Here is a 64,603-nt window from a genome sequence, read left to right on the forward strand (position 1 = left end):
AGATCCCAGGGTAGCGACGCGGCGGAGCGGGGCGGCTACGGGACCCCGCGCGCCCCCGAGCGCGTGCGCGCACGCCCCGCGCCCCGGGGCTCTGCACCTGATGCCGGCACCCTCCCGGAGCCGCCAGGCTAGGTGACGCCCTTCCCCCCCCCGAGCGCCAGAATCGGGACCCTGGCCGGGGCGGGGTGGGGGGCGGGGGTCTGGCTCTGCGCCTTGGCGCAGTCCTGCAGCCTACCCCGGAGAAACGAGCAGGCCTCGGCCTGATCCGAGGCTCGGAACTGGTAATCCGAAGATCTCAGAAGAGAATTGCGGAACCTGGGCTCTGCTCTGCCTCTTTGTGCGAGGCGCCATGGGGGTCGGGGTCGGGGTCGGGGTGGGGCGGGGCACGCTCTAGCCCTGTCCTCTGGAAGAGTACTGGTGTTGGGAGACGGAACAGAGAAGCGATGCGGGATCGCACACGAGTCACTGAACAATGGTGTTGTGTATACAGACTCCGGGGAATGAAGAGTTAGGTATCAAAGGCTAGGTGGCCAGGCAAGGCCCCCCGGATGCCAGCCGGATGCAGGTTGCTTCGCATTGGTGTGTGGTGTGTCGGGAGCAAAAGGTGTCGCCTGGACTGAGGATAAGTGGGATGTAAGGAAGAACGGAGGTGGGGGGTGGGGTAGGGTGGGGGTGGAGGACCGCCATGGGAATCAGGAGTAAATAAGGGGCCCTCATATTTCAGTAGGATGATTTCTAGGTCCCTGAGGGCTGGCACACTCTCCTCATTAGTTTCTCACCTCAGCCCTGTGAGGTGAACACGTAGCAAAACTAACTCTGTCTGGAATCCACTTTGCCTTGAAAACTTCTCCCTGGCTTGTTAATTCCCGCAAACCTGTCTGGCACTCTAAGTCTTTGGGGGAAACTCATTGACTTTAGGATTTTAATAGGAGTATTGAGTTAAGACAGAGCACATTGCACAAAATAAAGAACATGAAGAACATTCTTGCCTTTCACTCCATTAGCACACGGTAAGTTTATAGTAACCAATTGTTTCAAGTCTCTCAGGTGTGGGTGCTTGGGTGCTTCGGTTGGCTAAGCCAGTTAAGCAATGGACTCCAGCTCAGGTGGTGATCTCTCGGTTCATGGCTTCCAGTCCTGCCTGGGACTCTGCTGACAGCTCAGAGCCTGGAGCCTGCTTTGGATTCTGTGTCTACCTCTTCCTCTGCCCCTTCTCTGCTCTTGTTCTTTCTCTGTCTTGCAAAAATAAATAAAACATTTAAAATAAAAAAAAGTTTCTTAGGGAAATTGAAGAACCTGGCCTATGTTTTTTTTTTTTAATGTTTATGTATTTTGAGAGAGACAGAAAGAGAGAGAATGAATGGGGAAGGGGCAGAGAGACGGGGAGACACAAAATCTAAAGCAGGCTGCGGAGTCTGAGCTGTCAGCACATAACCCAATGCGGGGCTCAAACCCGTGAACTCGGAGATCATGACCTGAACCGAAGTCGAACACTTAACCAGCTGAGCCACCCAGACACCCCAAACCTGGCCTACGTTAATTAAAGACTGTGATTAATTGTTTAAGCCCAGTGCCAATTGTAGCCCGTTTCTTTTTTTCTGCTTCCCTCCCCCTTTAAAAGCCCCTGGGCGCACTGAGGTAGGAAGATGGTTTTCAGGACATTTGTCCATCAATTTCTCGGTTAGCTGCCATTCTCAAATAAAGTTGCTTTTCCTGCCTCAACACCTTGTCTCTCGACTTACTAGCCAGTTGCAAGACAAGCAGATCGGGCATGGGTTCCACAATCTGTCTTGTGATAGCTAACTATAGTGCGGAGAGACCGAGGTTTAAGAAAGATGCAACAGGGGCCCCTGGGTGGCTCAGTCAGTTGACTGTCCAACTTTACCTGATGTCATGATCTCACCGGTCGTGAGTTCGAGCCCCACATCCGACTCTGTGCTGACAACCAGCTGTTGACAGCTCAGAGCCTGGAGCCCGCTTCAGATTCTGGGTCTCCCTCTCTCTCTCGGCCCCCTCCCTGCTCAAACTATGTCTCTGTCTCTCCTTCAAAAATAAATAGACATTTAAAAAATCTTAATAAGAAAGATGCAACGGGGCACCTGGGTGGCTCAGTTGGTTAACCGTCCAGCTTCTGGCTTCGGCTCAGGTCATGATCTCACGGTTCGTGGGTTCGAGCCCCACGTCAGGCTCTGTGCTGACAGCTAGCTCAGAGCCTGCAGCCTGCTTCAGATTCTTTGTCTCCCTCTTTCTCTGACCTTCCCCTGCCAGTGCTGACTCTCTGTCTCTCAAAAATAAATGAAAAACATTTAAAAAATAAAAAATAAAGAAAGAAGCAACAGGCAGATGCTTGCAGCTAGCAAGTAACACAGGTGGGCACCTTCCCAGACATTAGCCCACCTCTCTCTACTGAGGTCAGAGGAAAGGAGCCAGTGTAGAAACTTTGCCTTAGGACAACCTGGTGGGGGGTAGGAGGCTCACTCTAGCCAGCAGGTGGGGGGTGGGGTAGTGGAGGCCACACAGGGCCCCCTTCAGGCCATTGCCACAGTGGTCGGCCTCCTCTGTGTCCTGCTGGTATCCGTCCTGAACATCCTTCATTCACGTCACAAACTCCCGAGGAAGAGAATAAGATCTCTCTGGCTTTAAAGAGTGGCAGTCGACACCCAACCCCAAAAGCCTGACTCACAGGATAAGAGAGGATGAAGCAAGCCCTCAGCGTGAGTACACGGACTTTTAGGTCTGCTAAAGATGCACTGAAACAGCAGGCAAGACAGATTTTTTTCCAAAAAGGAGATTAAGGCAATACATAGATAACTTTCATGAAAAATGCTTAAAAGATCATGGAGCTCGGAGGAAGGAGTGATGTCTGAAAGGGAGAGCGGGGGATTATCTCGTGGAGGAGACTTGAAGGTGGAGAACAGGGCACCAGAGAAGGCACCGAGGACTAAAAAGGCTGTGAGCCCAGAGGAGGATATGCCCGAAGTGGGGACCGCCCCAGTGCAGGGTGCCTAGGAGGTCCCAGCATGGTGCCACCCCCAGGAGACCCTGAAAGACATTTGCAGAAGAGGAACGAATGCACACATGCGCAAAAGATAGAACAGAGAGGAGGGGCGCCTGGGTGGCCCAGCGGTTAAGCGTCTTTGACTTAGGCTCAGGTCACTCAAGGTCTCACCCTTGGTGAGACGGAGCCCTGCGTTGGGCTCTGCGCTGGCAGCGCGGAACCTGCTTGGGATTCTCTTTCTCCCCTTCACTCTCTGCCCCTCCCCTGCTCCTGCTTGCTTGCTCTCTAAATAAATAAATAAATGCAAACTTAACAAGAAAGAAAAGAGGAACAGAGAAGAATGGGTCCGGCAACAGTTCCCGTAAGGCCTGCCATGGGCAGGGTTCAAACTGGGGACATCTTCGCAGGCTTTGTCAAGGAAGGAGGATTTCATCCCCCGGGGGGAAGGGGGGCAATTCATAAGGCAGGAATGTGCTGTGACCAGATCCACGGTGCAGGGAGCCCTGAGGAGGCTGGGATGGGGGCATGCGGCCAGGCAGGGGTGGGGGTCCTGGCCGAGGGGAGCACTCCAGGACACAGAGGAGGAGGGGCTGAAGTGAGCAGGAACGTTAGAAAGCTGGAGCCCGTGGCAAACGCTTCCTTGCCCCTACCTGCCCTTCTCCTGCTCTATTATTTATTGCTGTCACTACTCGAAGGAGCGCGTGAGTCTGTTCCCTTAGAGAAGACCCCCTAGTAGCCAGCTGACCCCAGAGTCACCCAGGGAAAGGGGTGATCTCAGAGCCGGTCTCACGGTTCCCAGGAGAATCCCTCCTCCTGAGCATTGCGGCTTCCCCGGGGACCTTGCCAGGACTTTCGAATGGCCGTTGTACTTTATCAGGAACAAAAGCCCTGGATGGCTTGGAGCCCACGGCCTCCCCCGCCGGCCAACTGGGCTAAAGCTGGGCAGACTGGAGAGGGGAGGCAGGCCTTGGGAGACAGTCCCCACTGAGCAGCTGAGGGGCCTTTCCATCTGGGCTCACAGGGGTTCTCTGAGGTCTGCTGGTGGACAGACGGGGTTGCCCAACACCTTGCAGGGAACAGCCCTAAGGGTGAGGAGAGGGAACAGTATTCTGACACAGAGTCTCCCCTACTTCTGCCGCAGGCAGAGGACCAACGGCCAAGGCCGCATGCTCCTTCTGGCCTCCTCTGGCTCTTCTGTCCTTGGTTGACAAAGATGGCCAAGGCACCACTAATCTTTAAAAGGTCTTCAGAGGTGACTTTCTGTCAAGCCACAGCTCCCATTCAACATGGCTCTTCATGGGGTGCCTGGGTAGTTCAGTTGGTTGGGCATCTGACTTCGGCTCAAGTCATGATCCCACAGTTTGTGAGGTTGAGCTCCGCATCGGGCTCTGTGCTGACAGCTCGGAGCCTGGAGCCTGCTTTGGATCCTGTGTGTCTCCTTCTCTCTCTGCCCCTCCCCCCTCTCAAAAATAAATAAATATTAAAACTTTTTAAACAAGATGGCTCTTATCTTTCCTCTTCCAGATCTCATTCCTCACAGCAAGGCTCAACGTGGGCACTCTTACTCCATCTCTGGCGATGAGGACACGGACACTTGGGATGATGACAGGGTGATGACAGGTCTGACCCCTCAACCAGCAGATCGTAGACTGGGGCCTAGAACGCAAACCCCAGATCCTGATCCTATCAGGCCTTCTAGAATGTTCTCTGAAAGGTCACCAACCAGTTCAGTCGCCCTTCTCGGGCCTCTCAGAGACTTCTGGAAGGCTGGCAACCTTTCCTCTTGCCATGCCCTGTCCCTTTCATTCTATGACAGTACACTGTCTGATTCTAGTGTTGGACAAACCCCCGCCCCCTTTTTTAATGAGTATCTATTTTTGAGAAAGAGAGAGAGAGAGCACACAAGCAGGGAGGGGCAGAGGAAGAGAGAGAGAATCCGAAGCAGGCTTAGGTTAGCACTGTCAGCACAGAGCCTGAAATGGGGCTCGAACCCACAAACTTGAGATCATGACTTGAACCTTAGTCAGATGCTTAACTGACTAAGCCACCCAGGTGCCCCAAGGACCCCTTCTTTTTTTATCTCAATTTCTGCATCTTCCTTCTCCTGCCCCCTAAGTGTTGTTAGCCCTTGGCTCACTCAATATTTGCTGCTTCAGAGCCCACATTTGGGATGTGACTCTATGAGAGGCGACTCTGGGTCTCAAATCCCGACCCACTTAACTTCCTACACGGGCAACGCTGGAAGCCCCAGTAGCCCGACAGACTCACCCTAACCTCCTGAGTCAAGAAATCGGTCTTAGTAGATACGTCCTTCGCGTCCAGCCAGGTCTCACCTTCACCACCTTTGCTGCAAAAGCGAGTCTGTCATTTTCCCTCCCCAATGTCAGCCCTTCCTTTGGACTTCCTCGTTTTTATTCCTGACACCACTTTTCCTCCCGACACTCAGTCTCCAAAGTTCAGAATGTCTTTTACTTCTCTTCTCTCGCCTCCCAGCTTGGCAAAAAGAAGTAGTTGTGTCCAGAGACTCCACTGCTGGCAGTGTTTCCGGTCCACCCCTTTGATCCCGTTGCCACGGCCACTGTCCAGGTGGAGGGTCCCCAATGCTGGGCCTTTGTACGTGCCGCAGCAATGTCATTTTGCAGAGCCCTGCTCTCAGTGAGGCGTCTGCCCATGGGTTCTTGTTGCCTAGTGAATCAAGCAGGGACGGGGTGAGGCAGGAGTGCACGGTAAATATTAGGAATGTTCCCTGAAGGAGAGCCTGCGGGGGCTCAGTTGATTAGGCACCCGACTCTTGATTTTGGCTCATGATCTCACGGTTTATGAGTTTGAGCCCCGCCTCGGACTCTACTCTGAAGGTGTGGAGCCTGCTTGGGATTCTCTCTCTCTCTGCCCCTCCCCTGCTAGCATTTTCTCTTTCTCTCGAAATAAACTCTTTTTTTTCTTAAAAAAAATTTTTTTAATGTTTATTCATTTTGGGAGCTCCTGGGTGGCTCATTTGGTTGAGCATCCGACTTAGGCTCAGGTCATGATCTTGCGGTTCGTGGGTTTGAGCCCTGCATCGGGCTCTGTGCTGACAGCTCAGAGCCTGGAGCCTGCTTCAGATTCTGGGTCTCCCTCTCTCTGCCCCTTCCCTGACCACAGTGTCTTTCTCTGTCTCTCAAAAATAAATAAATGTTTCAAAAAATTTAATGTTTATTCATTTTTGAGAGACAAAGAGTGAGCAGGGGAGTAGCAGAAAGAGACAGAGACACAGCATCCAAAGCAGGCTCCAGGCTCTGAGCTGTCAGCACCAAGCCCAGTGCTGGGCTCGAACCCACGAACTGTGAGATCATGTCCTGATTTGACGTCAGATGCTGAACTGACTGAGCCCCCCAAGCACCCCTTAAAAATAAATAAACTTAAAAAAATGTTCCCTGAAGACATAGGCCTTGTCTGTAGCTCCAACCAAAATCGCTAAAAAAAAGTCTAGGAAAAGATCCTGGGAAGATATTCCCTTATTTTTGTGCAAATCATGGTGGAATGTCCATGTGGTTGTGATCGAGAAGCCGACTAAGGAGATGAGTGTTGTTCGTAGAAAAGGGTGCTCCTCATTAGTCAGCAGGTTGGAAGCAGAACTGACAGAGGATAAGATGAGGGAGGTCAGACTTGCTCATGAAGTCCTCAAATGCCAAGACAAGCAGGGCCGCAGTGATACGTATAAAAAGAAGGCTCCCTTTACCCAGTGGGAAACCAGGGTAAAAAGGAATGGGTGATTCCCGCTCTAGAACCCAGCCTGGGTGGGGCGTGCCTACCTAATCTCCAATTGTCACATCAATTAGGATCATCGTGCACTTGGACGCTGTGTCCCTCTGTGTCCCTATCAGGCACAGACCAGTGGCCTGACGGACCACGAGTCAGACCCTGGAGACTCTTGATGTTACAAGGCCTGGAGTCCAGTCCCAGCTCTGGCCCCTCTGGGCTGTGTGACCTTCCTTGACCAGGTCACTATTTCTCTGAGCCTCGGCCTCCTCATCTGTGAAGGTGAGCACTACTATTAGCCTGCAGCAGCTCTCAGGATTATAAGGATAGAAGTCAGACAACTACAACAAAGCCTGAAAACCACTTGAAAGTTGGTGAAAGTCATACACCCGACACAAGGGATTTATTCTGCTGACTGTGGTTATTCTCTCCGAAGGGGCAGGGTTTTGGTGTCGCTGTTTGTTTCTTTGGCTATCAGTGCTGATAATGAGCATTTCGGGAGCCCTGACCATGCACCAAGCACTGTGTTAGCTCCTTTACCTCTCTTATCTCTTAATTTTTGTAACAATCCTGCACCGCTGAAGACACTAAGGCTCAGAGAGGTTAGGAGCTTGCTCAGGGTCCCACAGCTTAGAAGCAGAAATGGAATTTGACTCTGTGGCTCTCGCCCTTACCACCCAGTCGTGCTGCCTTGATGATCATAGGTGTCCAGATGGCAAAGGGTAAACCTAAAACCATCAATTCATTCAGGCAATAGCTATTTTTTTGAGCATCCCCTCATGCCGAGGCTCAGAGTGGACGAGGCAAGCGACATCAGGGGGTCGAGAAGTCCTCCAGTGGAAGGAAAAATGGCTCTAGAGACCTTAGGTTCTGCTTCCGAGTTAGTAAGTTCAAGTGCATTTGCTCAATTCATGATGTCATAGGTTTTATGTGCTGAAAGGACCTCATTATACCAACAAGATGAGGAAGGTCCAGAAAGGAGGGGGGCCTTGACCACGGCGGCCCCATAGCAAATCAGTGGCCGAGCAAAGACTAGAAGTTCAGGTTTTTGGACTCAAAAGTCAGTACCTTTCGTGTATGATCTCGTTATCCGCAGTAACTGACAACTAAGACGAACACATGTGGCAAGTCCGGATCCACCCCCACAAATCACACACATACATTTGAGCATGATGCGTACCGAGTGCAGGAGGAGCTCTCAAGAGTGTCTGAGCCGGAGCCCGAAGTCTCTCCTGCCCTCACCCTTTGCTGCCTCTCACTTCTCTCTCCTCACCTTGCAGAGACCTAGGGTGGAAGGCGCCCATCAGCTCAGGCTGGGGATTTGTGGGGCCTGAGCTGACTAGCCTGCAGTCCCCGTCCCCGGCCTCGGATCATTGTGTATCTGGCTCTTACTGTCAATGTCCTAACATCGGGTGATTTAAAGGAGGGAGTATTCAGGGAAGGGGGTGTGACCTTACTGTCCCCATTTCACCATTGAGGAAATTGAAGCTCAGTGAAGTTAGGTAACTGGCATATCTGGGATTTGACTTTCCAGGGCTAATTCCAAAGTACAAACGCTTTCCAAATCCGCATGACCCTGGACAACACATTTAACCCTTTTGATCCTCAGTTTCCCCGTTTGGTAAAAAAAAAAAAAAAAAAGATTCACATACACCCTGCTGACCTCAAATGGCTGTGGTGACAATCATTTGATATGATGGCCAGAAAAGCACGTGGGGGCGCTGGGTGGCTCAGTCGGTTAAGTGCCCAACTCTTGATTGCGGCTCAGGCCATGATCTCAGGTTCTCGAGTCTGAGCCCCCAGTGGAGCTCTGTGCTGATAGCGCGGAACCTGCTTGGGATTCTCTGTGCCCCTGGCTCTTTGCCCCTACCCCACTCACGCGCATGTGCTCTCTCAAAATAAATAAACTTAAAAAAAAAAAAGGAAAAGCACTTTGAAATTGTTATAGGTGAATGAATGCAGGTGCACATCTGTATGTAGATATAACATTTACATGCATCTATAATGTTGGAGGAGCAGCTTAGCGTCGAATCTAGTCATGCAATGTCGTCATGGGTGGTTGCCGGTCCAGGACGGGGAGTTTTTGGTCTTTTGGTTTCTATTTCAGGCCTCTTATGCCGGGGGCTTTCAGGGGTCAGTGGGACTCAGCAGAAACGCTGCCGCCATGTTTCAGCGGCTCCCCACCCGTGTTCACTGTCGGGCAGGACAGAAGTCCTCGGAGATCAGCTTGTGTGTGACCAACCTGGAGAGGCTCAGGACTGACATGGAAGCGCTGCCAGGAAAGGCGGCTGAGGGGGTATCGGGGGAGTATGGCCACAAGTGCTCAGGCAGAGCCCCGTTGTGGCATGCAGCCCAAGATGGAAGCCAAGGGGGGGACAGGGTCACGGGCATGCCATCTCTGGGGAGGAGGGGAGGCTCGCAGTGATCTGTTCTCACGTTTGAGACTGAGAAACTGAGGCCCAGAGATTGGTTCGTCCCAAATCACCCAGCGGTTAGGAAATCTGAGAGGTTCCTGTTTCTAATGAGGGCTGTCGAAGCACCTGGGTCCGCGCTCAGTGAGAGTCACGCAAAGGCTGGTCGGTCCCGTGGACAAGCTGTCCCTAGGCCAATGGAGCCGCTTCTCTCACGAGGAGTCATGGTCGTGACCACGGCGGGGGGGGGGGGGTTGGTGACATCTTGTCCTGCATTACCTTTTTTCTTTAATTTTTAATTTTATTTATTTTTGAGAAACAGAGAGACAGTGAGAGCAGGGGAGGGTCAGAGAGAGAGGGAGACACAGAATCTGAAGCAGGCTCCAGGCTCTGAGCTAGCTGTCAGCACAGAGCCCGACGTGGGGCCCGAACCCACGAACCGAGAGATCATGACCTGAACCAAAGTCAGATGCTTAACTGACTGAGCCACCCAGGTGCCCCCCACATCACCTTTTAATGGCCTCAGCATTTCTATCTGGAGGCCAAGTAAGGCAGGGGACAACCAGATGGCCGGTGTGTTGTAGTAAGAACACCAAACGGGGGCAGAATAGATCCAGGTTCGTTGCTCCCACCTTGCACCTCTCTGCTCTCTCCTTTCTTATCAGGAAGACAGTTTTGCATAGGTTGTCTCTAAATTCTTTCTAAATCGCAGAACCTGTGATTCTACTTTCTCCATGAGCAATGAATGGCTTCAAGTTCAAGGCCCCGCGTTCCCTTGTTTCAAGGTAGCTGAGCAGTGGGACCATATGAGCCAGGAGCCGGCCCCTCGCTGGAGCCGGCTGCTGGGTGGGACCGCCTGCCAGGTTTCTGAGTCATCTAGGGGCCCTGTCTGGACTGGTTCCAGCGGACTGGCCAACACTCGGTATCCCTAGCAGGGGTGAACCTTGAAGCAAAGGAGGTGGCAGGTCCCCCCTCTCTTCACCTCCTGCCCTGGGCTATGACCCCGCATGTGGCTCAAGGAGAAGTTTTCTCATCCTTGTGCCTGCTGCTGTAAGCTGCCAAATTCAAGCCTACACCCTCTGGCACCCTGGAAGAGATCCCAAGTCGGCCCACTCAGCGCCACCTCTAATTGTCTCTAGAGCGAACTTCCTCTCCTCCCCCCTGCCCCAAGCGCTGCCGGAGTTTAGCCATCTTCGTCTTTCTGCTGGGGTCCTGCACCCAGCAAGTAAGGGGCGGTGGGGTCCGGTGCCCGCCTCGCTTTCTTAGATCCTCTCTCCCCTCCAGGCATCCTGCCCTGCAGCCTGGCCTCAGTCTGGGCTCTCCTCCTGGCCAGAGCGCCCGTCCTCACCCTGTCTGCCTGCAACCCCTCCTGGACCTCAGGATTCAGTTTTCGAGTCGCCTCCACTGTGGCCAAGTCAGCAGCTCCCTGCTCTTTGTTCCCAAAACCCTTCTCACATCCACGGCCCCAACATAATCTTTCCATCTACCTCCACCAGGGGACCCACAGGCTCCCGTAGGAAGAAGCTGGCTTGAGGAGCTGACCCCTGGGCATGGGCACGCTGCATGTGCTCCCGGCGCATGTGTGCAAACTCCGGGCAGAGCTTCAAGGGAAAGAGATGTCGGAGCGAGGCAGCGGGGTGTCCTGCCTTGTGGCCCGTCACTGAGCTGAGTGCCGAGGTCCTCCCCAGAATTGAAAGCGGGCGGTGGCGGAAAGCCATGCCTCTGAGCTAGAAGGCCACCGGGCCCTTTCCTGCTCTGCATCCCAACTGCTTGTTGTGTGCCCTTGGACCAGTCACTTGATTTGTTTTCTCATTGCGCACGTGTAGGCATGGTGGTGGCTTTTATACCACGTCGCCTTAGCGAAGCCAAACTGCGTTTCTCAGAGCTCCCTCCCTTCTCTCGAAGGTCCTGGGTTCACACTGGCCCCAAGAGAAACGTATGCAAGATTCGGAAGGAGCAAGTACAGGCGAAGCTGTTCCGTTCTGCTCTGAAGGTCGCGGAGGGCAGCCTGCCAGCACGGGAGCTCTGGCCCCTCACTCGCTGTGGTCCACAGAGGTTCTCTGCTCTGACCCATCCCAGCCACGTACTCTGTGACAGGCACCCTCCTAGGCACTGGAGACAGGGAAGGAAACAAGCCGTCCTCCCTCTGGCTCTTAGCTCTCCCAGCTGTACCAGGGGGAGGTGGGGTCACGAGAAGAAGATTCCCGACTGCTCTGTCAAATGTGTGACTGGACAAGTCCCCAGTGGAGCCCCCGGGTGCAAACCCTGCGGATCTAGGGAGCCATTCCCCTGGGATGGGCTTGGTGCGTCAAGACGCCCCCCCGGGAGCCAGGCGTTGGTGGCCTTGAGGTGTGTCTGCTCAGGGCTGAAAACAGAGACCTTTGGGCTCTGTGAGCCCAGCCAACAGCCGCATGTTATTTTTCTTTCTTTAATCCTGAGGTCAAAGACCTTCCATGCCGTGTGTGGGAGGCACACAGCCTCTATAAGGCGCTTTTCAAACCACTGGTGGCGAAGGACCAGTTTTAAAAAAAAGGTTCCCATCCATCGCAGATCGACACTTTCGTACAATACAATAAAAAGCAATCGTTAGAATTAAAGCACACACAAAAATAACACAATAACCAAGGCCAAAATTTTTTTATTAGTAGAGTTAGTAGGTATAAAACTTCTCCACGGGGCGGGGGGGGGGAGGGGGGGAGGTTCTGGAGGGCTCAGTCAGTTGAGCGTCTTGACTTCAGCTCAGGTTATGATCTCATAGTTCCTGAGTTCAAGCCCCACATGGGGGGTCTCTGCTGTCAGCCCAGAGCCCCATTCGGATCCTCTGTCCCCACCTCTCTCTGCCCCTCCCCTGCTCATGTTCTCTTGTTCTCTGTCTCTTTCTCTCAAAAATAAATAAACATTAAATAAAAGTTGGGGCGCCTGGGTGGCTCAGTCAGTTAAGCATCCGACTTTGGCTCAGGTCATGATCTTGCAGTTGGTGGGTTCAAGCCCACATCGGGCTCTGTGCTGACAGCTCAGAGCCTGGAGCCTATCTTCTGATTCTGTGTCTCCCTCTTTCTCTGCCCCTTCCCTGCTCACATTCTGTCTCTCTCTCTCTCTCTCTCTCAAAAAAAAAAAAAAAGCATTAAAAAAATTAAGGAAAAGTTTAAAAAAAGAAAAAATGTCTCCATGAAGCCACTATAAACATTTCTAAATGCTCACTTTCAATTCCTATACTTACTTCTGCACCCCACGGGTAGCAAACAGGTGCTGACCCGGGGACCTCACTTTCAAGAGGTCTGTGACGCCTGAGCGACAAGGGGGGGGACCGTGGGGCCCTGATGTGTCCCGCACTGCTGCTCAGGCTCCTTGCTCTTTTGGTGCCGAACGAAGCAACCCATCCTGGGAACCACTCACGCTGTGACCCTGCTTCCGGCCCAGGCCTCTCTAGGTCCTGGCGTCTCATCTGGGAAACAGGGTGCTGTGGGACTTCAGTGCGGGCACGGGCAGCTGGGGAAAGGGCTCTCGGAGGAGCACATCTGGGGAGTCCTGAGGCAGACACGGAGCTGGAGAGACCGTGGCGTTTTGGTTCGCTCGGCTGTGGGGTTGTCTTCATGAGATGTCTCTGAGACTAAGGGCACCTGTGCCACCGGGCCTGAGACGCAGCGGGGCACGTCCAGTCTTTCTGAGACACCAGCCCAGGTGGTGGCGGGGAGGCGTGCAGGGAGCCCTGTGGGCTCAGCTCCTCGAGGCTTCTGCTATGTGGGCAGGACGGGAAGGTGACCCTGGGGAGCACACAGTCTCCTGCAGCACTGGCGGGGTGGGGACGGGCAGCGAGGTCACTTCTGCCAGGAAGCCGAAGTAGATATGTTGGCTACACGTAAGATGGCCCCTGAAGGCCCCGAAAGAACTGGGGGAGACTCTGCTTCCAGCTTGCATTCCCAGTGGGGCAGGATCACCCCCAACGGGGCCAAAATGGCTTCTTGGGGGTGTGAAAAGCATCTTGCTCTTTCTATATATAAACACGAACATGCGTACAATATGTAAACAGCTCTCTGCGGCATTCACCTTTCAAGAGGGGTCATGACTGGGGGCGGTAAATGTGTAACCTGGTTCCCAAGGGGTACAATAATGAAGAAAGGGTTTGGGCACATTCTCCCACGGGGTCCGATGTCCTCAGGCAGAAAGATGCAGTAAGAAATCGGGAAGTCCTCTCATAGCCTGGGTGCGTTATTAGTAACACCAAACACCAAGTTCCCCAGCAAATGGGGACATCTCAGGCACCTGCAGCCCCTTAGTGCCTACCACTCGTCAGCACCAGGCTGCTCTCTTCCGAAGCCCTCCCTGATCTGTCCCCATGTCCCCCCTTGGTTGTCTCAAAGAGTTGACAGCTTCAGAGGTCTGGTTGGCTCTAAAGAGCCAAGCACCTACCCTTACACCAGTTTCCGGAATGGTGCGCAAGCCTATGGCTGTCCGGGATGTGACACGATGGCGGGATGGGGAGCTCTTCCCTCCTCTGCCCGTCTCCTCCCCTGCACACCAGCGTGATTTCCAAACTTCCCCTCCCCCCTGCACTGAGCCTCCTGGCTGTCCCGCCCCATTCAGCCGGAGTGATCTTAAAATATTCATTGGATCCTGGTATTTCCCTACTTAAAACCTTTCCCATGGCACTTAGAATAGCCCACATGCTTCCCTTTCTGACTGTTTTCTGGTTTTGAAAAGTCAAGTTCATGGCCTTGGCCCAAACTTCTGGCCTTGCCTGAAAATGTCCCTCCTCTCCCTCTGCCCTCCTCTGGTTCAAAGAACCAGAAACCTTCAGAGAAATTTTCCGTGGCCGCCCCCAGCCACCCCTGACCCCTACCACTCAGTTTGGTTTCAGAAGTGGTGGCATTTTGTTTCACTGGGTTATTGTCTTTCTTCCCACTAGACTGGAAACTTCCTGAGGGCAGGGACCAGAATGTGCCCACTGCTGTCACCTCGTCTCCTAACAGAATGTGTGGCACATGGCAGGCTTCAGTAATTAAACCTTCCAAGGTATCAACTGAAAGGCCATAACGAGTTCTGCATCAGAACTGGCTGTGGTTTTTTAGCCCTAAGGACATGTGATGAAAGATTTGTATCTGATGCAAATGTAGACCCTCACTATGTAATCCTTGACTGGGTAAGTGTTCGCTCGACAGGATTCAATGTTACTGAAAGGAAATAACATCGATTTCTCACACTGGGTGGTGAAGTGAGATCAGGGGAGCTTCACTGGACTTAAACGCCAGCTCCGGCCTCATTGCCCATACGCCGTGTGCCCCTCAGCCCTCCCCTCGGCTTTGCTGGGCAAGTGAAACAAAGAGGCAGAACTGTATGTATTTCACCTCCAAGTCCGTCGTAGCTCAGAGGCTCCATGAGTGAATCATTCATTGTGTCTAAGACTCGCTTTAACCTTCATGGACTCACCAGCTCCCTTTCTGAATTCTTTTCCTGCCTGGGGTTATCTTCCTTCCTGGCTCCAAGTCTCGAAAACTCAAGATCTCCATTGCCCTCTCTATCTCCCCCTCCCCCAATATTCTTTTTCTCACGTCATTCGGATTCCACGGATTCCCATCCCCGTCCCACCACCCCATTGGGCTGCAGGTGTCTCCCATAGCCTCTGTCTGGTCCAGCCTGCAGATGTTAGCAGATGGGTCTCAGGGGGCAATGCAACTGGTCCCCACCTTTCAGTGACTCCCCCAAAGCTGTGTCCTTACCCTCCAAGCCCTGCAAGGATTGGTCCCAACCCAGCCTTTTTGCCTCTTAACTAGTCCTGTTGGACACAGGCTTCTTGTGGCTTCTCTCCTCATCGACAAAATACGGAGACTGGATAAGGTCCTGCTCAAAGTCCTTTTCAGATTCCAAATGCCCTAACATCTCAGGGTGTCTGGGTGGCTCCATTGGTTAGGTATCCAACATCTGCTCAGGTCATGATCTCAGGGTTTGTGGGACTCCGTGCTGGCAGTTCAGAGCCTGGAGCCTGCTTCGGATTCTGTGTCTCCCTCTCTCTCTGACCCTCCCACACTGGCTCTCTCTTGCACTCTCTCTCTCAAAAAATAAATAAACATTTAAAAAATGCCCTAATGTCTCTGGAGCCAGACTGCTGTGTCGGCCACCTCTGGTATTTTCCAGCCCCCAGGGCCGCCTATCACTATTCTGTCCAAATGCCTTGGAATTCACTAAAGGTCTGGTTGGCGGGGGGACCGGGAGGGTGGAGGGCCACGATCCCCACCAGCTCTGTGACCCTGGGCATGCCATTGCACTCCCCGAGACTCTTATTTTAAAAACAGAAAAGTCATTCTTTTTCTGCCACCGGTAGAGTTTTTCCGAGAAGATCAAATAAAGAAATGATTCTGGAAGCACCCCTTCTTTCCCTCCCCCCCCCCTAAAATAACAATCTGACATGCCAGGCACTCTCCTAGGCATTGGGTACATTCTGGTAAACCAGAAAGTCCTTCCTTCAGGGGGGATCTCACAGTATAGACCAGCGCTATCTCACCTTCCGGAACGATGGAACTATGGTGGCCACGAATTGCAGACAGCTCCTGAGCCCTTGAAACACAACAAGTGGGACTGAAGACCGAAATCGTTCATTTAGAGGCGCCTGGGGGGCTCAGTCAGGTAAGCATCCAACTTCCGCTCAGGTCATGATCTCACAGTTAGTAGGTTCGAACCCCGAGTCAGGCTCTGTGCTGACAGCTCAGAGCCTGGAGCCTGCTTTGGATTCTGTGTCCTTCTCTCTCTCTGCCCCTCCCCCATTCATGCTCTGTTTCTGTCTCAATAATAAATAAACATCAAAAAATTAAAAAAATATAAATCTTTCATTTAATTTAATCATCACCAATTTAAATTTTTTTAATGTTTTTATTTATTTTTGTGAGAGAGAGAGAGAGAGAGAGACAGCATGAGCAAGGGAGGGTCAGAGAGAGAGGGAGACACAGAATCGGAAGCAGGCTCCAGGCTCTGAGCTAGCTGTCAGCACAGAGCCCGACGCGGGGCTCCAACCCACGAACCAGGAGATCATGACCTGAGCCGAAGCCGGACACTTAACAGACTGAGCCACCCAGGCGCCCCATAATCGTCACCAGTTTAAACGGGAACAGCCACACAGGGGCTGGTGGCCATGGTGTTGGACAATGCAGGTACAGACATCTAGGGGGTAAGGAAGACATCAGAAACAAATTAGTGATTCCTCAGAAAATTAAGCATCAAATGACCACATGACCAGCAGTTCACTCCTAGGGTAAATGGCCAAAAGAATTGAAAACAGGTATTCGGACAAATACCCGCACATGAATGTTCGTAACAGCAAAAGGTGGAAACGACCCAAATGTCCATGAATGGATAATGGATAATGGAGTGCAGCATGTCCACACAATGGGGTAGTATTCAGCCATAAAAAGGAATGGGTGCTGAAGTATGCTACCAGTGGATGGAAACGTGATGCTAAGCGAAAGAAGCCAGACTCAAAAGGCCACGTATTGTATGATTCTGGTTATATGAAATGGCCAAGACAGGAAAATTCACAGAGGCAGAAAGCAGACTCCCGGAAGCGGAAATGTAACTGCTTGATGCATACAGAGTTCCCTTTTGGGAAGATGAAAATGTTTTGGAACTAGGAGAGGAGATGCCTGGACAACATTGTAAATTTTCTTTCTTGGAAGGGAGGGGCACACGTGCGTGAGACACAGAGAGGGAAAGAGAATCCACAGAGTGGCAGAGGGAGTGAGAGAGAGAGAGAAGGAGAGAGAAGTGGGGCTCGTGGTTTGACCCCAAGCGAGGCTCAAACTCACCCGATGTGGGACTTGAACTCGCGAACGGAGAGATCCTGACCTGAGCCGAAGTCAGATGCTTAACATTTGAGCCACTCGGGTGCCCAACATTGTAAATGTTTTAAATGACATTAAATTATACACTTTGCAGCTGTTAGCAGCATGTCCTGTGAATGAGACCTGGCGGTGAGGAAGGGAGACAATGGGGCAGAGCGCTCTGGACAAAGGCACCAAGCCGGATGAAGCTGGGCCAGGGTGGGGGGCACAGCCCACTCTGGATGGCGCTGGTGAGGTGGGCGGGGCCAGGCAAGGCGCACCCTACAGGGATCTGTGGCTAACATCCCGGGGGGGGGGGGGGGACCAGTACCCTGGAAGGGTAGGTTGGCCGTTTCCCTACCAGTTCCAGATATTGGCTCCTTGCCCTCCTCAAACCAAACCCTGAAGGTTTAAGCAGTTCTTTGCTGTAGTGTTCAGGTTGGGGGCAGGGTGGGGGGACCGTCCCTCCTACCTGCTCTCCTCGCTCCTTTATTCCTTAGAGGATGTCACACAGGCCCTCCTCCCCACGCCTCCCCCAACTCTCTGCTCTGCTCACTTCCTACTGGCCCAGTGGAGGGAAATGTAAGCCATGACCTCGGAATCTACTAGAATCGATGTCCAGGCTGCTGGTTCAGTGTGGCTGTCTCGATGGCGATTCTGTTCCTCAGGTGGAGAAGACTCGAGAGGCAGCAGAACTGGGACAGAAGCATGAGCTCAGCTTTGACATAGTGAAGAGCCCTGTGCGCCTCACTTACTGTCACGATGTTGTCCAGTGCTCCATGTGGAGCCCAGGGGGTCTGGCAGAGGTGCCAGGGCAGGGGTGGGGAGGGCTTGGCTGGCAATAAGCCAGTGGTGTTCCCTGCCATTTGGAGAGTGCTTCACACCCTCGAACACATCTCCACTGATTTTACAACCACCTGTGGGCTAGCCAGGCCATCTGGCGTCCTCCTCATTTTATAAGATGAGCCCTCTGTTTCGAAGTCATCTCGCAAGGGTTAGGACCCAGGTGTCCAGACTCCCGGGTCCCGAGATCTTTCTCCTGTTGCCTGTGTTCCGAAGCCTCCTGGCAACCCCTCTAAGGGGAAAAACCCTTCTCTTCCAAAGAGTGTTTGCCATTAACGCCAGGGTGTTGGTGGATGGGCGGGAGGAATGAGCACCTGCAGGTCTGGGACTTTCTGAAATGAACAAGGTCGTCCTCGGCCTTGGAAAGACAAGATGTCAAAGTCTTCTGGGCACAGAGGTTTCCTGGGTGGCTCTTTCTGAGCCATCAGCTGACCTCGGAGCCGCCTTTTCCTGGCACAGAAAACGCCAGTCTGGAAAGATCGCTGCCCACGTCCACTGTTTGTCTGTCTGGAAGGTCTCTAAAGTTACCTTGTGGTGCCAATGGGATCAGAGGTGAGTGGACATGGTGTCATTTGGCAAGAGGGGACAGACCCTCCCCCCATCGGTGCAGCCCATCTCTCCCCTGCAGTGGGGCACGCTGACTCCAGGAAAGAAAGGTCACCTGTCCCCAAGCCCTAACTTGTGCTGACCCTCAGCCAGACTTGAGCACACTGCGGGGGTGGTGTCCTGCAGCCGGGCCCTGACACTAACCTGCCGTGTGACCTTAAGCAAAGCCTTTCCCTCTAAGAACCCCCTGTACCTATTTGAGCAATGGGGTCCCTAAAATCCTCTTTGCTTCTAGAATCCCCCAGCTCCTGTGTTTCAGGAAAAGTCCTCCTTGGGCCATCCGCCAGGCTCAGAGGCCTGGGAAGTATGTCAGTATCCGGGACCCTGGCAGGAATGTTGTGCCCGAGGCGGGGCATTCATACCTCTGTCTCTTTCTAGGCAGGACCGCCATGGTAGGGGAGTAGCCATGCGACTGACAGCCTGGGGGACCCAAACCAGGTGGGCTTTGCCAGCGGCATCTGAGAGGGTGTGGGCATCTGGGATCAAGGCCTTGGCCGCCAACCCACTCCCACCTCACCACGCCCCTTATGAATCGTAAACACACACAGATCTCCTCCTGAGACTTGATGATTAGTGCAGGCCCCGGGTGTCTAGTCCCTTGCGTCCACCTGCCAGGGTGAGGGGGCCAACAAATACCAACATCTCCACAGTCTCGTGAAATCCCTCCTTCCGAGCTGTAGGAGTGTTATGATCTCTCGCTTTGATCACATGAAGAAGTGAAGATGAAGAGGAGTAGGAAATAAGTAGCCAAAGATCACCCAGGTCCTCCTTGGGAGATCTGGGTCCATGGCTTAGCACTTTACCTCCTGTCAGTGCTCCCGGTGTCATCCGTGTGGCTGACAACACCTGTCCTCAGACCCGTGCCAAGTGGGAACCAAGGGCCCTGCTCCTGGAGACACGGATTCAAGAGCACGGGAGTCTGCGCTTCTGACGAACAACCAGAAGCCTTCTCTCCTCTATGCTTCTCAGACAAGGACTTGGAAACTGGCCCCCACCTTTGACCATCACCTGTGGGGACTTCCTGTCTGTGCTGACTTCCATCCCAAGTGGTAGAGTCTCACATCTTTCGCTGTTGGCCCCTTTGGACCACATACCCTGTGGTCTCTTGAGCTGCCAAAGACACTTTCAACCTATGCCTCTGGCCTTTGCCGGTACTGCGCATGCTTAGCCCGCTCTGAGCTTGCAGGGACCTCCGGTAGACTGATAAACCCTGTCAGTCGGGGTGTGTGTCTGTGAGTGCGCCTGTGTGTTACTATCCATCTCTCTTCGTTATGGCTCCACAGAAATAAACTCATAACAAGACAAGTAAAAGCCTCCAGGTGATTCTGATGCCCAGCCAGGCTCAGAAACAGCTCAAGTCTGCCATTTTCCCCCAGCCCCTGTCTCGTGTGGCACAGCGCCGGGTTCCATTACCTGCTCCCTCCCAAGGGTCTCACTGCTCCCCCCCCAGCCCCCTCCGTGTCCCCATTCCTGAAGCCTGGGACCTTTCTGGGGCAGACTGCTTCACTTGTCTGTTTGCCCACATGTCTGTTTGCAGAGCACACATCAGGCTGCGATCCTGGCCTCCCTTGCCCCCAGCTGGGTCGAGAAGCCTCTAGAATGTGGGGGGGTTCATCTCGGTAGTAGCTCACTCAGGAGATCCATTGACAGATCGGACCCCCCTCCCCTCCCAGAGCTGCTTAGTGGCCCTTTCCAAGGGCCGGGTGCTAGCAGGAGCAGCTGGGTGCAGCCACCACAAGGGAACCCCCAGGGTCTGGCAGGGCTGTGGCCAAGAGAGATAGGAGTTAAGGGAGATAGGAGTCAAGGTTGTTCCACTGCTACGGGCACTAGGCCTGGGCTCCGTGAGGCTACGTCCTCAGACGCTGCAATGTGGGAACGGAGGAACATCCTGAAGGTTCCATCCACACAGTGCTCTCCTTGTGCCCGGTCCCGCTGACTTCCCCCTCTTCTGTCAGCAAATGGCTGGCAGGTGCACTGAGGTGTCAGTGAGGAAGAGGAGGCGGTGACTGTGCTCCTCTGGGCCCACAGTCCAACAGAGAAGATAAAATGCTGCTGAGTCTGGGTCCATCGAGATAGCGTCCTGGAGCTGCCGGGAGAGTGAGAGGCGTCAAGAGGAGATGGCATTTGAGTTGGCTCTTTGAGGAGGAAGCTGCCAGCTAGAAAGGTGGAAGGAAAGAGGGAGGTCTAGACGGTGGGCATGCCATGCGCGTGGCACCGACAACGCGGGCCCCAAAGCTGCCCGTGCACCGGAGCCAGACGAAGGGAAAACATTTGAAATCCCTGTGAAGCGATTTCACTCATCCAAGAACCGTATCCCGAGCCCCACTACTCGGAAAGCTCTAGGGTGGGTGCTGCAGGCCCCAAGAGACAAATCAGTCTCTGCCCTAAAGGACATCCAGTCTGGCAAGGAAATAAGGAAAATATTTTAGCTATGGATGGAAACTTCCAGATGACCGGGACCCATTTCCTTTTTTCTAAACTTGCAGAAACAAGAGAAGAGGGTGAGTGGCCTAAGACGAAAAGCCAGTTGGAAAGAGAGCCTGGATCAGACTCAGATCTTCAGATTTCTGTTCCACGTTCTTTTCCCTGCACTGCAACACAAAGCTTGGACGGGGCAGTGGGAGTTGGAGGGAAAGCGTGAGGACTTCCGGCTGGGGAAAGGGTGCTGGTGAGGTACCTGAGCTGGGCCTTGAAAGCCAGGATGGCACAGAGAAACAGGGGTGATCAGAGGCCCTGAGGTGGGGGGTGGGGGCAGGACGGGGTTCCCTGGAACCCTGGCTGGGGTGGTGGGCTGGATCAGTCCTGGTGCCCACCTTCGAAGAAATCTATTTATTTCCGAGCAGTGAGGAAATGAAGAGGCCAGAAGGAGGGAGCCTACTGTGGCCACCCCCTGCTGGCGGCCCTAAGGTAATCCCAGCCATGCCCAACCTGGTCTTTCCAGAATATGTGAACTTTTTACATTCCCCCTGCAGAGTATAATCTTCTGGAAACCAGGGATTTTCCAGATGACACGTGTGCTGGGCACTGAAGGGGATATGGAAATGATTATCTGTGCCCAGAGGATGTGACCCTCTTGACCAGAGGACACAAGTGACTTGAGGCAGAGTGTCCGGGGTAGGAGGAGTGGGTAGGTACAAACACCTAGAAGATGAGGATTACTACTATCCAAAAGCAAAAACAAAAAAGAAAGTAACAGGTGTTGGGGCCCCTGAGTGGCTTAGTCGGTTAAGCGTCCGACTTTGGCTCAGGTCATAATCTCATGGTTTGTGGGTTCGAGCCCCACATCAGGCTCTGGGCTCTGTACTGACAGCTCGGAGCCTGGAACTTGCTTCAGATTCTCTGTCTCCCTCTTTCTCTGCCCCCTCCCACTCACATTCTGTCTCTCTCTTTCTCAAAAATAAACGTTAAAAATAAAGAAGAAAGGAAAAGAACAGGTGTTGGCGAGGATGTAGAGAAATTGAAATACTTGTTAGTGGAAATGTAAAACGGTGTCATTACTGTGACAAATAATACAGGGATTTTTCAAAACCCTAAAAACAGAGTTCCATGTGACCTGGCAATTCCGCTTCTGGGCTAATATCCAAAAGAACTGAAAGCAGGGTCTCAAAGATATATTTTTTTAATGTTTTTTATTTATTTTTGAGAGACAGAGAGACAGTGTGAGCAGGGGAGGGCCAGAGAGAGAGGGAGACACAGACTCCAAAGAAGGCTCCAGGCTCCGAGCTGTCAGCACAGAGCCCGACGTGGAGCTCGAACCCACGAACCATGAGATCATGACCTGAGCCGAAGCCAGAGGCTTAACCGACTGAGCCACGCAGGCACCTCTCAAAGATATATTTTATAGCCATGCTCATAGCAGGATTTTTCACGATGGCTAAGACGTAAACGCACACAAGTGTCCACTGACAGATGAATGAATAAACAAAAATGTGGTTTTGGGGCACCTGGGTGGCTCAGCCAGTTAGGCGTCCAACTTCAGTCATGATCTCACGGTTCGTGGGTTCGAGCCCTGTGTCAGGCTCTGTGCTGACAGCTCAGAGCCTGGAGCCTGCTTCAGATTCTGTATCTCCCTTTCTCTCTGCCCCTCCCCCACTCGCGCTGTGTCTCTCTCTCTCAAAAATAAATTAAAAAAAAATGTTTAAAATGTGGTCTCTACACGCCACGGAATATTATTCAGCCTTAAAAAGGGAGGAAAAGCTAATGCATGCCTCGACACAGATGGACCTTGAGAAGTGCCATGCTAAGCGAAATAAGCTGGTCACAAAAAGATAAACACTGTGTGATCCCACTTACGTGAGGTTACTAGAACAGTCAAGTTCATAGAGACAGAAAGAGGAAAGGCGGGCGTATGTATCTAAAACCACGCCACCGTACAATTAAAAATGGTTAACATAATCGCCAAATTATGGAAAGAGCCCAAATGTCCATCAACTGATGAATGGATCAAGAAGATGTGGTTTATATACAATGGAGTACTACATGGCAATGAGGAAGAATGAAATCATGCCATTTGCAGCAACATGGATGGAACTGAAGGGTGTTACCCTAAGTGAAATAAGTCAGTCAGAAAAAGACAGGTATCAAACGTTGTCACTCATATGTGGATCTTGAGAAACATAACAGGGGGCACCTGGGTGTCTCAGTTGGTTGAGCGTCCAACTTTGGCTCAGGTCATGATCTCATGGTTTGTGGGTTCGAGCCCCACGTCGGGCTCTGTGCTCAGAGCCTGGAGCCTGTCTTCAGATTCTGTGTCTCTCTCTCTCTGACCCTCCCCTGCTCATGCTCTCTCTCTCTCTCTCTCTCGAAAATAAATAAAACATAAAAAAATTAAAAAAAAAAGAGAGAAACGTAACAGAAGACCATGGGGCAAAGGAAGGGGAAAAAATAGTTAAGAGAGGGAGGGAGGCAAACCACAAGAGACTCTTAAATACAGAGAACAAATTGAGGGTGGATGGGAGGGTGGGGGAGAGGGGAAAATGGGTGATCGGCATTGAGGAGGCCACTTGTTGGGATGAGCACTGGGTGTTGTATGTAAGCAAATTTGACAATAAATTATATTTATAAAAAATGGTTAAGATGACACAGCGCCTCTGGGTGGCTCAGTCTGTTAAGCGTCCGACTTTGGCTCGGGTCATGATCTCTCAGTTCGTGGGTTCGAGCCCCACGTTGGGCTCTTTGCCGACAGCTCGGAGCCTGGAGCCTGCTTCAGATTCTGTGTCTGCCTCTCACTCTGCCCCTCCCCCACTCATGCTCTGTTTCTGTCTCAATAATAAATAAAAACATACAAAAATTTAATTAAAAAACCAGTAAACATAAAAATATGTATATAAAATGGTTAAGATGATAAATTTTATGTCGTATGTATTTTACCACAATAAAAAATTTGAAAAAGAAAAAAAAAAACAATGAGAGATTAGGGGTCAGCAAACATTTCCTACAAAAAAGCCAGATGTTAAATACTTTCAGTTTTCCAGGTCACACTATCTCTGTCACAACTAGGCAATCCCTTGATTCTACCAGTTTGGCCTAGAAGCAACCACAGACAATGAACACACAAATAAGCATGGCCAACTTCCTTTAAAAGTTTATTTACAAACTTAAGTGGCGAGCCAGACTCGCCCATGGGCAGTAGTTTGCTGATCTAGGCGTCCACACCTATATCTTGACTTTCCACGAAGCCCTGATCGCTGGCTCTAGGTTTGTGAGACTCTAAGTCTTTTTAAAGATTTTCAAATGTTTCTTTTTGAAAAAGAGAGACAGAGTGCAAGCAGGGGAGGGGCACAGATCCGAAGAGAGACACATGATCCGAAGCAGGCTCCAAGCTGTCAGCGCAGAGCTTGGCCCGGGGATCAAACTCACAAACCAGGAGATCATGACCTGATCCAAGATCAAGAGTCAGGTGCTTAACCGACTGAGCCCCCCAGCCCTCAATCCCCACCCCCGTAAGTTCCATGGTAACTTGTAGTCTCTTGTCAGGCAGGGTGCAAACAATTTCCCTCAGGTAGAAAAGATCATTCCAAAGCTTAAGGATTTTTGCCCTGGAGGGCAATACTAGTTCTGTATCAGACTTGTCAATCCTATTCTAGCAATTTCTATAAATACTTTGGTCTTCAAATTCGCCCAGGAGGCATCTTGGCTCTCCTGCTTGTTCCCTCAAGAAGGAGTTAAATAAATCTCTGACGCACGTTCTTTCCTTAAAAGCAGAAAAAAAACTATAAGAAATCCAAAAAGAGGGTGATTCAAATTGCTGGGGAGATCAGGAAAGGCTTCTTGGAGGCGGCAGCATTTGAGAAGGGCCTGGAAGGTGGAGAAGGCTGGCTGGCTTGGGGGGCTGGAACCGGTCAGCGGCAGCTGGGGAAGTGGCACAGAGCTGGGACAGAAGGGAGCCAGCACCCCAGCACGCCGGCTGAGAATCTCTTCCAGTGGACAATGAGTGGCTCGGGGGTCTCCGACCCCATTTCCAAGTCCTCACGTGGCCCCCTGCCCACGCCAGCCTGCATCGGGGTTGATGCCGCTAAGGATAGGCCATGGAGAGAGGTGGACCTTGGAGTGGGGCCCCAAACCCAGCGCTGCTGATGGCTGTGCGATCCTGATTTCATTTCCCTTTTTTTTGTTTGTTTATTTATTTATTTTGAGAGAAACAGAGGGAGAGAGGGAGAGAACATGGGTAATCGGGGGAGGAACAGAGAAAGAGAGAAAAAGAGGAAGAGAGAATCCCAAGCAGGTTCTGCACTGTCAGGTTGGAGCCCAATGCGGGGCTCGAACTCACAAACCATGAGATCTTGACCTGAGCCAAAATCGAGAGTGAGATGTTTAGCTGACTGAGCCACCCAGACGCCCCCTGATTTCACGTAACCTCTGCATCTCAGCTTTCTCACCCGCAGACGAGGATAATAATAACTGCCGATCAGGTAACCCACTGACTCAATGGCCCTGGAGGGGACATGCCTTCGTGTCTGGTTCCCCACAGCTCAGATCACACCTGGGCTGAGGGCCACGTCCCCACCCTCACGGGCAGAGGCTGTGCCACAAGCACTTGTTCCCTGGCTGGGCAGGGCGTGGGGGACAACGAGGCCCAAGGGAGGGGCTTGACCTAGCCGGGCAGCCCGCCGCTGCTGCCTCACGGGGTCATCCTCTCTCTCTGACCGGAAACAGTTGCTGAGTCCCGAAACCGTATTTTATATTTATAGAGCCAGATGTTCTCTTTCCTGGCAAACAACAACAATTAGGAGGTTCTCGAAGGAACTCTGAGCGTACATAGCAACGTACCCAATGGGAGCCCACCGTACCCATGATCGGACTCTGGTTCCAGGGGGAAAGTGACTTGCAGGGCATCTAGAAGTCACTGGTGGGGTTGGGGCTCGGGCTCCATGGCTTAGTTGATGGTGACTGCTGTCACCCACTTCCTCCGCTGCCTTCATATCAACACCAGCCTGCACGGGGGGCCATCAGACTGGGACCGTAAGTAAAATGGTCTCTGAGATTGTTTCCAGGCCGCCTCCAGTGACACCACGGTGCGTCATGGTGGCTAAAGAGGCTCCAGGTACTGCTGACAGCGTCCAGTGTCCCCGACTGAGCCCAGGCAGCGGGGAGGCGCTGGGCGTGGACGGCCACCTCCGTCTGCGTTCTGGGGAGATTACTGCCTCCTTTGCTCTCAGACTCTGATTTGCTGGCCCCGGTGGCACCACAAGCCAAATGCCTCAGGAGGTCCGGTCCCGCTGTGACTGTGGCTGCTGATTTGTTCCCTGGCTTCCTGCCGATCAGGGCTAATTCCTGAAATTTGAAAACTCAAAGTCCTTCTCGGGGCAGGAACGGACCCTGGCCTGAGCCGAGCAAGCCCGTCTGCAGCTCTGAGGATGTGAACGCACTCCCGCAGATCACTCGCTGCGTGGCGGGCAGAGTCACAAGGCGCAGATCAACAGCCAGGAAAATCAGTGTGAAACGCTGGCCTCGGAATGGGCCGCTCCATCTCGTTCCCCAGCGGTGGGGCCGGCAAGAGATGCCCTCTACAGTCTTGGTGGGGGGGCTCTTAGGCTCAGCCTCTGGCTGCTGCCCCTTCTAGAAGGGGAATGGTTTTATCGGGCTCCCTTTTTCACCCTTCCACAGCTTCTTTTGTGACCTCGGCATTCATGGCCAGGGGCAAATCCCTGCAAAATCCTTCTGAACGTTTCCCTAAGGAACAATTCACGAGCCAACGAGCGATTCCACTCCTAGACAGATCCTCCAGAGAAGAGAGCATGTGGGCCCAACAAAACGCCAAGCACGGAACAGTCAGGGGAGCTTTATTCGCAATAGCCCCAAACCAGAAACATGACAACGTCCCTCAACGGTAGGAAGCATAAACACATGGTGATATGGTCCCACAGTGGGACAGCACTAGACAACAAGAAGAATTGATGATTCACAGTGATGATCAAAAGAAGGCAGACAGAGGGGAATCTGGATGGCTCAATCAGTTAAGCGGCTCACGGTTCATAGATTTGAGCCCCGCGTCGGGCTCTGTGCTGACAGCTCAGAGCCTGGAGCCTGCTTCAGATTCTGTGTCTTCCTCTCTCTCTGCCCCTGCCCTGCTCGTGCTCTGTCTCTCTCTCTCTCTCTCAAAAATAAATAAAGCATAAAAAAATAAATAAATAAAAAAGAAGGCAGACAGACAATATGACACGTGTGACATTCCGTTTAGGTGAGATCCAGGAACAGCCAAAATGATTCAAAGGCGATACAGTGAGAAGAGTGGTGTCCTTGGATGGGGGGTGGGGGTGGGGGCCGCCCAGGGCATTGCAAATGTTCCTTGTCTGGGTGGTAGTTGTGTGTGTCTGTGATAGTGCATGTGCGTGTGTGCGTGTAAACATCTTCAAGTCGTATGCTTAAGATGTGTGTATTTTACTATATGTATATTATGCCTCAATTAAAACAATTAAAGGACCAACGGCCTCGAGGTTCATGAGTTTGAGCCCCGCATCAGGCTCTGCACTGGCTCTTGTGCCCTCTCTCTCAAAACAAACAAACAAACAAAACAATCAAAAGACTAAATACATTCAAAATTTGTCCTCTAAGGTGTACATTCTGGCTCTTTTCCCACGAATGGAAGCATCCGGCCACACTTGGCTTTCTTGTCAGCTGTATGCTGGGTTGGGCGGGTCCCTACATGCCTTTCCAGAGGTTTCCTGCTCTGAACTGCGGCCTCCTCCATGACCGGCCCACAGAAGCACCCGCTTCTCTCTGCCTTCAGTCCCCTTGACCTCTTGTCTTCCCACATAAAGTGCCAAGGGAGAAAAGAGCAGGAAGGTACGGAGCCTAGAACATGGGAAGGCCGCATGAAGGAGTGAACATCTGAGCAGAGCCATGGCGGAAAAAAGTCTAAGAGGATCTGTGCTCTGCGGGTAACTCTGCAGAGAGAAAGGCAAAGGAAATGGTCATGTTTTACTCTACATATTTCTGTAATGGTTGAAGTTTTTAATTTTTTTTAAAAAACGTTTATTTATTTTTGAGAGAGAGATGGAGACAGAGTTTGAGTGGAGAAGGGGCTGAAAGAGAGGGAGACAGAGACTCTGAAGCAGGCTCCAGGGTCCGAGCTGTCAGCACGGAGCCGGATGCGGGGCTCGAACTCACATACCGTAAGATCAGGACCTGAGCCAAAGTCGGAGGCTTAGCCGACTGAGCCACCCAGGTGCCCCTGATGCAAGTTTTTAAATGAACATGAATTATCTCTATATTAAAAAAAATAATAACACATATTCACAAGGCTCATGTAGTCCAACCATCTCAGTAGTTAAGGTATGGGCAGAGGTGGGAGTGTTTTGCCAAAGGTTACATGAATGCTGACGGCCGGCCAGGGCTGGTCATCAGGCCCTCTGGTTACCCGTGTCTTGCTCTTTGGAACTTGTTTTGTACACGACCTGGCCTGGAATTACAGTTGAATGCTCTTGGTTACTGATAATTTTGTTTGTTTTTCCGACTGAGATTTTCTTTCAGGGTACATAATACATTAGCTCAGGCCACCATAACAAAACACCATGCACCCAATAGCTTACCTACCAGGAATGTGTTTTCTCACAGTTCCGGAGACCGGAAGTCTAAGATCAGGGCGTCAGCCTGGTGAGATTCTGGTGAGGAATTTCTTCCTGGCTTTCAGATGGGGCTGCCTTCTTGCTGTGTCTTATATGGTATTTCCTGGATGCAGAGCAAGAGGGAGTTTAAGCTCTCTGGCATCTCTTCTTACAAGGGCACTAATAGCATCAGACCAGGGCCCCACCCTCATGACCTAATTACCTCCCCCAAACCTCACTGCAAATACCATAACATTGGGGGTCAGGGCTTCAACACATGACTTGGGCTGGAGGGACACGCACATGAGGTCATCACATGCAGACATATCCCTCCCAGATACAGGACAAAATTACGAATACTTCATCCTGGACACTTCGCACCCCCCCCCCAAACTTTATTTAGTTTAATCAACAAACATTTATGGAGAGCCTACTGTGTTCTAAGATCTTAGGATACATCCGTGAACAAAAGGACACAGACCTCCGCCCTCACGGATTCCTTTTTACTGTCCGCGGGCCCCAGGGCTTAGGCCTTGGTTCGCTTTCTCTTGTGTTAATCTACTTTCACTCTCTGGGTGATCTCATCCGGTCTCACAGCCGGCTGTAGACAACGTGTGTATGACAAAGACTCCTACATTTCTATTTGCGGCCCCATCGGTCCCAACTCCATCTGCCTACTCAGCACCACTGCTTGGTCGACCAGTATCTGTAGCAGGTGCTGTGGGATGCAGGCTGGATTTCTTCCCTTCAGGCCCTAGACACTCATTCCTGCGGCTGTAGGGAGTGTTGCCTGCTCACAGCTGACCTTCCACAGGGATCGCCTCAGCTGAAGGGAGCTGCCTCACCCACTCAAGAGACTGGCTGAGGTAGCAAACTAAGGCTCAGTCCTTCTTGCTTCAATTCAAGTCAACCTTAAGAAGACATTCCAGGGACGCCTGAAAGGTTAAGTGTCCAACTCTTGATCTGGGCTCAGGTCATGATCTCACGGTTTGTGAGATCAAGGCCTGCATTGGCTTTGCGGAGCATGGAGCCTGCTTAAGATTCTCTTGCTCTCTCTCTCTCTCTTCCTCTGCCCCCTCCCCTGCTCACACACATACTTTCTCTCTCTAAAAAACAAAAAACAAACAAAAAAGAACTCATTCCAGGTCAGGTACGTGGCATGTGGCCATTGAGATGGCAGATAAGCTCTCTTCTATCCTGTCTGGAAAGATGAAGGAAGCTGTCCACACTCACAACAGCATCCATTATGGTCTAGCCCCAGGGCTATGTTAGCTCTCTTTCCCTGTCATCAAATTGACTGAAAGGACTTGGACCATCTGGACATTCTGCAGACTATCTTGTTGATCCGATACATCGACGAACAAAAGTGAAAAGTGTATTGGAGTCTCGACAAGACGTTTGTTTCAAAGGATGGAAGATAAATCCTATGAAGAGTCAAAGGCCCAGTTAAAAACGCGTGACCACGCACACACACACACAGATACTTATAGCAACTTAGTTCATAATTGCCCAAACTTGGAAGAAACCGGGATGTCCTTCGGTAGGTGAATGGATAAACAAACACCCAGACGATGGAATATTCCTCAGTGCTCAAAAGAAATGAAGTATTAAGCCATGAAAAGACATGGAAGAAGGTTAAATGCACTCAGTGAAGGAGGTCAGTCTGAAAAGGCTCTATACTGTGTGATTCCCACTATCTGACATCTGGAAAAGGCAAAGGTATGGAGGTGGGGAAAAGATCAGTGGTTTCTAGGGCTGGGTGGGAAGGGAGGGATGGACACGTGGGGCACGGAGGATTATGAGGGCAGGAAATGACTCTATGATAACGGTAGAGACGTGTCTTTTCACATTTGTCCCAACCTCCAGAATGCACAACACCAAGAGTGGACCCTAATGGAAACCATGGACTCTGGGTGATTATCGTCTCTCGATATAGGCTCCTCAATTGTAACAAACGTACCACTCTGGTGGGGGCTGTTGGCAATGGGAGAGGCTGGACATGTGTGGGTCGGGCGGATGTAGGAAGTTGTTGTACTTTCTGCTCAGTTTTGCTGTGAACCTGAAACGTCTCTGAAAAATAAAGCCTATTTTTTAAAAAGTCAAAGGCTCACCCCGTCAGTGAAATTTTTAGGGGTCCTGGAGCATTTAGGACATCCTTTTTAAAAAAAATATTTTTAAGAATGTTTGTTTTGGGGCCCCTGAGTGGCTCAGTCGGTTAAGCAGCTGACTTCGGCTCAGGTCATGATCTCACGGTTCGTGGGTTCGAGCCCCGCGTTGGGCTCTGTGCTGACAGCTCAGAGCCTGGAGCCTGTCTTCGGATTCTGTGTCTCCCTCTCTCTCTGACCCTCCTCTGCTCATGCTCTCTCTCTCTCTCTTTAAAAAATAAGTAAAACATTAAAAAAAAAAAGGAGTATACGTACACTGATGGACAGTGGCTAATGGCGTGGCTGGTCGGTCATGGGGTCTGGAGGGTAGAGATATTGGAAGATAGGGGACAAAGAGGCATGTGGGAAACCCTGTGGTAGTAAGTCCAAAGTGTATCTTTGAATCGCATGTTGTCCCCTATCAGAGAGCATCCCCTATGGAGGAGGCACCAAGCACTTATGAGGTCAGAGTCACCCAGTCAGTCCATGTCAGCCAGTCCCGGTCATCGGCCATTCGGGTGCTGAGACCATTGTGTGTGAACAGAGTCATCATGGTGGCCAAGATTATACGTGAGTTCAATCCTCTGATGTCACTGTTGACCATCCAACCCGGCAGCAGACACACAGGTGTGTAAGAGCCAGCCTGTAAAGCTTTGGGACAGCCAACTGTTCACCTTTCAGGAGTTTTTTTGAGTCAGCTGACATTATGTTGGAAGCTTGGGATTGGCCACGGTGGGAATATTTACAGGTACTGAGGAATCAGCAGACACTACAAGTCAGGACCCCCTCCCCCCATGGCCCCTGCTCATATTTTTAAATATTTACCCAACATACTTTAGTCAATAGAGACCAAAGCTGAGCCCTTGATACAGTTCTATCCCTTGAGAACACCAACCGGCCCCTTGGGGCTAGTTGGTTACACTGGATTTCTTCCACCTGGAAATGGGCAGCAATTTATCTTGACTGAAATTGACACATGAGGGGCACCTGGGTGGCTCAGTCGGTTGGGCGTCTGGCTTCGGCTCAGGTCATGATCTCACAGTTCATGGGTTTGAGCCCTGCATCGGGCTCTGTGCTTGACAGCTAGCTCGGAGCCTGGAGCCTGTTTCAGATTTTGTGTTTCCCTCTCTCTCTGACCCTCCCCTGCTCCCGCTATCTCTGTCTCTCAAAACACACACACACACACACACACACACACACACACACACACAAAACCACTGAAACTGACACATGAATCAAGGCCTTTTCTGCCAACAGGGGCCCACCCAACAATATTATCTGAGGGCTTAAGGTCCAACTCACTACCACAAGACCCCACGCCATCTAGCATGGGACTAACGGATATACATTAGAGCAAACTGGGTGTCCCAGTGGGCACATGACCAGAGAACCCACTGGCCCGATCACACAAGGCAACACCTAGAAGCTGGTGACCTCAAGAGTGATGAAACAGCTTTTTGAAGGTACAGCTGAGCGATCACCTTGTAGATGATGCTCTTCAGAGATGAGGTGCCATTCTCCAAGATGCGGCACACACCCCAGATCAATACCCTTTATTAGGTGCTGTGTTTCCAACACGCAGGACACAGGGATCCAAGAATCAAGAGGTGGAAGTATGAGAAGCCTTGTTTACCATCAGTCTTGGTGACCCAATTTGGGGGAATTCGTGGGTCCAAATCCTAGAACTCTGAGCAATATGGGCTTAGAAGTTCTGGTTCCCGGAAGGAGAACACTTTCTAGAAGAGTCAGCAAGAGTCCGATAAAACTGCAAGCTATGGTCTGTCCCTGATCACTCTGGGATCCCACAGAAAAAGAAGAAACTAAGTCCTCATCCCAACAGGGCTAACTGCCCCCATTCATCATAAAGAGATAGAACGTATACTGTACACCAAGGGCAAGGAAAAATTTGGCACCACGTAATCCACTGAGGGCATTTGAGAACACTTTGCCCAATTTCCCAGCTCAGCTTCCCTGAGCTAAAATTTACATACAATAAAGTTCACTCCTTTTTAGCGAACAATTGTATGTTTGGACAAATATAGAAAATAACGTAACCACTACCATGATCACATTACGAAACATTTCCACGTCTTGCCAAAAGTTTCCCCATACGCCTTTGGAGTCCAATCTCTCCTCCTACCCCCTGGCCCCTGGCACCTCACTAAATACTTTCTGTCGCTGGTGTTTTGCTCTCCTGGGATTTCTTAATACTAGGAATCATATGGTATGTATTTTTTTGTGTCTGACGTCTTTCATTTAGCGTCGGGCTTTCAAGATTCATCCACTCTGTTGCCTGTTGCAGTAGTTTGTTCCTTCGGGCTGCTAAGTAGTATTTCGTTGTATGGATACATCTCACTTAGTTTCTCCATTTACCGGGCACCAGACACTCAGGCTGTTTTCAGTTTGGGGCCATTATCAATAATACATGGGGCACCTGGATGACTTTGTTGATTAAGCATGAGACTTTAAAAAAATTTTTTTCTTTTTTTAAAAAATTTTTTAATGTTTTTATTTATTTTTGAAAGAGAGAGAGAGAGAGAGAGAGGGAGAGAGAGAGACCTACAGCGTGAGCAGGGGAGGGTCAGAGAGAGGAGTCACAGGATCTGAAGACAGACCCCAGGCTCTGAGCTGTCTGCACAGAGCCCGACGCGGGGCTCGAACCCACGAACCGCGAGATCATGACCTGAGCCGAAGCCAGACGCTTCACTGACTGAGCCACCCAGGCGCCCCGGAACATTTTTAATTTTAACAAAATCCAATTTGTCCATAGTTTTCTCTTAGATAGGGTTCATGCCATCAAGAGTAGTCAAGAAATCTCCTAACTCGGTCACTAGAATTTTCTCTTGTGTTAGTTCTAGATTTTTATTGTTTTAGCTCTTACATTTAGGTTTATGATTCTTTTAGTTTTCGTTTTTAGATGGGAAGCACTTCCTTATCCATTTTCTGGAAGATTTTGTGTAGAATTGGCAATTTTTTTTCCTTAGATGTTAGGTAGAATTTACCAGTGAAGCCACTTGGGCCTAGTGTCTGTTTTGTTTTTTTGAGGTCTTTTTATGGGATAGCTTCAAAACAAATAAAACAAAAAACAAAATTAAACAGAAATCCATACTCTATTTAGAGTTCCTTAGCGTTTTATTTTTTAATTTTTTTAATGTTTACTTATTTTTGAGAGAGACAGACGAGGTGTGAGCTGGGGACGAGCAGATGGAGAGGGAGACACAGAATCCGAAGCCGGCTCCAGGCTCCGAGCTGCCAGCACAGAGCCAGACATGGGGCTGGAACTCAGGAACCGTGAGATCATGACCTGAGCTGAAGCCGGACCCTTAACGGACTGAGCCACCCGGGCGTCCCAGAATTCCTTGGTTTTAACCTACCGTCCCTTTCTGTGTGAGGATCTTATCCAAGACACCACACGACATTCATTCATCATGGTCCCTGAGGCCCCTCTGTGATAGTTTTGCAGACTTTTCTTGTCTTTGATGACTGACAGTTTTGAGAAGAATTGGTCAGATAGTTTGTAGACCATCCCTCAGTTGGGATTTATCCGATGGTCTTCTCATGATTAGACTGGGGTTCTGGATTTTGTGGGAGGTAGACCACATATAAATCAGCTCTGGCAATAATTATCCATGATTTAAGTTCCCCTAATAAAAAAGGCTCCGAATGGGGTCAAAATGAGAGTCAAACTATTGGGAGACTCACCTAAAGCAAAATGATTCCAAAAGGTTAAATTAAAAATTAGCGGGATGCTTGGGGTGCCTGGGGGGCTCGGTTGGTTAGGCGTCCAACTTCATCTCAGGTCATGATCTCACGGTTCCTGAGTTCCAGCCCCGCATTGGGGTCACTGTGTGGCGCCTCCTTCAGATCCTCTGTCTTCCTCTCCCTCCGCCCCTCCCCCACTCTTTCTCTCCTCACTCTCTCTCCAAAATAAACAATAAAAGAAAAAACTGTCGAGGTGGCAAATGCAAAATGAAAAAGGCAATTTTAATATCAGACAAAGCAGAAACTCTCATTCAATGTCAGAGACACTGTCGTTTTCAGATGTACTGAAAACTCACCTCTCTGCCCCTCAGAGCTTATGGGGGAGGGAAGGATGTGGGGGCGGCCTGCTGGAAGGGCTCCAGGCAGGACTGCCAGGGACCCGGCTCACCCAAGTGGCTAGGACAGATGGTGTCCTTCCCTTGCCCCAGACCACAGATGATTGGAGGTTGCTTCTGCTTGTTCTCCTTCCCCTCTTTGGTTGTTGTGGTTGAAATTTGTGTTTCATCAGTGTTATTGATCATGTGCCAAACCTCCCAGGCATGGGAGGTGTGGGTGGCCCTGACTGAGTCCCTGCTCCAGGAAACACGGTGAGCCCACCTTGCCCCCTGGTCAGCAGAGGGCACTGTAGGCGGTGCCCCCAGAGGGCTGCTCCTACCTGTCCTGTTCTCCCCCGGGGAGGAGGGTGCACTCAGAGAGGAGGGCAGGGCGTCCTGCTTTGACCCTCTCCTTCACAGGAGAGCCCTTTCTAAGTCTGGCCCTCCCCCCTCTTCCTAGACCAAGGGGCTCAACCATTTTAGTCCTCAGTTTCTCTCTCTGAAACACAACCCTTCCTTTGCCCTACCTTAGTTATACAGATAAAGAAAATGCCAGATAAAGTTACTCTGGCCCCCTGCCCCCTTTCTGTTCCTCCCCCACTCACACTCTGTCTCTCTCTCTCAAAAACAAATAAACATTACAAAAAAGTTAAAAAGAATTTTTTTAGCAAAGAAAACCCTTTTGTAACTATGACGGATGTTCTGAATTTGAAGCAAAATCTCCTCTATTTGTCAGTAGCTACTGAGGGTGAGGGATGGGAAAGTTAACCATCTTGCTTGTGCAGCGAATTAGAATTTAAAAAACCCAGATCCTCCTACTCATTATTCTCTGTTCCATCCACTTAAACACTGTCCCTCTCCCTGTTAATGTTTATTTAGGTGTGATAACGATCTTGGTGGGTTGTTTTTTTTTTTAATCTATAAGAGATACTTACCAAAATATTTATATAAGATGTTTTTTTTTTTATGATACCTGGGATTTGCTTCAAAATACCGTGGAGAAATACATAGGATGAAAGAGAGCTGGTTGGGGTGTGAAATCGGTGGCGGTGGGGAGAGGTCCACGAGCGCTCCTTCACTATCTTACTGTCTCTCCTACTGTAGGAGCTTGACGTTTTTGGTCATAAACGGTCAGGTGAACTGTTTTTCCCTCTTCTTCCACACACTAATCTCTGACCCTCTCCCCCTCACACACATCTGATCACATTTTCTGATAACATCTAATCTCAGTCTGTAAGCCAAGCGCTGGGGTCGTGGAAGGGCAAAGGGAACGACAGCAGGACAGGGAGGAAAGACAGGTGACGCCCATCACCTATGGAGGGTGTAATGCCCAGAATTCGGGAGTCCCCCAGAAATGAACCACCAGAGTCCAGAGTCAAAGCCAAAAAGCAAGGGTCGTTTATTGCAGGTTAGAACCCGGGCCTCTGCTCACTCCAAGCTGGTGGAACGGAGAGAGCCAGAGAGCCCCGAACAAAGGTGGGGTAGGACTTTTATGAGTTTGGGAAGGGGGAGTTACAGGAAATTGCGACATAGGTACAGTGATCCAATTAGTATTATACAATATTATTGACAGCAGGTTTAACCATTCACATTGCCCAGAGTACTTGTTACTTTTGGCGGGACCCAATCACAACATTTAGAGTATTGACCAATCACAGAGTGGGCCCAGGACCCTCACGTAGGGCGTGACTAGGACCTTCCTGTAGGGCGTGACTAGTCTTAACCTCCATCTTTAGGCCCCCCCCCAGAAATGTTAATGGTGTTAGCTGCCTTCAAGGTCAGAGGGGAAACCCGAATCAAATCTGCATCCTTACAAGGGAAGACGCAGGGGCCAAGATGGCAGGGCTCCCCAGGTCTGTGGAGCACAGGCTGGGGTTTAACTGTACTTGGGAACTTTGCTGCTGGCACCTCGCCCCGGCGACTGACCTGTCAACCAAGGAGAGCTTGTCCAGCCAAGTCCAAGGAGAGCAAACCCACGGTCTGCCTACTCACTCCTAAAAGGGTTCAAAGACTCTGAAGGAAATGGCAGAAAAGGCACATTGGCTTTTTTCCCATCTGCAAAAAGTGTGGACTTCCGTGAGGCTTAGAAAGAAGACAAATGTGTGTCAAGAGAAGATGAGGAAAAATAATGAAATACGGTGAAGCTCCCACCAGCCAGGAGAGGTTGCCCAGAAGCTGTGAGGCAGGGCTTAACAAGAACAGCAAGTTCTAGACCAATGGTAAGAGAACCAAAGAGCTGCCCACAAAAAGATCTCCAACTTTGGTATGGAAAAGTGTAAGTAAAGTTAACTGACATCCAATAAATTTACAGGCAAAATGGTGTTACAATTAATATCCCTAGAAGAGAGTTCTTACAAATGAATGAAAAAAAAAAAAGAAGACTATCATCCCAGTAGAAAAATGGACAATGGATATGAACAGATAATTCAAGAAGTAAAAAAATCATCAATGACACAGGAAAAGATGTCCAACCTCATTAGTAACCAAAGAAATGCAATATTAAATAGCAACAAGAAATATTTTTGGTCAATCATACCGACAAAGATCTCAAAAATAGATAATATTTGAAGTTTGTGAGAAAGTCATTACCAATAAACAGCTACCTAAGGTGGTTTTGTTTGTGGAGGACAATTTGATAATATATAACTAAATTTAAAATGTATATGGCGGGTTCCTGGTTGGCTCAGTCAGTGAAGCGTCCGACTTCGGCTCAGGTCATGACCTTGTAATTCGTGAATTCAAGCCCTGTGTCAGGCTCTGTGCTCACAGCTCAAGGCCTGAAGCTTGCTTTGGATTCTGTGTCTCCCTCTCTCTCTGACCTTTCCCTGCTTGTGCTGTCTCTCTCTCAAAAATAAACAAACATTTAAAAAAATAAAATAAAATATATAAGGGGCGCCTGGGTGACTCAGTCGGTTAAGCATCTGACTTTGGCTCATGTCATGATCTCGTGGTCTGTGAGTTCAAGCTCTGCGTCGGGCTCTAGGCTGACAGCTCAGAGCCTGGAGCCTGCTGCAGATTCTGTGTCTCCCTCTTACTCTGCCCCTCCCCTGCTCACACTGTCTCTCTCTCTCTCTCTCAAAAATAAACATTAAAAATTTTTAAATGTATATAGATTTTTAAAAAGTTGTTTATTATTCAATAGAGAGAGAATCTGAAGCAGGCTCTGAAGCTGGACTCGAACTCGTGACTGAGATCATGACCTGAGCTGAAACCAAGAGTCAGACACTCAACCAACTGAGCCACCTAGGTGCCCCTAAAATGTATATGGGTTTTGACCCAGAAGTTCCCCTCCTAGGATTTTACCCTAAGGACACAATGTGTCACGTGCACAAGAATGTACACTCAAGGCTGGCTGTCTGCTTTAGGAGCACAAGTGGAAACACTCAGAGGTCCTCCATGGGAACTGCTTTCTCTTTGGCCCTTTCCATAAACTTACAAACATGCTGACATCCTTCGTGTCTGTGACCTGCCCCCCAAGTGAAACCCTGTTGCCTTCATTTCACCGGCAACCTTCCCAAAGGGTCCTCTGCGTTTTCCTCCACTCCTTACCTCCCCGCCCACTACACCTGTGTCCGCCTGCACCACGCCACCGTCCGCCGACCATCCGTGGTCCCGTGTGGCAAAGTATAACAGACTGTTCCCAGCCTTTTGGAAGTGTCTAATTTTTTAAAATGTTTTATTTATTTTTGAGAGAGAGAGAGAGAGACAGACAGTGTGAGCAGGGGTGGGTCACAGAGGGAGATACAGAATCCGAAGCAGGCTCCATGCTCTGAGCTGTCAGCACAGAGCCGATGCAGGGCTCAAACCCACAAACTGTGAGATTGTGACCTGAGCCAAAGCCGGACGTTTAACCGATTGAGCCACCCAGGCGCCCCTGGGAGTGTCTAATACTGTTGCCAGCTTTCTCCTTTGGGAAATGTGCGGTTCGCCAGGCTGCCATGACCCTGGGCTCCCCTGCTTTTCCCCCTTCCACCCCGATGGCGCCTTCTCAGCCGCCTCTGCTGGGGCTCCCCTCCCTCAGCCCAGCGCCACACTGCGGACCTTTCTGAGGTCTTCCTCCCAGCACCCCCTTTTCACTCCCCGTGGTCTCCCTCCGGCAGCTCAGCTCCTCCTTGGCTAGACCTCTCTCCCCAGTTGCTGACTGGACACCCCTGCCTGGGTGTCAGCCCATTTCTCAGACCCAGAATACCCAGACCCAAACTCGTCATGGTCCCTTTGCCTGCTCTGCTCTCCTTGTGACCTTCTGCCGGCCAAAGGCACCACTGTTTGCCGGAGACAAAAAGTCACCGTTGGCTTCTCTTGCTGCCTTGCCACCTTCAGTCAACATTGAGACCCGTTCATCCACGTCATCCCACTCCTCCCCCGTCACTCCCTCCAGACCACAGGCCATTCTCACACTGCAGCCAGAGGGCTCCGCCAGGGCAGGTCTGAGCATGTCCCTCTGCTGCTTAAAACTGTTCCCGATTTCTCATTTCCATTAGAAAAAAGTCCAAATCCAGGCAGAGTTTACAAACCAGGGCAAGACTAGCTTCTTTCTTATCGCTTCCATCTTGCCTCCAGCCATTTTTACTAACAGTCCAGTCCCAGAATGGGCGACCTTCCTTCCTGAGTTCTTAGGTACCCGCCCCTTCTCCTACCCATGTGGTATAAGGGTCTTTCTTCACCACTGTCTTGCATCTGTTCCTCCCAGAAGATGGATCTCATTACACAAACCTGCAAGGGAAACTACTAGAACAAATGTCAAGGCTGACCTATCCCTGGATGACTTTTCTCCAGAAGTCCATTGACAGGGAAGAAGGAAAGAGAGGTACAGGGACAGGGACAGGGAGGAGGAGGGGGAGAGAGAGAGGGAGACGGGGAGAGGGAAGGGAGGAGGGAGAGGGGGAGACGGAGGAACAAATGTCAAGGCAGGAGAAGGGAGAGAGAAGGGAGAGAGAAAGAAACAAGTCTTCCTCACTAGCAGAAAGCCTAGGGCCATTTTTTCACACAAGTGGGTGAACCAAGGCCCGTTAGTCATCAGGGTTCCTGAGCCCCTGCTTTCCTCCTTTCTTTCCAAACACAGTCTCCAGAGATTGACCAAAGGCTAGGGAAGGGCCTCTACAGCCACTGATGAAATCCACCCTCTGCAAAAAAGCCTTTCAGGAAGACTAATGGCCAGGCCTTAGGGGCCACAGCTCACGGCCAGAAAATAGTGAGGAGGTTATTATGGAATTTTGACAAGCTTTGAGGGAACGCTAATGAGGAGAACTCCAAAACTCACAGTGGAAATGCTCTGACGCTGCATCCAGCCACGCCTGCCGGCCCCTCCTCCTCCACCCCTACAAAACCCATGCCTGTTCTGGAGCCTCTGGCGTCCAGCAAATCATGTCTTCTGAATCAGTCGCGGCCTCCTGACCCCCCAGACTTCCCCAGACCCCAGAAATCCAGGCGTGCTCTTCATCTGCACTACAGAAAGAAGCTCCAGCCGAGCTCAACTCCCCCCGCCCCGTAAAGCTTGCTTCAGGCAAGTCGGGTTCTGTCTGACTGCTGGTCTGGACGCACAAAGCCAGACCTGGTCACTTCCATGAGTGCAGGAGGCCCACAGCCCCTAGCCTGCCTTGGCCGTGCCCGGGAGGGCCTCGGAGAGTTCCGCGTTCACCTTGGGATTCTGAAGCTTGTTAAGACCGAGCTGCTAGACCTTCTGCAAAGTTGCTCCCTTGTCAGAGGGGCCCCGGAGCCACCGTGGGTTTGTTCCTTCGGCCAGGGATCGCAGAACCAGATTGACGTCAAGCTTCAGAACCTGCTGACAGCCTACACTCCAGGGCAGTGTGGCACTGGCCATGACCTGCAATGACGAACGCTCACTGTGAGTGCCCAGAGAACGGGGGAGTTTTCCTGCCCATCAGGGCACCGCGGGGAGCCCAGTGACAGTCAGGGTCCCATAGCTGTGCCTCTTGGAGGAGGGGTAGGGGGTGAAACTGCTGAGGCTCTGCCGGCCACAAGGGAAACTTGACCCATGCGCAAGCTCTCCTGTCTCCATCCTGATACTCCAGTAGGAGAGTCTCCGAGGCAGAGGACTCCGAAGGGTGCTTGCTCATCCTAACAGTCTATTCCCGTGAACCCTTTCAGGGGCTCATTCCCAATGCGGTTCCAGAATTGCAGGAGTGGATCACTGCCCCGTGTACACATTCATTCCTGAGCATGGATAAGCCAAACACACTATTAGACATTGGAAGTAGAGGTTGAAGTCTTGAAACATGCTTGACTATATGCTCCCAAGGCCTCTCTGCTCCTAAAGGCTAATGGGAGGACATCAGGGCCAAGTTTAAGCGTCCCAGAGACCTGGAGAATGGAGGGCTGCCCTTTAACATTTACCCATGAACCAGCAGCCATAATACCTGAGCTTCTTAAGAAATATGAAGAACATGGGACACCTGGGTGGCTCAGTCAGGGTTAAGAGTCCGATTTCAGCTCAGGTCATGATCTCATGGTTCATGGGTTCAAGACCCGTGTCGGGCTCTGTGCTGACAGCTAGCTCAGAGCCTGGGGCCCGTCTTGGGATTCTGTGTCTCCCTCTCTCTCTCTGACCCTCCCCTGCTCACAATGTCTCTCTCTTTCTCTCTCTCTCTCTCAAAAATAAAAAACCTAAAAAAAAAAAGAAAAGAAAAAGAAATATAAAGAACTATTCCCCTCCAGATATTTTAATCCTGAATGTGAAGTAGGCAGAATCCCAGCTTGAGGACTGGAGAGATTAAGCAAATACCTTTGGGCCGTGGAGGTAAGTGATAAAGCTAGCCGCAGAGCTCCCTGAAGCACGTGCATGCTCTTTCTTTCATGCCTCAAAGCCTTTCAGGAAAAAAATATTCTTAATGCCAGCCCTGGGACTTAGAAACGCTGTGCAAGATAAGGCTCCTGTTGGGAGCTTGGGGCAGGCTGGGGGTGGGGAGTGGCTGCTTACCGGGTATGCGGTTTCTTTTCCGGGTGACAGAACATTTCGGAGCTAGAGGTGACCTTGCACAATCTTGGTAATGTGCTAAATGTGCTAAATGCCACTGATTCTACACTTGAAAGCGGTTCATTTTAAGTTATGTGAATTCTACCTCAACTGAAAAAAGAAATAAAGAAACAAAAGGGTTGCTTTAATAGGCTGGGCGTGGCGGTTCCTCCTCTCTCTCTGTCAAGGAACTCATATGGTTGCTAAGACAGCAAGGGATGGAGCTTTCTAGCGGATAAATCCTCTGCTAATTTTCCTGAATAATCTGTCTCTGGAAGTTTCTGACACATCAGTCTGAAAACTTGGGCCATAAGTCTTGGTGCTGTAGAGCATGTGGGGAGGCCCAGCCTCCTATTACCAGCCCGACCATTGTTACAGGAAAAAAAAAAAAAAGGAGAAAGAAACCCCACTAAGACGCCTCTGGAGAAGTTTGCTTTAAAATATGATATTTAGGAGCACCTGGGCGGCTCAGTTGGTGGAGAGTCCAACTTCAGATCATGACCTTGAAGTTTATGAGTTTGAGCCCCATGTCGGGAGCCTGGAGCCTGCTTCAGATTCTGCGTCTCCCTCTCTCTCTGCCCCTCCCCTGTTCATGCTCTGTCTCTCTCTGTTTTTCAATAATAAATAAATGTTTTTAAAAAAATATGATGTTTAGGGGTGCCTGGGTGGCTCAGTCGGTTAATCGTCTGACTCTTGATTTCGGCTCAGGTCATGGTCTCACAGTTTGTGAGATGGAGCCCACGTGGGGCTCTGCACTGACAGCCCGAAGCCTGCTTGGGTCTCTCTCTCCCTCTCTCTCTCTCTGCTCCTCCCCACCCTTCTCACTGTAGCACGCGCACTCGCCCTCTCTCAAAATAAATACACATTTAAAAACTAAAATAAAAGATGATGCTTACGTAGGCTCAGGCGACTGAATTCCTTGGACAAGGACAAGGACAAGGTCAGGGCAAGTCAGGAAATCGGATACCCTTGTGTTATCACAGAGGCAAAGGAATTCAAGCCTAAAGTCAGGTTACGGGCTTAGGTTCAGGGGATAATTCCAGGACAGAGTTGCCGAGGACCCCCCTCAGACAGGGACTACCTAAACTGTCATTTTCTGTTGTTTCACCTAAGCCACATAATTCTGGGTTAAAAAAAGAAAAAGACTTTCATGCGCCCACGGTATCTCATTCCTCGAAACCCACACCCCCCTGCGGAAATAGGAACGTGAGCAGAGGATCATGGACGACAAGAGCCATGAGTCAGGGGGCCAAGGCCAAGGCCTCTGAACCGGAGAGAGGAAGCAATACCAAGGTCTCTATCCTAAACTCATCAGGACCAAGTCACAGGAAAGTCCCGTGCTGGGTAGGAGGGCGGCACAGGGAGCTGCACAACTTCCTCCAGTCTGTGGCTGAGTGCGGACCAGAGTGCACAGGACGGCAGGCCCCTCGTCCAGGGAGGGAACAACCAGAAGCTGGAAGCCCAACAACCCCCAAAGTACACCCGGCACTGGGAGTCTCCAGTTCCAGGGGCTCAAGAGGGAGACCTCCCTACACCCAGGACAACACCTTAATAGTGGAAATAGCCCTAGATTAAAGGCTGCAATGGACCTTTCCCAACAAAGCTTCAACGCAGGCCTCCAAAGGATCAAACTGGTGGGGTATGTGGGTGGCTCAATCGGTTGGGCGTCTGACTCTTGCTATTGGCTCAGGTCACGGTCTTGCAGCTTGTGAGATCAGCCCCTGGGGTCAGTGCAGAGCCTGCTTGGGGTCCTCTCTCTCCCGCTCTCTCTCTCTCTCTGCCTCTCCCTCGCTCATGCACATGCTCTCTCTCTCCCTCTCAAAAGAAATAAATAAACATATTTTTGAGAGGAAGAGAGAGACAGAGCACAAGTTGGGGAGGGGCAGAGAGAGAGGGAGACAGAATGCAAAGCAGGCTCTCCCAATCTCTCTGCTCCTCCCCTGCTCATGCTCTCTCTCCCAAGGTAAATAAACATTTTTAAATTAGAAAAAGGAGAAGCAAAAAATGAGTTTTCTTTTAAAAGGGAATCGACTCTAACGAACTGGAGGCAATGAAGGAAATCCTTGGACTAAAATGTACTTGGCTTACTCAGACACTGTGGGGGAACTTCTGTGAGAAGATCACTTTCCAGTCTTAGAGAAGGACACCGGATCCTTGACTAGCGGATGAATCAAGTCAAGCCGAAGCGGCTTGTAAAACTACAGTTCAGTCTGTCTCGCCCTCCTCTGTAGATCTGCACTTCCTACCATTTGACATAAAGAGAGAACAACTCTCTTGTCAAACTGGTTTTTTTCTTAAGTTTGTTTGTTTATTTAAGGAATCCCTACACCGAACGTCGGGCTCAAACTCATGATCCCGAGATCAAGTCACATGCTGTTCTAACTGTGCCAGTCAGCTGCCCTTCTTATCAAATTGGCGACAATCTGGCTTTACCATCTAACATATAAACTTTTGTCTCGAAAGACAACGAGGTTTATGCAATAGCTTTTAAATATTTGTAAAGAGCCATAAAACAGTATACCACCACTTATGTAAAACATAGTAAAAAGTATATATAAACACTCAGATTTACAAACATCCACTAGGATGCACTGCAAAAATTGCCACTAACTCTTCTCATACCTGCACGTACACTCTTTTGCAATGTGACTTTACAGCTCTTTCCTCCAGGATGTGGAGTCCGCTTTTTCAGATCCCTGAAATCCAGACTTGGCCGTTTTCTTTGATTTAATTTGCTTTGATTAAACTCTCATCAGCCATTAACAAATGAGATGGAGGCAGAGGCCTGAAAAGTATTCGTGCACTGGAGCATATCCTCTGTCATTGCTGGGAGCAACGAAAGGCACACGGGTGCCTGCGTGATGGGAGGTGTGTGGCTCTCAGGCCAGCTAACAGTGAGCCAAATTCCAGAGATGTGAAGATTCCCTCATCCAAACACCGTGCCAACTATGAGACATGTGACCTGGGCCATTCTAGACCATCCACCCCGCTGAGCAAGCCTGGACTAGAACTGCCCAGCTGGCTCATAGGATCTTGAGTGAATACAGATGCTTGTTGTTTGAAACCATTAAGTCTTGGAGTTACTGTTTTGCTGTATAAGCAGCAAAAGCCAACATATGCATGTGGAGGGTATCTCTGGAAAGATTTCTTTACTGGTTATACTTGTTGATTAGCGGGTAGGGAGGACTGGCTCAGGGACGAGAGGAAGAATTTCACTGTTTTCCTTTGGGGACCTTTTGAATTTTGAACCACATGAATGTACATACTATATTCTGAAAAAAACAAATGCAATTGTAAAATGTGAAAACTATAAAGCATGATTGCTGGAGAAATGTACTTTTTGTTATTACTTCAAAAGTAACTGAACTGAAATGAACATAGGGAGCTTGTTCTGTTTTCCTTTCTGTAACTGATCTAAGACCTTTGTCCTCCAGCACAACAGCTTAAATGTACTCTCTGGTGTTTGAGACAACAGCCCAGTCTCTTGTCCTTTCCATGGTGGCTTTAATATATGTGCATTGGACAGTTTCTAAAGCTCTCTCTGCATAAAGCATTGTTTTGTCTTCATCTTGCCAAAGATCTTTATCCGAAGTCCACATTCTTTCCACTATAATATAGTGCTGCCTCCTTCTTGGAGCAGAAGGATGAGCTCTGGCATCTACACTAGATTGATTGTGTGTGTGACAACAATTGAATTGTCTCAAGGCAAAAAAGGAGGAGTGTGTGTTGCCTCACTAAATTCAAGGAAAAGTGGGGATGGAAGGGGGCCTGGGAATGGGTGGATCCAAGGACTTGAAGGCTCCAAGTTTACCCCTTCTGTTTCCTGTTAATGTCACGTCATTCTCTCTCTCTCTGCTGACCAGGTTTTGGTGGATAGACCCCTGAAGATCCACCAGGTCTTAGATCTTGTGGTTTATTGCACTGGACTGTGAGGTGTAAGCTCACACGTATGAGGAAGGGCTCTGGCTGGAATTCTCTCCTTGGATCAAGTTCCCATGCTTGAGTGAATCAACTATGGCCTGGAGGTGGAGGCTCAAGTAATCCACCTGTTAGAATAATGGAAGGAGCCATTGTTAAAAGAGGAGTGTGTGGCTTCCAGAAGAAAAGAGGGTGCTGGGTATACAACTAGGATCTAAGGGCAGAAACAAGACAGGCTTTGGAGTCAAGATGGGCCCTGGTCTGTGTCCCAGCGCTGCTGCCACTACTGTAGGACTCTGAGCAGGTTACTTATCCTTTTTTTTTTTTAATGTTTATTTATTTATTTTAAGAGAGGGGGAGAGCATGAGTGGGAGAGAGGCAGAGAGAAGAAGACAGAGAGAACCCCAAGCAGGCTCCACGCTGTCAGCCCAGAGCCCAGTGCAGGGCTCCAATTCACAGGCTGTGAGATCATGATCGGAGCTGAAACCAAGAATTAGACACTTAACTGACTGAGCCACCCAGGCACTGTGGTTACTTACTTCTTCTAAGTCTCACTTTTGTCACCTCTAATACCTACCCTATCAGTTTGTTTGATGTATTAGCAATAATATGCCAAGCATATATGGCGGGGGTTTCTATGCTGATAATTATCCTTTGCTGTCTTGCTTAGGACGCACACTAACACCAAAGCTACTTGTGGATAATGTCTCAGACTATTAGGGTTGGAAGATATTTAGTCAGCCCAAGTGCTGGTCCACAAACCGGTACCAGACAGGATAGAGTTTGCAGCAGTTAATGGAAAAGTCAGAAAAATAAAGGAAAATGTAGAGTTCTCCATCAAACTTAGGGTATTCCACTTAAGTAATTACCATTTCTTTAGATATTATATCCGAAAAGTTTTTTAAAAATAGGACTTACATCCTAATGTTTTGTACTAAAACATTTGTTTATAATGAAATGGTTACAGTAGAAAGGGTTTTTAAAAATAAATTTATTCAACAAAATGAAAAGTTGATAACCCCTCCTTGATTCCCATTGTTAATTTACTTCTTCACGAAAAAAACGCAAAAGCACAAGAACCACAGATCTAGCCCACCTTTTCATTTTCTTTTTTTAAATTTTTTTATGTTTTTTATTTATTTTTGAGAGACAGAGAGCGCGACCAGGGGAGGGTCAGAGAGAGAAGGAGACACAGAACCTGAAGCAGACTCCAGGCTCTGAGCTGTCAGCACAGGGCCCAACGCGGGGCTCGAACCTACAAACCGTGAGATCATGACCTGAGCCTGAGTCAGCCGCCTAACCGACTGAGCCACCCAGGCACCCCACCACCTTTTCATTTTCAAGTAGAACAGAAATCAAGCCCTCAAGTGGTTCCATGACTTGTTCAAAGCCCTGGAATTATAAAGCGGGCACTACAGAGATGGTCCCGCATGGACTCAAGGTGGGTTACCTCTGCTACAGAACACAGGGTTTTTATTTTTAAGGTCTATTTTATTTTATTTTATTTTATTAATAGACTTTATTCTTTAGAGCAGTTTCATGTCCACAGCAAACTTGAACAGAAGAAGGTACAGAGTTGCCATGTAACCTGTCCCTACACACACACAGCCTCCCCCACTCTTCATACCCCCCACCAGTGGTGCATCTGTTACAACTCATTAACCTGTATTGACACATCATTATCACCCAAAGTCCATAGTTTAGGTCCACTCTTGGGGCTGTCTGTGGGTTTGGACAAATGCATAATGACAGGTATCAACCATTACAGCATCATACGGAATAGTTTTACTGCCCTAAAACCCCTCGGTGATCCATCTATTCATCCTTCCCTGTCCTCCAGATCCTGGCAACCACTGATCTTTTTTATTGTCCCCATGACTTCCAGAATGTCATATAATTGGCATCGTGCAATATGCAATGGGCTGAATATCTGTATCTCCCTTAAAATTCGTTATGTTGGACCTAATCCCCAATGTGACGGTATTGGAGATGGCGCCCTTGGAAGGTGATTAGGTCACTAGGGTGGAGCCCTGATGAATGGGATAGAAAAATGAATGGGCCCTTAGAAAAGAAACTCTCAACCCTCCAGCCATGAAGGTGAAAGCAAAACGGCTGCCATCTAGGAAGTGCACCCCTTCGCTAGACACCCATTCTGTCAGCACCTTGACCTTGGATTCCCAGGCTCCAGAATCATGAGAAATTTCTGTCGTTTAAAAGATACCCAGTCTGTGGTGTTTCTGTTTTATCAGCCTGAGTAGACCAAGGCTGGTTTCTTCCACTTAGCAATATGCATTTTAGGTTTCCTCCGTGTCTTTTTGTGCCTTGATACCTCATTTCTTTTTAGCATTAAAAAAAACAGCCCATTGTCTTGATGGACCGCAGTTTGTCCATCCATTCACTTACCGAAGGGCATTTTGGTTACTTCCAGTTTGGGGTAATTATGAATAGAGCCAAACATTAGTTTTAGCACTGTAAACACTGGTTGCATATTTTTGTGGAGACATCAGTTTTCAACTCAGTTGAGTAAAATCCTAAGCGTGCGATGCCTGGATCATGTGGTAAGACTATGTTTAGCTTTGTAAGAAATTGCCAAACTGCCTCGCAAGGTGGCCGCACCATTCTGTGTTTCCACCAGACGGTGAATTAGAATTCCTGTGGCTCCACATCACTGGCAGCATTTAGTAATATAGATGCTTTGGATTGTTGCCATGCTTAGAGGTGTGTAGTGGCATCTTGCTGAGGTTTTAATTGCAATTCTCTAACTACATATGATGTCGGCCATCTTTTCGCGTGCTTACTCGCCGTCTGTGTATCTGTATGTCTGGTGTCTGGTCAAGTCTTTTGCCCATTTTTACATCAAGCTGTTTGCTTTCTTATTTTTTCCAGTTTTACGAGATATGTTTGACACGTGGCATTGTACAACTTCAAGATGTACAACATGATATGTATATACATATATATTGCAAAATAATTATCCTTTTGTGTGTGTGTGTGTGTGGTAAGAACATTTAGCACCTACTTTTATAGCAACTTTCAAGTATACAATATAATATTGTTGCTATGGTAACTCTGCTGTACATTAGAGCCCCAAAACTTATTCGTCATACAGCTGGGTGCATTTTTCATACCCTTGACTACCATCACCCATTTTCCCCATCTTCCCACCAATTTACTTTCTGTTTCTATGAGTTTGTTTTTTTTAGATTCCACATAGAAGTGAGATCACACAGTATTTGTCTTTTATTGTCTGACTTAGTTCACTTAGAAGAATGCCCTCAAGGTCCATCCATGTTGTCACAAATGGCAGGGTTTCCTGCTTTTTTTGTGGCTGAATCATATTATATTGTATATGCCACATTTTTTTATCCATTCATCCATCAACATACACTTAGGTTATTTCCATGTCTTGACTAGTGTGACTAAGGCTATAATGAACATTGGTGTGCAGATTGTCTCTCCAAGATAATGACTTCATCTCCTTTGAATCCAAAGCGGGGGTTGCTGGATCATATGGTAGTTCTTTTTTTAATGTTTTGAGAAACTTCCATATTGGTTCCCATACCGACAACATTCCCACTGACAGCACCCAAGGCTCCCTGTTTCTCCATATCCTCACCAACCCCTGTTATGTCTTATCTTTTTTTAAGGTTTTAAATTTTTTAATTTTTTTAAATTAAAAAAAATTTAATGTTTATCTTTTTGAGAACAGCCATCCCAACAGGTGTGAAGTAGGATCTCATTGTGGTTTTGATAGGTATTTCCTTGACATTTGGTGATTTGAGCACATGCTCCTGTACCTGTTGGCCACCTGTATCTCTTCTTTGGAAAAAGTCTCTGTTCAGGCCCTTTGCCCATTTTATAATTGGATTATGTATTTCTTTTGCTATTGAATTGTATGGGTTCCTTACATATTTTAGATACTAACCCCTTATCATCTATATGGTTTACAAATATTTTCTCCCATTCATTTTTTCCCCTAAGTTTTAAGCATTCTCTGTATATTTTAGGTAACAGTCTTGTTTCAGATGTGTCTTTTGTAAACATTTTTTCCAAGTCTGTGGCCTGTCTTCTCATTTTCTTGATAGTGCCTTTCACAGAACAGAAGTGTTACATTTTAATAAAGTCCAGTGTATCAATTATTTCTTTCATGGATCTTGCTTTGGTGTTATATACATGTGCCATCACCAAACCTGAAATCACCTAGATTTTCTACTGTGTTATTTTCTAGGAGTTTTATAGTTTTGTATTTCACACTGAAGTCTATGATCCGTTTTGAGTTAAGTTTTGTGAAGGGTCTAAGGTCGATGCGTAGGTTCGTTTTTTTGTATGTCGATGTCTAGTCGTGCCAACACCACTGGTTGAGAACCATCTTTTCTCCATTGTACGCCTTTGCTCCTCTGTCAAAAACCAGTGACTCTGTGGGGCACTTGGGCGGCCCAGGAGGTTAAGTGTCTGACTCTTGATATCAGCTCTGGTTGGGATCTCGTGGTCGTGAGATTGAGCCCCGTGTCAAGTTCTTTGCTGAGAATGGAGCCTGCTTAGAGTCTCCCTCTCCCTCTCTCTCTCTGCCCCTCCCCTGCTCTCTCTCTCCTCTCCCAAAATAAATAAATAAACCTAAAAAAAAACCCCAACAGTGACTACATTTGTGTGGGTCTATTTCTAGACTCTACTCTGTTCCATTGATCTAATTTATTATTTTGCCAATACTACACTCTTATGATTACTGTAGCTTCACAGTTAAATCTTGAAATTGTATTATTATTTTTCATTAGGATAACAAGAACTGTTCGTTTTGAAAAATCAGAAAATACAGATAAGCATTTTTAAAACATTAAAAAAAACGCTTAACCTGTCCACCCAGAAGCAACCTCCTTTACTAGCACTGTGAGCATTCTTCAAGGTCTGTCTGTGTGTGCACGCACGTGTGTGTGTAAACACGTGTGTAATTAAATGGAATAGCCCTGGTCCCACGGAGATCCCCGTATGGAGGAGACATAGCTACCACACAGTAGTTACAAGATAGTGAGTTAAACCCTTAGTGTGAAGGAGAGATATAGGATCTAGAGTGACAGGAGCCAAGGAGGCTGTGTGGAATTAGGCGAAAGGGCACTGAGGAGTGAGAGCAAACCAATTCTGGAAGTGAGAAGACACCACTGAAGGCACAGGAGTGAGAGAGAACTTGGCAGTTCTGAGGATCCGAAAGAAGTTCAGTTGGTCTGGAGCACAGAGATAGTCCAGGGCTGGAGGGGCAGGAGGGAGAATTCCTGGCAAGGAGAGTGAGAGATGAGGCTGGAGGGGGCAGGGAGGCAGAGCTCATGAAGGGCCGTGCAAGTTACGCTAAGGGGTTAGGCTTTATCTCAAGGCAGTGACCAGCCGTGAGCTTGGCTGGCCTGGGAGAAAGGGAATTGGAGAGGGGCAAGACCGGACGTAGGAGGTGAGCGCTCATTCCTCCCACAAATACCGAATACCTACACATGCCAGGCACTGCGCTCTCTACATGTTGGAAGGACAGCCGTGTTCAAGAAAGAAAAAAGTCTTGCTCTCGTGGTCTTTATATTTTAGTGGGGCAGACAGATAACAACTTCAGAGATCCATACTGCTGTGAAGCCACAAAAATGAGCTAATAGAGAGCAACTGACAGAAGGAAGGAAGAGACAGGGCGCTGCAGCGAGACAGGGCGCGTGCAGTGGTAGAGCTGGAAGCAAAGATGAGGTCCAGCCCCTAGATGAGGGGGCAGACCTGCTGGTACAGAGTACGGTTAAGAACTAGCAGACCCAGGTGGATAAAGGTGCTCTTCAATGGAAGCACAGATGGAGAGTGTAGTCTTTCCACCCGGTGGTGTAAGCCTGGGTTTAAAAAAGTAGTGATGTGGCAAGAATTTGGCTTCCTTCTCAATTCTGGAGGACCCCCCCCCCCCCGATGCAGAGGGATCAGGAAGCAAGTGAAAACTTGAGCCAGATGCATATCTCCACTCCATAGCGCTATCACTTCCGAAAATCCTGTTTCATAGGCTAAATAAATTAGGAGTTTAGAGTAGGAGTGTGTGTGTGTGTGTGTGTGTGTGTGTGTGTGTGTGTTCCGGTTTTGCTAATCTCCCATCTCATCTGGAACACTGCAGGCAGGCAAGGAAGGCCTTCTTGAGATAAGCACATTTATTTATGCTCAGAAGTGAGTAAGAAGGAGCCAGACTTATGAAATGTTGAGGGAGAGCATTCCAAGAAGAGAGAACAAACAGGTGGTGAATTTGTAGCGGCCGAGCCCCCAGAAGAACTCTGGGGCTGGAATGTATAGTGACTGTGTGGGACCCAGTTGTAAATGGGGTTTGAGAGTGAAACACTGACCAGATCACTCAATATCTTAAGTCTTGAGGGCGCCTGGGTGGCTCAGTCGGTTAAGTGTACAACTTCAGCTCAGGTCATGATCTCTTGGCTTGTGAGTTCAAGCCCTGCATTGGGCTCTACGCTGACAGCTCAGAGCATAGAGCCTGGAGCCTGCTCCGAATTCTGTGTCTCCCTCTCTGCCCCTCCTCTGTTCACACTCTGTCTCTCTCTCTCTCTCAAAAATAATAAATAAAACATTAAAATTTTTTTTAAATATCTTAAAATTCTTGGCAAGGTGTTTATATTTCAAGTGCACTGAGAAATCACTGGGGGGGGTTTTAAGCAGAGGAGAGGAATAATCTGGCTTTTAATTTTTTTAAAGATTACTTTGGCTGAGGCGTCTGGGGGCTCAGTCAGTTCAACAACCGGCTCTTGGTTTCTCAGGTCATGGTTCGTGGGATTGAGCCCCAGCTTGGGCTCTGTGCTAGCAATGCAGAGCCCGCTTGGGATTCTTTCTCCCTCTCTCTCTCTCTCTCTCTCTCTCTCTCTACCCCTTCCTCACTGGTTCTCTCTCTCTCCAAATAAATAAACATTAAAAAAAAAAGATGACTTTGACTTATGTGTAAGGAATGGATTTTAAAGGGGGCAAGACTAAAACCATGGAGCCCCGTTAAAAGACTATTATTGTAGAACTCCAGACAGAAGATAGAAGTGGCTTTAATAAGGGCGGAAGTCCTGGCCATGTAGGGAAGTGGATAAATTCAGAATCTTCCGGAGGTAGAATCAAGACCTGAGAATGAATTGGATGAACCAGGGAAGGGGTGGTGGTGGTGGTGGTGAAGGAATCAGAGAAACCAAGGAACATTCCTGGCCTCTGGCTTGAGAACTAGGTACATAACGATACCATTTATTTATCAAGATGGGGGAATGGAGTAGATGTAGGAATAAAAAATAAAAAATTCCATTTTTAACGTTAGGTTTGAAATACCTATTAGACACTCACATGGAGCTATCAAACTGTTTTTTTATAAAGACTTTGCATATCTCTTTTAAAATATATCCCTAAATAGTTCATATATTTGCTGCTGCTGTAAATAGTAGTTTTAAATTTCATTTTCCATTTTTTCTTGGCTAGTATACAGAAATACAATTGATTTTTATAAATTGGCCTTGTATCCCGTGAGCTTGTAAAATTATTAGTGCTGGTGGCAGGATTTTTGGTTTTGTTATTGTAGGATCTAGAGAGTTTTCTACATACACATCACCTTGTCTGTGAATAATAAGTTTCACTTTTTGCTTTTCGATCTTTTCTTTCTCTTCTCTATGTATTGGGTGGACTGTCCGATACAATGTTGAACAGAAGTAGTGAGAACAGACATTCGTGCTTTCTCTTCTGTCTTAGAGAGAGAGGAGCATTTAGTCTTTCACCATAAAGTACACGTTAGCTGCAGTTGTTTCATAGAGGCCTTTATCAGATTAAGGGAGTTACTTTCTGGTCCTTGGTTTTTGGAGGTTTCTCTGATGAAGGATGTTGAATTTCATGAAATGCTTTAATTAGTATCTACTGTCAAATTATTGTTGGATTTTTCTTTTATATTGATAATGTGTTGAATTGCATTGACTTTCGAATTTTAAGCCAGCCTGCATTCTTGAGATCAACTCTACTTGTTCATCTGATCCTTTTTATATATTGCTGATTTGATTTCCTTATGTTTTCAAAAATATTGGTCTGAAATTTCATGTTCTTGTAATGTCTTTGTCAGATTTTGGTCAGGGTTACACTGGCTTTCTAAAATGATATTCCTTTATTATTTGAGAGTATCCATGTAGGATTGCTATTAGTTCTTTCTTAAACATTTGATAGACTTAACCAGGGAACAATCCTGGGTTTTATGGGAAGATTACAAATTTGATTTCTCTAATATGGGGATATTAAGATTAAAACTTTTTTATGTTTATTTTATTGTTTATTTGATGGAATTTGTCCATTTCATCTAAGTTGTTTATTAACAAAATTATTCATAGTATTCCCTTACTACTTTTTAAAATCTATAAGATCTGTAGTAGTATTTCCTGTTTCACTTTAATTTTGGTAATTTGTGTTTTCCTTTTTCCTTCATCATTCTTACAAGAGATTTATCAATTTTCATTTTTTTCAAAACACTACATTTTCTTGTATTCATTTATCAATTTTGTTTTAATTTTTCAAAAACTAAATTTTTATGGTATTGGTTTTCTCTACTTGTATTTTATACTTCACTGATTTTATATTTGTTTTCCAAAATAAGCCTTTAAAGCTACACATTTTCCTCTAAGCACTGCTTTAGACACATCCCACAAATGATATGTTGTGTTTTCATTATCATTCAGCTCAACATATTTTTTTTAATGTTTATTTATTGGGGCACTTGAGTGGCTCAGTCGGTTGAACATCTGACTTCAGCTCAGGTCATGATGTCACAGTTTGTGGGTTCAAGCCCAGAGTCAGGCTCTGTGCTGACAGCTTGGAGTCTGGAGCCTGCTTCCGGTTCTGTGTCTCCCTCTCTCTCTCCCTCCCCCGCTCGCTCTCACTGCACAAAGTCTAATTTGAAGAATGTTCAATGTATTCTTGAAAAGAATGCATATTTAGTAGTTATTTGAGACACTGTTTCATAAATGTCAATAGGTCAAGGTGGTTGATTGTATTGGTCAAATATTCTACGTTTTTACTAATTTTTTGTGTTCTATAAATTACTGAGGAAGTATTAAAACCCCTATTATTATGGGTTTGTCTACTTCTCCCTTTAGTTCTGTCAATTTTTGCGTCATGTCTTTTAAACATGTTAAAAAATTGTTACTAAGTGCATATAAATTTTGGATTTTTATTTCTTCTTTAAATTTTGTTAATGTTTATTCATTTTTGAGAGAGAGAGAGAGAGACAGAGTACGAACAGGGGAGGTGCAGAGAGAGGGAGATACAGAATCCGTAGCAGGCTCCAGGCTTTGAGCTGTCAGCACAGAGCCTGACACGGGGCTTGAACTCACGGACCGCAAAATCATTGCCTGAGCTGAAGTTGGACACTGAACCGACTCAGTCACCCAGGTGCCCCAGGTTTTTATTTCTTCTTGATGAATTATCTTTTCCTTTAAGTCCTTAAGTATATTTGTTATATAAAAGTTTCTGTCTTCTCTTTATAACATTTGTCATCTATTGTCTTTTAAAAATCTTGTATGAATCACATTTTTCTGATTTTTTTCATTTCCAGAAATTTTACATTTTAGGCTGGACATTGGGAATGCTAAATTTTTTTAAATGTTTATTTCTTTATTTTTGAGAGGGTGGAGGCAGAAAAAGAGAGAGAGAATCCCAAGCAGACTCTGTGCTGTCACTATAGAGCCCAATGTGGGGCTCGATCCCACGAACTGTGAGATGGTGACCTGAGCAAAATCAAGAGCCAGATACCCAACCAACTGTGTCACCCAGGCGCCCCATGAATGCTGAATTTTGAGTGTCAGGATTTAGCTGCCTTCCTTTAAGAGATGCTGTGTTTTGTTCTTTTTAAGAAAAGAAAATTTTTTAAGTAGGTTTTATGTCCAACGGGGGCTTGAACTTATGACCCTGAGATCAAGAGTTGCATGTTCCACTGACGAACTAGCCAGGCACTTCTGCTGTGTCTTGTCCTGATCGACAGTTAATTTACTGGTAGGTCAGCCTGATTCTTTTGAGGCATATTTTTAAACTTTATTGGAAAGGTCTAGAATGACACATAGTCTAGGGCTAGGGTGGTCCTACTCCTAATGCATGGCCTTTCTGGGTCCTCAGCTGAAGGCACAGAGGATTCAGGGAGGTCTCCTGATTCTGGCTAACAGGAACTCCTGTGTCTCTCAGGACTGTGAGACCCAGTAGCCGCTCCCTGCCCGACTTGTGAAGTCTCATCCTGCCCATTAAGTCTTTAGTGTTTGCCTAAAAACTTAAGAAGACCCATAGACAGATTTCTGGAGCTCCATTTCCGTAGACTCTTCTCTCTAACACCATGACCCACAAATCCCAGGTGCCTCAACCGCGTCAGGTGTTAAAATAAATCTTCTACTGCGTTCTGCTTGGATTCTACCTCACTACGGCATCAGAAAGAATCATCAGGCCCAAAGCCAGTGAGCGAAGCAGCGGGGTTCGCTTTGTAAGCCTCCGTTCACTTGGGAAACGCGATCTTCTGCGGTTTGTTGTATAATGTCCCCAAACAGTCACTTCATTTATTTTGTCCAGTTTTATAGTTCTTGATGGTGGGGGGGTCCACACAATGTAGAATTTCAAATACCATATTTATGTAACGTGCTCCCTACTTTGATAATTTAGGTTGTTCAAAATGATAGTGCAGCATTAATGTTTTCGAATGTTTCTAGTGGTTTAAAAAAAATGTTTAGGGGCACCTGGGTGGCTCGGTTGGTTGAGCGTCCAGCTTCAGCTCAGGTCATGATCTCACAGTTCGTGGGTTCGAGCCCCGCGTTGGGCTCAGTGCTGACAGCTAGCTCAGAGACTGGAGCCTGTCTTCGGATTCTGCGTCTCCCTCTCTCTCTGCCCCACCCCTGCTCATGCTGTCTCTCTCTCTCTCTCTCTCTCAAAAATAAATAAAACATTAAAAAATGTTTATTTGAGAGAGAGAGAGAGAGAGAGCAGGGGAGAGAAGCAGAGAAAGATGGATAGAGAAAATCTCAAGTAAGCTCCATGCTGGCAGCACAGAGCCTGACTCCAGGCTCAAACTCACAAACGGTGAGATACTGACCAGAGCCAAAATCAAGTCAGACGTTCAACCAACTGAGTCACCCAGGTTCCCCATCCCCCCTTCTTCTTTAATTATGTGACGGAGTTTGAGCATTCTTTCATGTTTATTGGCTCTCTATACATTCTTTTCTTATGACCTCCTGACGACGTCACTCATTTTGGCTTCTCTTTTTCTCACTGGTTTTATTCATTCACCCAACTAATTGTATCGAGTACGTTCTAGGGATACCGCAGTGCACAAGACAAAGCCTCTCCCTTATGAAGTTTATCATCCGGTTGGGGAGACAGAAAATTCGCAATGAAAGAAGAAACTAATTACAAATCCTAGGAGGAAAAAAAAATGATGTTAAAATCCTGAGAAAGCAGTAGTGGGCAGAATGGGAGAGCACCTTCCCTGGAGGAGTGGTCATGGAAGGAGCACTCGGAGAAATGAAATTTATGTTGGGAACAGATGGTTGAGAGGGAGACCATCGCGTGAGGAACAGGGGATCACATTTCAGGCAGAAGGAACAGCCCTATGCAGCAGCTCTAATTCAGGAACGAGCTTAGTGGACTTCAGAAAGAGAAGGGCCACGGTAGCTATAGAGTACTTGGTGAGGGAAGAGAGACACCACCGGAGGGGTCTGCAGAGGTAGGCAAGGGCCACGAGAGTAGGCATTTGGTATCGACGGCTAGAGGAAACCAGTGCCGGGCTTTAAGCAGGAAACTGACATGACCTTCAATTCTCAACATCCTTCTGCTGTTCCGTGAATGGGTGCGAGGGAGTCAAACGTGGGTGGATCAGGGAGGATCGCAGGGAGACGATTGCAGGAATCCAAGCAAGTGGCCATCGCTTGGGTACAGGGCAGACCCTGGAGATTGAGGTGAAGGAGATTTATGATATTTCTGGAGGTGCATGGCAGGGTGGGGAGTGAGGTTTCGAAAAGGACTCCCAGGTCTCCAGCTTATTGGCCGAGGGAACAGAGTGTTTATAAGGTTGGGAGGTGAAGTGGGAGGTGGACATCTTAATTTGGATATAATGTTAGGACATCCCAGCAAAGTGGCAAGAAGGCATTGGATATGTGAGTTCGGAGCTCCAAAGAATGGTCTGGACTACACATATAAATTTAATGCGAAATGCTCTTCGTGTTTCCAGCATGAAGCCTGAAAGCAATTACGTTTAATGGTGTGAACATTTAGAGTTTTGCAATCTAAAATGGCTTAGCCGTTAACTAGACGTCTGTGCTCACTTTGCAATATGTACAAATATTAAGTTATTACATTGTACACCCACCTGATGCTAATAATAATGTTATATGCCAATTAAACCTCAATTTAAAAAAGAGCAATGGGGGGGCACTTGGGTGGCTCAGGTCATGATCTCACAGTTTGTGGGTTTGAGCCCCACGTCGGGCTCTGTGCTGACAGCTCAGAGACTGGAGCCTGCTTCAGATTCTGTGTCTCCCTCTCTCTCTGCCCCTCCCCTGCTCGCACTGTCTCTCTGTGTCTCTCAAAAACAAAAATCGTTAAAAAAAAAAAGATATGTGGTTTGCGAATTAAAAAAAAAAAGCAGTGGGGGTGCACTCAGGTGGCTCAGTTGGTTAAGCGCCCAACTCTTGATTTCAGTTCATGAGATCGAGCCCTGAGTTGGGTCCTGTGCTGACAGCTCAGAGCCTGGAGCCTGCTTTGGATTCTGTGTCTCCCTCTCTCTGCCCCCGTCTCTCAAAAATGAATAAACATTAAAAAAGATTACAAGTTAATTATTTATACAAGCAAAATCTTCTAAACAGATGTCCAACAATAGGGAAAAGACTAAATATGTTAGGGCATGCGCATTTGGTGGCTTGTTACTGTGAAGTGAATAATCTCAGCATTGCGTGTATTCTAAGCATAGCTTTTCCTTTTTTCATTTTTTTAAAAGGTTTATTTTTTTGAGACAGAGAGAGAGAGCAGAAGCAGGGGGAGGGGGCAGAGACACAAAGGGAGACACAGAATCTGAAGCAGGCTCCAGGCTCTGAGCACAGAGCCCAAGCGGGGTTTGAACTCAGGAAGAGAGATCAAATCGTGAGATCGTGACCTGAACCAAAGCCAAACGCCCAACTGAATGAGCCACCCAGGCACCCCTTTCTTTTATTTTCAGTAGAGATCCTTTGTCTGGTCAAGTGGTGCATTAAAGGACAAGCAAAAAGTTGACCTAGATGCCTGGGCCACTGCAGACCTCTGAAGGGCTGGGACCTTACGGGTTCAGAAGTGCCTTCTCTCATTTTACAAAGGCCATTGTAAGGGCCCGGCAGGAAGAAGGTGCCCCAGAGAAGCTGACTGTGCCCCCTCTTCTTTGGAACCAAGGTGGTCTTGTATCAAGCACATGTATTGAACCTCCGTTTGGGGACCCCTGCAGAGAGGAGCTAAAAGGTATCGTTGGACCCAGGGGGGTACATTCCAGCTCCCATATGTTTTTAGTTTAAATTCATGTTAGTTAACATACGGTGTAGTATTGGCTTCCGGAGTATATTTTAGCAATTCATTACTTACAAATAACACCCAGTGCTTGTCCCAACAAGTGCCCTCCTTAATGCCCATCACCCGTTATCCCATCCCCCCACCCACCTCCCCTCCAGCAACCGTCAGTTTGTTCCCTATATGTAAGAGTCCCTTGTGGTTTGCCAGATGTCCTGTTTTTTGTGTGGCTCCAGCTCCTTGCGTCTGTCATCTTATCTATAAACTAGTGGGTTTAACATACACCTGTTTGTAAGGTACTTATCCTCAAGACAGTAACAAGATCCCACTGAGAACATTCCATAAGGTCATCCTCCGAGAGCCCCTTGATCCCCAACTCCTGTGTTCTGTAAAATGTAAAACGAAAGAATACTGTTTCTAGCCAGCCCTGCGATTCTAATGGAAGTGTGATCCTGAGACCCTTCTCTTTAGGCCAAGCACCATACATCATAGATTCTTTTTTAATAATACTTGACATAACTTAGCTATTATAAATGATTTTTTCTTTACATTTTTAAAGATTTAATTTTTTAAAAAATAACCTCTATGCCCGATGTGTGGCTTGAACCTATAACCCCAAGATCAAGTGGCACGTGCTCTATCAACTGAGCCAGCCAGGTGCCCCATATAAATGATTTTTCTTAGAACAAGGACTGACACAGTTAATCTGATTAGAGCCTACTGTGCGTAAAGTATTGGGTTCACTGTGTCCTCACGTGTTATCTAACGTCACAGAAACCTAGATGCTAGGAAAATGACTTTGATCTTTTTTTAATGTTTATATATTCTTGAGAGAGGGAGGGAGCACAATTGGGGGAGGGGCAGAGAGAGCAGGACAGAGGATTTGAAGCAGGCTCCACGCTGAGAGCAGCTAACCGGATGTGGAAGCTCAAACTCAGGAGCCGTGAGAGCATGACCTAAGCGGAAGTCTGACCCTCAACCAACTGAGCCACCTGGGTGGCCGTTGATCTTTAATGGTCTGAGGCACCGTCAGTTGAGAAAAGGCTGCATCACGGGGTTACGCACAACCAATATTCTTCTCCTACACTGGCTGACTTTGTAAAGGATCCATGTCTATGAATGTTTGTGATTCTTGACAAAACAGATCACAACCTGAACTCACATCTCAGGTTATCCCAGGGGCCCACAGCAGTTATGTTACTTAAATATGGTCTGATGAGAATCGGCATTAGGGTCTTCAGCTGATTGCTTTTTGTTTCCTTAATCATGGTAGCCTGAATAGTTAGGAGTATTCTTAAATCCCGACCTGCATTAAAGCATGTGATTCATTTCATTTCCTGAACACGGCAAGTTCATGGGATCAGCAGAGCCCAGGACACAAAGGATTTGCCCAGTTGGTCCCTGACTCAGGCCTGGAAATGAATCTTTTTTACAATCTACATGATCATTTATGTAGGAGCATAGGGTGGGGCGTCTGGGTGGCTCAGCTGGTCACGTGTCCAACTCTTGATTTCAGCTGAGGTTATTATCTCGAGGTTCGTGGAATCGAACCCTGTGCCAGGCTCCTCACTGAGCATGGGGCCTGCTTAAGATTCTCCTTCTCTCTCTCTCTCTCTCTCTCTCTCTCTCTCTCTCTCCCCAAATAAAATATGTAGGAGCATAGAGATATGAGAGAACAAATAGAGCATTTGTCTAGTGGTCTATACTTGCTAACCTGGATTTTGTTCAGGTTGAAAGGATCAGTTAAATCAACAAATTTACTGATTCCACACAGAACCCCACACTAGGGTACTTTGAATATATCAGGTAAAGAACTAAACAGAATTCATAGTCCCTGCCCCCCGATTATTATCTAGTTTAAGGAGGAGGCCAAAATATATGACACAGGCATAAGAACATTTGCAAAAGAAACACGAATGTAGATTCGTGTCACACCAACTGCTTAAATGTTGAGAATTGAAAAGAGGAGTAATCTGCATCTATCCTTTTGACCTACAATCATTAATTTGTCTTCTCCAGGGGCTTTAAATGAGGCTTGATCCATATGGTATTGGCCCTTGTATCCTAGCGCCTATTGAACCAACTGACAAATATTAATGAAACACTCAATGAACGGATTTAGGAAGGTAGGGTTAATCAAAGAATCCTCTTACAAATGGCATTTTTTATAGTAATTTTTTTATGTCTTTATTTTATTTTGAGAGAGAGAGAGTGAGCGGGGGAGGGGCAGAGAGAGGAGACACAGAATCTGCAGCAGGCTCCAGGCTCTGAGCTGTCAGCACAGAGTCCTATGCGGGACTCGAACTCATGGACTGTGAGATCATGACCTGAGCTGAAGTCGGCCGCCCAACTGATTGAGCCACTCAGACGCCCCTCAAATGGCATTTAAAAAAAAATAAACATTTTTTTCTGATGGTGATGGTAACATTAATGCATGCTCATAGTAGAAAATTCAGACAGTATTAAAGACAATATAAATTACCTTGCTCCACCCATCTACAAATAATCACTATTATCACTTCCTTCTAGTCTTTTTCTAGACTCATGATCATCTCTCCTCAGCCATTAAAATTTCAACACATTATTATTTAAAATATTTTTAATGTTTATTTCTTTTTGAGAGAGAGAGAGAGAGAGAGAGAGCGCGTGAGCAGGGGAGGGAGAGAGAGAGGGAGACAGAATCCAAAGGAAACTCCAGATCTGAGCTGTCAGCACAGAGCCTGATGCAGGGCTTGAACTTGTGAACCATGAGATCATGACCTGAGCCAAAGTTGGAGGCTCAACCAACTGAGCCACCCAGGTGCCCCTCTTCACATTATTTTTAATGTTCTGCATTATATTCCACTGATGGGCATTTAGATGGTTGCCATTTTTTGCTATCATAAATACTGCTTCAACGAATATTTTTTGCTTATAAATATTTTTCCCAAAAGATATCCTTAAAGCAGAATCAGACCTATAAATACAGAGAACAAACTGATGGCTGCCAGAGGGGAGGAGGCTGGGGGGAAGATGGGTAAAATGGGTGAGGAGAGTGAGAGATACGGGCTTCCAGTTACGGAGTGAATCGGTCATAGGAATAAAAGACAGACAGCATAAGGCGGGCTGGAGAGGGGATTTCCTTAGACTCTGTCCCTCAAGGTGAAATTACTGGAAACACTTTTAAGGTTCTAAATAAAGTTGCCGAACTAGTTTTCCAGAAAGTTTCACCAATTTACAGTCCCCCTAGAAGTATAAGAGACTTCGCTACAGGAATAATGGCTGTAGCAAGGTCTTTCTTCTTCTTCTTCAATGAGATGAAGCACCTTTACAGAAAAACAAAGAATGTTAAACTATGGAGTGTTCTCACCGTGGCACTGTCTTCTGATATTTAATACCTTTGGGATTCTAACGTAATTGTACTCAGTGAATACACACTCCTTTGAATTCTGCTCTTTTCACTGCAAAGTACTTTCTACCTACCAATATAGTTCACATCTTGGTCATTTCTAATCACTCTGTAATCCTCATTATGCTAACGAAGTACTTTCTACTTACCATTATAGTTCACATCTTTTTTTAATGTTTATTTATTTAAAAAAATTTACATTTATCTATTTTTGAGAGACAGAGCATGAACAAGGGAGGCGCAGAGAGAGAGACACAGAATCTGAAGCAGGCTCCAGGCTCTGAGCTAGCTAGCAGACTGCACAGAGCCCGGTGCAGGGCTTGAACCCATGAACCATGAGATCACTACCTGGCTGAAGTTGGACACTCGACTGACTGAGCCACCCAGGCGCCCCTATTTATTTTTGAGACAGAGAGAGACAGAGCATGAGCTGGGGCGGGGGGGCGGGGGGGCGAGAGAGAGAGAGAGACAGGACCCAAAGCAAGCTCTAGACTGAGCTGTTAGCACAGAGCCCGACATGGGGCTCGAACTCACAAGCCCTGAGATCATGACCTGAACTGAAGTTGGACGTTCAACTGACAGAGCCACCCAGGCACCCCGCATCTTGGTCATTTCTAATCACTCTGTAATTCCCCATTGTGCGAATACCTCTCCGTGAGTGTGCTGATGGTCAGTCAGGATTTGCAGCTGTTTCTGGTCACTATTAAATCAGCAATAAACATCTTTGTAATCCCCAATCCTCACTTTTCCAAGAGTGAAATTACTTGATCAAAGAGTAGAAATCATTTTATAGTTCTGGTTACAAACGGCCAAGTTGTTGGGCAAGGTTTGGTTTGGTTTTTGTTTCTTAGACGAAAATTGGCGTACAGAGGGGCAGCTCCTTGGCTTCATTCCTAAACAAGGTGCGACAGCCTGGAATCTTAACCGGAAGCCAGGACACCTGAGCTTCCTCGTGGGCTGTTGGGAAGTCCCTTCCCGGTTCCAAAACTCAATTCTCTTCTCTATAAAATGAGCGATTGGGACTGAATGGATTCAGGTCCTTTTCTGCCAGCAGTATCTTACCCAGTCTGTTTGTAAGACCCTCTCCTAACTCCTAGGGGCTCAGACTCCCAGCTCAGTGCTTGGCACAGGGCTCTGCTTCCTTTCCCTTGGCCGCAGGGTGCCATCCAAGTGCCCACATACTAGTGTAATCGGAGGAGAGACAGCAGAGTCCGGAGGTTCAGAGCACAGGCTGGTGAATATTGCCCCTGCACTTACTAATGGTGTGACAAAACACACAGCCTTTCCTTTTCCATCTGTAAGGTTAAGACTAGTTCCTACCTCATTGGGTTGGGGCAGAATTACATGGATTGGTGTTTGTAAGACACTGAGAACAGTGCCTGGCACACCGTGTTTTCTAAAGTACTTGGTTTATAAATAAGAGAAAATTTAGCAGTAAACTCTGGGTCTCTTCCTACTGTAACAGATTCTGGAATGGCACTCCCAGCCTCTGGGTGCTTCCTCGTTCCTTCCTGAAGCCGATCGCTCTAAGCCCCAAGTCTCTCTACTTAAAAGGCTTGCCATGGCTCCCATGTGCCTCCTGGACACGGAAGCAGAGATTCCACAGCTTGAAGACCAGGCTCTTCACACAACCTCCCCGAGGCCAAGAGATGCCAAAGGGCTTTTTATTTAAGAATCCCAGTTAAGAATAGACCAAAAATTAAAGGCAAAAAAACAAAACAAAACAAACAGGTAAGCGGGGTTACAAAACTTGTGGGGCATTTTTAACTTCATTGTGGGCAAAACAAATCACTAACACGTCCCAAACGCAGCAAACCATAACGATGTCGGTCACAGGATAACCGCTAAAGGTTCTCACATTTATTTCTGGCCGTCCAACCGGTGGATCCGCGTGGCCGGGAGTCCAAAGACCAGTCCCCTGAGGCAGCCCTCAGCCACCCTCCACCCTCCGACCCCCTCTCCAGGACAGCCCCTCCCCATCCGCACACACTGTGATCCCGCCCACCGCGCCCCCGGGAGCAAGAGCCGCGAGGCCAGAGGCAGCCCCGCCTCGGTGACACCTCCACTGAGCCCGCGAGGGGGCGCGCCCGCCCGGACCTGCCCGCGCGGGGCCCGGCGGGAAGGCGGGGGCTCGCTCCC

General features: G+C 48.3%; 1 long non-coding RNA gene across 1 annotated transcript; it reads right to left on the reverse strand.

Annotated features, from left to right (window-relative positions):
• Positions 1–28,151: 28,151 nt before the first annotated feature.
• LOC115306040 lies at positions 28,152–40,487 on the reverse strand. Its single transcript, XR_003915146.1, has 3 exons — positions 40,309–40,487; positions 28,440–28,574; positions 28,152–28,305 (listed from the first exon to the last, which is right to left on the reverse strand). It is a non-coding gene; the product is annotated as an uncharacterized LOC115306040 (long non-coding RNA).
• Between the last annotated feature and the right edge of the window lie 24,116 nt (positions 40,488–64,603).

Source organism: Suricata suricatta, chromosome 11, assembly GCF_006229205.1.
Source record: "Suricata suricatta isolate VVHF042 chromosome 11, meerkat_22Aug2017_6uvM2_HiC, whole genome shotgun sequence".
NCBI classification, from domain to species: domain Eukaryota; kingdom Metazoa; phylum Chordata; class Mammalia; order Carnivora; family Herpestidae; genus Suricata; species Suricata suricatta.